Here is a 57,787-nt window from a genome sequence, read left to right on the forward strand (position 1 = left end):
ACAGTAATGTCTTGGATCCTTAATTACTTTAACAAGGAACCACACGATAGTGTGGTGTACCATGACATGACTAAAGGTATGTGGAATGAATTGGAAAAGAGATTTGCACAAGGAAGTGGTCTAAGAATCCTAGAGAATTAGTTAACACATGGTTAGGTGATACATTAATCTCAACTATGGAATATTGAAAGGTTTATGAAAGCAATTAAGTGCATTCTCTAAGCCGCATGATCCAAAATACAGTGGTTGCACGTGTAGGGTTATCACTAAAGAAAATGAGGAAGAAAAGCTTCACCAATTCATCATAGGTATTAACGACACTTATGGAGTGGTGATATAAAATCTTTTCAGCAAGGAATCGTTGCCTAGCTTGCCAAATGCTTATGCATCATTGACTTCCGAAACATAAGCAAACTAACAGGTTTAAAAGTCTATACAAACAAAGGCAAAGTCCAAGACAAAAGACCTAAGTGTTAGCACTACAACAAAATAAGGCACATAATGGAAAATTGCTTTGAAATTGTGGGATATCTTTCCAATTGGCAAGTAAAAAGAAACACCAAGCATTCAACACATGTTGCAACCATGGATGTTGCTCAACCAAGTACTGTACAACTGAGCTTTACACAAAAGCAATATAATTAGTTGTTGGCAATCTTTGGCAAGGAAAAGTCATACGAACATCAACTATATTATCAATGTTAAAAGCATATATTGGCTTCTAGCTAATGGTGCATCTGATTACATCATCTCATATCAATATTATCAAGGGAAACCACTAAACTTTCCAAACTAATCAATATATCTCTACCAAATGAAGAAAAGAGAGAATCAAAAATTGTTGAAAGATGCCAAATTAAATGACTATTTCTTTAAAGGCCAAAAGACTTATTCCTACCCAAAATATAGTGAAATCTCAAACTTATACTCTCTAACTTTCAAAAACTCAAACACCTACCCATCATCTAAAATCTGTTAAACTTTTCTATTACAGTCAAAAGTACAACCGTTATTTCACTAGTAATATTTTTAAAAAAATCTCTCCTCAAGTTTTTAAAATTAACAACTTCACCCCTACCTAAATATTTCAAGTTTTAAAAAGTGATTATTTTCCCCCCACATTTGGGTTTTTTTCTTTTCCCCTCTCCAACCACCACTTCACCACCGATGACTTTCTCTTCCCACCCTCATCGTCGAAATCTTTTAGCCAACTACCTTGGAAACCTATGCTACAAAAAGGGACGATTCCTCATCCCTCTCTGTCTCTTCCTATAAGAAGAGATCGACAAAGAGACACGTCTCTTCATCAAACGAGAACACGACATCTCTTTGTTGGACAACCTCCCATGATAACCATCCAAATGATCCCGACAATAAAGGTGGGAAGAGTAAGACACTGGTAATAAAGTGGTAACTGAAGAGAGGAGAAAAGAAAAACCTAGGTGTGGAAGGCAATAATCACTTTTTAAAATTTGAAATGTTTACGCAATGTTGAATTGGTTAGTTTTCAAAACCTGGAAAGAGAAATGAGAAAAAATTATAATTTTTTTAATATTACTGGTAAAATAACAGTTTTATTTTTTACTTTAACAAAAAAGTTTAACAGATTTTAGGTAATAAGTGATTGTTTGAGTTTTTGAAAGTAGAAAAGTATGAGTTTGAGATTTCACTAAACCTAGGGGGGAAGGAGGAATAAGTCTTTTGGCCTTCTTGTTTTTGTTTTTATTTTTTTAAAACAAGGAACCATACTTGAAATAGATCATCCTTTTGAATCTAAATCAAGATTCAATAAACGATTTTATAATTATAATATTAGAGTTTGATCTTGATATAAATTTAATAAATTTTGAACTTATACACTGTTGCTTGAGTATTCTCACATTTTCCAATCAAACATCCTCAAGCGCTTCTTACGTATTATTGAGAAAATGTGGGTCATCTACATCTTTTTGCTTGACTTGTTGGCGAGGGAACAAGTAATCATGCGTGAAACAAAGTAATGCTTATTTTTCTTGACTTGTAGAACCACTAATTGCGGGGACACTATCATTACCCATGGCCTATTTTTTGCTTGCACCATGCAATAATAGAAAAGGATGGAGGGGAAAGCAAGTTTAGGCATTTCTCCATCACGCATTGAATGCTTGTAGGCATTGTCGTGTGACATAATCTTTAGTACAATGGATAATTGAATAAGTCAGGGAATTAATTTTTTTTCTACTAGTAAATACATTCAATAATAATAAGATATAAATATGAGTATATATAAATATTAATGTTTCATTATATAATTTATAAAATTAAATATAATTTTAAAAAGGAAAACGAAAGGGACAATAAATTTTTATGTTAAAAATTTTTTGAGCTTTGTTTTTTATAAAATTATATTAATCACTGAAGTCCTGATTTTTTATTCTATATTTTTCTTCCTGTTAAGATAAGTGTGGGTGGAATAGACATTTCAATTTTGAAGTATTAACATTTTTAGTTTGACAGGGACTATATCAACATTTTTAGTTTTTATTGGACTAAAATGAAAATCTCTTAAGTTGTCGTTGGCCAGGGAGGATACAGAATGGGATAACCATTTAATGCAAATGATCAAGTTCACATGCAGCTGTTTCAGGAATATATGTGGAAAACAAAAAGACTTGTCATGTGGTGTTGGCATCACATGACACAGAAATCTCGTCGTTTAATTTTTCATTTCAAATCCGGATTAAGACAATGGTCCATGGGTGTTGTAAATCGGGTTGAGCTACTCATAGCAACTTACAGCTCGAAACTCAACTCATGTTAAATTGAGTTTAATTCAATTACTGTCAAACTGAGTTTAAGTTTGATTACATTTCATTCTCGTGGTTTGGGATAACAATTTAGATAAAAAATGATCGAGGAAAACCAATAAATAAATATAAGCATAGGGATGATATAGAAAGACAATTTTGAAAGTGTGAAAACCACCGAAAAAACAAATTATGTCATTTTCTTATTCTAATATTGTCAACACGTTTTTAATAATTTCAAAAGTAAAGACTATAACTTTATTGTACTCTTCATGATGCCCTGTGAGCTCTAACTTCAAATATGCACAAAAAGAAAAGAGGAATCAACTTTAGTGATAAGGGGATGGAATCGATCAATTATTTATGAAATTTATATTCTAATTAATGGGCACATGTATATTGCACCAATCATCGCATATTCTTGTTTCTTAATTTTACTTCCACGCAAACAGCTATCATCACGCCCATACTTTTTCTTATTTCAAGATGGCTAGTCTTAAACTCCGGCAACTCTTTAGCTTTAGCTTTTGTTTGTTTGATTGTTTTTAGAATTTTGAAAGCTTTGTAATATGTTTGGTTTGAAAGAGTTTCAATTCCATTTCAGTTTGGCTTGAACTAAAGCTCGTATTGTTGGTGATTCTTTTTCTTCTTTTATAACCACTCTGTTTTTTTCCTTCGGCGACTCAAATGAGTGGAGCTAAGTTTTATTTGGATTCAACTTATAAGAGAGGAAGATTTGGGATGGATTTTAGCCTAGCAAGATTTGGGTTTGCATGGGTCAGGTAAGCCCAAAGCAAAGGTCAGGAAAGAACCAGATTTTTTTGACTTTCCCTCCATAAAAGAATTGTGTCTAGTTTTCCCCACATTTTCTCTCAAACCAAACTCTCAAATTCTGCTCATTCCAACTATAGAAGACCATTGAACATTAAGAATATTGTAACATGCAACAATGCATGAATGTGGAGCTCAATATTCAATTTCCTCTTCGCAGTGCAATTTTTCTTCTTGAATTTTTTGCTTGGAATTATTGTTTCAGGTGTTGAACAAACCTGACCGGCTGCTTCAGCTTTAATTTCAAGTCATGCAAATAAATTACATTTCCAGAAATATTACATAGCAAAATGATATAAAACTTATATCTCACTATAATGAAACTGAACTCAGCTAGAATATTAATACATATTACATCTTGGAGGAAAACCAAAACTGTTTTCTCTAACAAGATGGCTATAAAATGGATGTGAACAATTTATGTGTTAACATGAAAGCAAAAGCAAGGCGAAATAAGACCATTATCGATTTTTTCTATTGTGTGACCACGGCATGAATGTTGTAACAAAAATAGAAATTGTAATTCATAATCCGGAAAGAGATTCTGTGGTGATTGCAGGTGGTGTTGGAGTGAAAAATTCATCATCAGTCCAATTAGTCTCGCCCCAATGGCGTAACATGCTCTTCCAGTTGCATAGCTTGTCGATGCATTTTTTTAAACGCCGATCCTCAATTTTGATTTTGTAATGCATATCTGTGTAGTTTGCCTGTTCGGCTTGCCTGCGATCCCATTCTAGTTGTGCCTTTTGCTTAGACTTCAATAGGCAGAATTGCTGCAACTGCTCAGGCATGGCATCATGCACTCTCCACCACTTCTCGTGGGCAACATCGCTGGCAAACTCTTGTAATATGTCAACATTCCAGTTGCAATCATAGTCGCGAAAGCACAACCATGGTTTCAAACCAAGATAGTGAAGAACATAGAGAATTGGAGGCTCAGATCCAAAGAGTCTAATTTTCTTTTGCTTAACTTCTTCGTCATCACCAATCCAAAAATGCTTCAAGAAGTTCATGTGCTTCGGAATTCGATGCCACCATGTAAAAACTTCATTCAAGTATCCCTGGTCGCCACCATTGTAGGACTCAAACTCATTAATGTGATCCATCAGAAGCTGGAATGTACAATTTGAGGGCTCAATAACCATAACACCAGAGTTAAACATTGTGCCATTGTTTCCTGTTGCAGAAATTTCAGGCATACCAAATAAGAAGTCAATATTTCTAAGTATTAATAAGTCTGCATCGATGAAAATTATCTTGTCGTAATCTGTGAGCTGCCATAGCCGAAACTTGCTGTAGTTCCATTCATTGTAAGCATCTTTCTCAGCTTTTGGGTTCCTGATCCTTTGTATTGTCCTGATTTTCCACCCAGCTGCCTCCAGGCCACTCCTATGGTACACGCTGATCGTGTCATCGACAAGAATTACAAGGTCCGGGGGGAGCCAGACATACGGATGCTCTGAGCAGCAGCAATGGCTCCACACACATACACATGAGCAGAATGGAGAATCGTTGCATATGCTTCTCGGTTCGCAATCCCTGTGTAATCCCTTCCTGTTTTTAAAGCGAATGTATGAGATTTCAAGCATAACATCTGATGAGAAATGCTGAACTTTATGCATAGCTAAATCTTATTTTGTACTGACCTTTATCTCTGAGTGGAAGTGCAAGTTCACAAGATCCAACTGGAAGCTGGAGTTTTTGTGTCAAAACATGTAAGTTTGGTCTATATAACCATACATGTCCTTCGCGAATCACAAGTTCCTTGCAAGTAAACAGGTTTGGTATCGGAAAGCACTTGGTAACAAGAAGCAAATACACAGGATAAGAGCCTTTTTCAGAAGCTGCAAGACCAGCTGCCGCAAGCTGCAAGTGCAGTCTAGCCACATCTTTAGACCAATTCCCTTCATTTCTACATGGAAGTTTAACAGCAATGAGATCCAGTCTCTTCCTCGGGGCATCAATCTTCGGAAGAATTGGGCAAACAGGAACATCTTTCTCTTCCTCTTCATCTATCCATTCGGGATACAACGAATCCCAAGTCACATTTTCTGCTGCATATTCCAGTCTCAGCACAGTGTGATTGGCATCAGGTATAAACTGCTTCCATGTACTGATTTCACTCTTGTTAAAATTCAAAATACCAATTCCTCGATAGTCATTCTGCTCACTCAGCTTCTCAATAACTTTCATAATATCATCCCAATCGATATCTAAATCTGAAACATAGCGAGGATCTGATCCTCTCCATATCCATCTGTTAACAAAACTTTGCCTGCATTGATGAACATAAGACTGATGATAGTTAAATCTGTCACCCAAAAAAATAGTTCCATTTATCACATAAACCCGACAATAAACTCAGAAACGAACTTACCGAGAATTCGAGTGAGATAGATGATTGTTAGAATAAACCTCAGGAGAGTAGATCAGTGTCACTAAGGTGCCACACATTATGATAACAAGAACAAGCTTCAATAGAGGAAATTTGCAGCAAGAATTTTTGTCATGGATTGATAAGCGGAATGGCTTTTCGCTTCCTTTCACTCTTTTCTGCACTTTTCTCTTGTATATATCTTCACTGCGTTCATTCAATCAATCAATCAAGTTTCAGAATAAACAAGAAAATTAGAAGATGAACCAGCACTAATGAAGAAGTTGCTATTGAACAAAACTTTAGATCCATGAGATTCTCATATTTTCAAACTGAAAATCTAAGACTAGAAACCAAAGGTATATTATGTTGCAGGCATAAAAAGGAAATTAACAAGTTCTAGCACTGGCTTGATCTCAAAGTCAATTGAGCACAAATTATACAAAAATCAACTCACATTGAAGCCGATAATCGATGTCTTGCTTCGACAGAACCAGCAGAATTTCCCATTGCTCCTCTCATTCTAATCTCCCACCAACCAAGAATAAGCTCAAATACTAACACTCAGAGTCTCAACGTTTTCCTAGAAAAAGCTGCATTTAAACCATGACAAAGATCCTCAGAAACCTCTAAAACATACCCTTTTAACAATGGACAAAATCAAAACCTCCTTCAAACAAATCAACGCTTATCTTAAACAACTCAAGCAAAAACATAATTGTAGCCAAGCAAACACATATGAATTAATGCAACACATTAAACAAAAAAGAAAAAGAAGAAATTATATTAATGCAGTGATTGAGAGAGATGCCTTACAGAGAATGCAGAAATGGGATGAATTCCTCAGTCAGTAACAACACAACCGGCTCAATATAGAGAGAGTTCACTTGTATTTGAATTCTTATGAAAGTTCCAATTTCATTTATTTATTTGTTTACCAACTTGTGATTTTAGCATCATTTAACAAGGACTTATGGTCAAACTACAAATACCCTTTTGCTGGAATTATTACCCAGAGAGTATGCGATGAGGCTACAATTAAAAGGAAGTAATGAAAAAGAAAATATTGATTTGGAAAATTTGTTGCCTGAAACAACAATGATAGAAAGAAAAGTAGCCTTTCACTTTCATACAAAATGGTTAGGTCACATAATATGAAGTCTTCATTTATAGCTAACTTGACAAAATATCCATGTATCTACTACTATAAAATATTGCATTAATACATCAACATAAGACTTATAAAATCACAATATAAAGAATATTGGATATTTGCAAACCAACACTATCTACACTCAGTTTTGAGTACTCAATTCGATACCCAAATGATCTATTATAATATGATCGAATGTTATTTTATTCTTAATTTAAAATTATTCAATCATATGATAACAAATCAAGACACCCAATTGGGTTTTCAAAATTGAATATACATGGTTTATTGATTTTAATACAAACATAGATACAAATGTTAAATTAACATTTAATTACATAATTACATGTTAACGTTTGTACTAATATTTGTTAAAATTGCTTAGTTTTCATATATTGATGTGAAATTTATGATCTACTAAAAATCTACTAGAATGAATTGAATTATGGAAAACAATGTGATAAGTTAATGAAAAAGATGATGCCTATTATGTTAGATTTTTCATTTTAATTTACTCAAAGAGGATAAGCCATTAAGGCAGAATTGACTTATTCTGATTTTTTGAACTTGCTGGTGAACTAAAACATTTAAGCAAAAAGTACAATAATTAAGGCAACAAGATCTATCAATTAATTGTAGAAAGTTGTTGCTAGATTAGGTTGATGAAAACAATTGGGTTGGTTGATGATGGCTATTGATTAAAATTAGGACCATATGTGATCAAATGTCCCATTCCATTTACCTCATAAAAGCTACCATTTAAAATTCTGAGTTACATCTCAATATTTTTTATTTTTCTGTATAATATAAAATTGCTTTTAAAACATTCCAACCCACATTTTACTCAAGAAAAATATTATGTGTACACACTTTTTAGTATATATAAATGGATGTACACATGAACAGTCATTGTATAACTGAATGTTACTTTATCATTAATTCAAAATTATTTAATTAGATGATGACACATCATTTATGTACCCATTTATATATTCAAAAGTGCATACATATAGTTTTATTATTTATCCAAACACATTTTCAAAATACTTTTTATATTTCTTGTTTTTGAAAACAAATAACCATGTTTAAATTTTCAATATAATTATGAGTACTTAATTTTGTAAACCTAATTAAGTATTCGGATGATGTATCATCATATAATTAGAGTACTTTAAATTAAAAATAAAATAATATTAAATTATATTAAGATACATTATTTAATGATCTACTTAAATACTCAAAATTGGATATATATAGCATTCTTTTTATATTTTATATCAAATACTTATATTTTATATACATTTATTTTTAAGATTGTATATGATTTTTCTTTTTCAAATATACCAACTCATCTAAATCAAATGTGCTTTCGTATGACTTATTAATTTTTTTAATTTTCGAAAACAATTTAAAAAAAAAAAAAGCAAAAATTTTTATTTATATTCTAAGTCATTTTTTTTTTCACTTTATATACCTGCAAATATTTGCCAAATATGGGGAAAATGTAAAATCCATTTTCCAAAATGGGGCGAAGAAGACCATACAAATTTTTTCTGTTTTTCTCCATTTATCTTGTAGAAAAAGCGATATACTTCACGACAAAATTCATTGAAAATAGGTGAAAGGGTCCTTTCAAAAATTACTATTTCACCTAACCCGAGGTATAACTTAATCTTAATTACTATTAGTCAAAGCCACAATTAGAAGGATCAATGAAATCGAGATTAACACATTAACATAATTTTAACAACTGATAATAACAATTTCATCTAAGTTTCCATTCTTCGCATCCAAGTAAAGAGAGTTTGAACCAAAAAAGATAGAGAAAAATTAAAATTACCTTTCTGGTTTAATATTGAAGGCCTAAGAAAACATTATTATGAAATCAAGTAATCATGGCACAGCAAAGCAAAAGAGTTTTAAGACTGAAGTTAGAACTGGATCTAGAGGAAGGGCACGTGGCAAGATGAGAAGTAAACACATGTGGTTTAAGATTAAGAAAGTGAAGTGGGACTGTCCTTGTCTGATGGAAACCTTGCATCATCTCTACGTGTCTCTCTGTTACTCAATGCCCCATGCATTTCTATATTTACTTTTTAATATAAAGTATTTTATATTGTATGTAAGATAAAAATATAATATGTGGTTTGAGATAAAGAGTAAGGTAGAGTTGGCTAGCTGGAATAAGAAAGAGGTGAAGTTGAAGGAAGTATGGAGGCTTGATATAATGTGTGTATTTTTGTATTGGAAGCAAAGCAAAAGAAAGCATGCAACCATAGGCAAGGCAAGATTTGAATTAGTTAAGGTTTTCCTTTCATGACCCGTGAGCCAAAGTTGAAAATAAAGGGTTTTGTATGAAAGATTTATTTAATATCATACATATTGTGGAATCCTTAACCATCCCATTAAACAAAATATGATGCACTCATAGTTTTCTAAATTGTTATTCAAATAAGTTAGTCTTTTTATAATGGTCTTCTATCTTTCTAGCTATTGTGTTTGCATTAATAGTTTTCTCAATACCTTCATCAGATTCTATTATTATAAATTTCTAACCACAGTCTGTATCAACTCGTCTCATATATTTTTTTCTTTCATATTAGATTATGAAAGAAGAAAAAAGAAAAAATGTAATAATAATAATTGATTTTATCGTAGAATAACTTATGATATTTATATCGATTTATCTTGTGTTCTAACATTTTATATTAGATAAACCTCACATGATAAGTGTCTTGACTCTATTTATCTTTTGTTTCATTTCTTTAAGAGAAATCACAAACAATTAGTTTTTATAGAAATACTAATAGAAAAATAAAGTATAATCTTGACATTAAAAATATATTCCTCAATAATCTTATTTTAATTATTCAACGAGACTTAAATAATAAATATTAATATTTAAAGTTTGAATATTCACATCTTAAATTATTGAATTAAAAATAATTAATTAATTATGGGAATTATGCCTCTCGATTAGGCCCATAAGTTTATGTAATCTATTTTCATGTTAGAAATAAATATAAGGCAATTTAATTATTAAAGTAAACTTTTTCAATAAAACTATACATGTTTTATTGCATTAAACTTGATGTATGATGGATTACGTTTATTCCATTAAAAATATAGTGGAAAATTGATATAAATTGACAAATCTGTTTGTGATAAAATGAGTATATCTCACGTTTTGAAAATAGTGCTATTATGGACCATTAGATTGGTTGAGTGTTGAATGTGAGAGGTACGCATGATTGGTGGGGTTGGTCTTTTACTTGTACAAGGAGTTTCAAACAGGGTGGTCAACATGACAATATTTTTATCAAGAACAAGATGTATTTAGAGTAGTTTGGTTTCTTACTCAAAAGTTTGTCTTTATGGTTATATTATTATTTGTTATGGCTATAATTCAATAGCGTGAGAGTATACAAAAGTGGTATATGTGATTACAAAGACACACTTAAAACTTAAGACATTAAATTTAGACTTATAATAACTTTTGTTGATCACATTATCCCATAAAGATAATAGATGATGACTATTTGTGTAGATAGGGGATAAAGATAAAAGGTATTGAGAAAATCATGAAATTGTCAAGATTCCTTTTTCTAGGTGATTGAGAAAATCACATAAATCTCAAAATTTGTCCATTATAAAGCTTATGAATAAAAAGCTTTTATTCGCATTCACAGCTCCTGATCTGGCCTCTAATTTAGCTTTCTTTTGAAAATACTTGGTGCGTGACTTGGGTTCTATTTTGGAAGCAAAGACCTCCCTGGATGCAATCAAAAGAAAACTCTTGATTCCCTTTTCTTTGGGTTGCATTTTGAGGCTTTTGCTCCCTTAGATGTTGGTCCAGACTGTTTAGTATAGGACGAGGTTTTGGCTTGTATAGATGGTAGTTTGTAGTGCTTAGGTAGTCTTTCTGTGCTTTTGTCTCGTTTGGTTTCCTTTATTCCTCTGTGGAGTCCTATCTTTGTTTACTTTCAGAGAGTAACTCAAGAGATGGTTTTCTCTCGTAACTTGGTTCGTCTTGTCCTGTTGCCCCTTTTTCGTTGGGTGAGCTCTGGTTGTTTCAGCTTCATCTTGGATCCTTTTTTGTGGTTTTAATATATATTTACTTGGCAGAAAAAAAAAAAATCTTACAAGTATTTCTAGTTGCTATACATGCTATCACTAAATATTACCCACATAGCTAGTAAATTTTTTAATGCAGCTCATGCACATCTTCTCTTAGACAATAATGACCGCACAACGAGTATTGGAAAAATGATATATATGAAAAGATTAGTTCATCTAATTTTTTATTTATTAATGTTATATCTTCGATCATGGAAAATGTGCCAAGAATTTTTGGTCAAAATTAGGCCAAATGATTATTTCCCACCCAAGGTTTAATGCAAAAATAATTTTTCACTCGTTAACTATCAAAATTTTAAATACCCACCTGTCTATTAAATTTTATTATTTTTATCAAAGGTAAAATTATTATTTGAAAATTTTATTTAAACTTATATTTTAAGATTACCCTAAAGTTTTAAAATGTTTAAAAACTGACTTTTTCCCTCTCAAACTCTGGGTTTTTAAACTCTCGTTTTTTTTCCATTACAATTGTCCCCTGAGATTTTTAGAAAATTTTAATTACACCCCAATCTTCCTTTCTCCTTCTTCTTGGCAAAGATTTGCCACAATTGGCTATCTTCATTGGAGACGAAGATGAAGGGTCTTCATTTGAAACGAAGATGATTTCATCTTAGTCTCCAATGAAGACAGCAAGAGAGGGGAGTGAGAGAGGCCAGGAGGGAGAGGAAAGGTAGGAATGAGAGAGCTGGCAGATGATTGCCCAAGATCAAATCTGAAAACTAAGGGAAAGAGAAGAGATGAAACAAAATGTTTTAAAAAGGTGGGGGGGTGGTTGTAATGAGAAAAAAGATAAGAGTTTAAAACCCTAAACTTGGGGGGTGGCGGTAGGGAGTAGAAGTTAGTTTCCAAATCTAGAAAATATAAGGTTAGAGGATAAAAATAAACATTTTAAAACTTTAAGATAATTCAAAATATGATTTAAAAAAAAAATTTAAATGATGATTTTACTTTTAACAATAATAGTTAAATTTAATATATAGGTGAGTATTTAGATTTTCAATAATTAACATGTGGGAAGTCGGATTTGCATCTAGGGCTGGATTCAAACCGAGCCAGCTCGAGCTCGGGCTCGGCTCGGCTCGGTTCAAGCCCGAAACGAGCCGGGCTCTGCTCGGCTCGATCGAGCTCGAGCCGAGCTCGAGCTGGCTCGGCTTGGCAGGGCAAATTTTTTTAAAAATTTTTTATACAAAATGACATCGTTTTGATCCATATATATACACAAAACGATGTCGCTTTGATATGAAAAACGAGCCAAACCGAGCCAAAAACGAGCCGAGTTCAGCTCGAGTCGAGCTCGAGCCGAACTCAAGCCACCCCTAAATAAAGCGAGCCGAGCTCGGCTCGGCTCGAATCCAGCCCTATTTGCATCAAACCTTGGGTGGAAAATAGTCTTTTGGCCTCAAAATTATAATTGATATTTATTAAGGTGTACATTCCATGGTGACCTTAAAACCTAATCTATATGTTGTCCCAAAAATAAATTCATTAACTGTCTATTTAACTTTTATCGTATGAAGACAGGAGATTAAAGAAAGGAAAACTAGAGAAAGTTTCTTTCATCACAAATTAAACAACTTGAGAAAGAGAGAATTCTAATTTCGGTTTCTTTGCTGTGGTGTCGGTTTGTATTAATAAAGAATGTTAGTTTCAATTACTATCATTTTAGTCCTTTTAAATTAATACACTGTATATTAACTCAATAATTATATTAAGTGATATGAACATACCCTTAAAAAGAAAATCGAAAATTGAAACTAATTCTAGTGCATAACGTGTTTGTCATGTTTATGAGGGGAACAGTTGTGATAGTATTAGAAATATGTATTTTGGTCATTTCAATGTAATTCCCAAGACAATTAACAATTTTTAAATTAATAAAATTATATGTAAAAATTTTAATTATATAATTAGATATATATAGATTATATGTTATATCGTAATTAAATGATTTTAAATAAAAAATAAATACAAAATTACATAATATTATATTATCTAAATATTCAATTAAATGTTCAAAATCAAATGTTATCAAGGTTGATACCCTGTTAATCCATGAATATCATCACAACACCTTTAACTGCAAAATGGATGCTGATATTACAAATATATCAAAATTAAGCAACATTCAATTTAACAGATTGAGTTGAAATTCATAGCATTTTAAATAATGATATACAAAATTTACATACACTGACCTCGCTGTCGAATCCTGTAATCACCTTAAGTCCTTGTCAAAGGCTGAATTGGAGAAAAAGGGCTACAAATTTGATCCCTACTTTGAGAGACTTTCTTATTGATGTTCTAAAAGTGCAACTGCAGAATATGAGACTGAGAGATTGATAAATTTTAGTGCTGTATGCTTGATTAATGCTTAAAAAGGTTCAGTATCTGAAGAATTAAGGATATTGTAAGCTATCAAGCAATGAAATTAAAAAAAAAAAAAACATAGCAGCATCTCATATCTCAGACTCAGAGATTTTTTCCTCTTTTGGGGAAGCAAACTGCCTGGTAAGCCGGGATCTTTGCCAAGGATCTAAGGGAGCTCTTGGTGGTGGTTGAGGGGTTGGTGGTTTTGACTGCCTAAGCTCATTTTCTCTGTCAACAAACCTGCTCAAATGTGAAAGAGAATGATTTAAATATATGGTTGATCCCAATGACAATTGATCAAAACTCAAATTCAACTAATGAACAAATTTTGTATAGTGATCATCTGGTCCACTTTTGTACATTCATTTTATATATAATCCTTCATGTTTCCTGTCAAAAAACAATTAAGGAACAAATTTTGAGCTTTATCAGATGTTTTCTAGGATAAAGATATCCTATTTAGTCCACTACCTCAACAACAGGATGCCCCACAAGTGTGTGCAAGCATGTTGGTATAACCAAGGACAGGTAATTTCAAAAATACGTTTGTTATCCAAAAAATGAACAGAAACAAAAACCAAATTGATAGTCCATTTTCATTTGATCTCCCTAATGGTTGTTTTGTTATGAATTTCTCGTTCAAACTAAGTTCATCCACAGCTCCCCAACATGACCTCGACAGTTCAAACTTTGTTAAAAAATATATATATATATATAAAATATTGCAACTGTTCCTTCCAGAAGTGTTTTCTTCAAATCATTATCTGGACAATTAGCAAACATCACTAGAAATGAGTAGAAAACAGGACATATTGGAGAAGTTTAACAAAACCAAGGGTGGCAACTAGCAACATTACAGTCAAGTCTTCTAAGCTAACAAACAATATGTAACAAATAAACAAATCTTACTCAATATAGGCCATTGGAGCTGCATCACCAACTCGTATACGAGTTCGAAGTAGTCTTGTGTATCCACCTGCCCTATCTCTGTAACAGAAAACACCCACCAAATTAAAATATACATGGATCACGTACAGAAAAAATTGACATGCTAGGACTCACTTGTATCGATAAGCTAGTTCTGTAAATAGCTTGTGAATAACATCATCCCCTCGCACAAATGCTGCAGCACGTCTTGCAGCACACAGAGAACCCTGTCATTATATCAAAACAAAATAGAATGAACTCAATGGGCAATAAACACTCATAAACAGGAAGTCTACAGATGAAACAAAATATGAAATCTCTACCCTAGAAGCTCTCACCAAAGGATTGATCTATTCCAGGTTTCTGATACTTCTTTTTAGATAATAATCAGCAAAACCCAGGTATATGAGTTGTTCAGGCAGCTACTCCTACACTCAAGAGTTTTTTCAGTGAATCAAGGTAAAAGCATTAGCTATAGTATATCAGAACTCTCAAAGGCATTCACCTTCATTTTTTATGTCTTCTCCACTATCTGCCAATTTGTTTCTCTCTTCTATTCTTACTCTAAGACAGTATTAAAGGAGAATATACCAGCATCCTATCTTTGAATTGGTCCTTTGAGATCTAAACTTATTCCAGGTTCCATACCGATATAGTAATTAAACCAAATTTATCTAAGAAAACTATATTCATGATCCATAAAGTTAATTTTTTGGATGAAAGGCATCAATATTGTTTAGTTTCAGCTTCATCCATAGACTAAAATCTTAAGATTTCATAACCTACTAAATAGAAGAATAAGGATTGTAAAGTTTCGTAAACCTTAAAACCAAATTAATTTTACCATCTTACAATTCATACTACAAAACCTTATTGACAACAAATAAAGAGACAAGAACAAAAATTCAATTCAGCCCAATGCTAAAGCAGGCAAAAATCCAATGTGTTATACACACCTCTTTTCCAAGCTGTACCATATTATCAGCAAGTCGCCTAATTTCTTTAGCCTGTAATAACAAAACAAAAAATAAAAACAGAAATTATTAAAAAAAATCTTCAAAATTTTTGGTATATTTAATTAATATAAATTCAGAACTCTGATGTACACTCGATCACTAGCTAGATGAAAAACAAAGTATATAAAGAAGGGGGTCAGAAATTAACATTTCATCTTCTTCCTCTTATGCAAATTCCAAAAATGAAATATCAAATAAAAAGAAGTTAAATTTCTTTTTAATTATAATACCAAACAATTTTTCCGTTGAGAAAATTGGATAAACTAAAAAATTTTCCCTCATCATATTGAATAACACAAATAGAGTAATGATAAAAACAATTTATCAAATAAATGATCAAACCCTACGAAAGCCTAAAAAGGAGAAACAAAAAGAGGAGGACCTTGGCAACAGTGGTTTCGATTCTCTCGTGCTTCACCAACTGAGAGACCATCGTTCTGAACATACAAAAATCACATTCAATAACCTAAAAATTGAAAAAGTTAACAAAACCCTGAAAATGTAGGGTTTAGAGAAAAGGGAAAAGAGAGAAATATACGAAAAAAACCTGAGCATTGACATTCTGTGACCGGTGGGTCGATTAAGCTTCCGAAATTTCGTCATTTTCAGAGAGAAAGTTGGAAGCTTGTTAAGAGAGAGAGCGAGACTCAGGGAGAAATGATAAACCCTAAAATCGAAACGCCGAAACGAAAAGGGAGCAGCTTTTGAGTGACTGACTCATTGTGGGCTGGGCTTTGTTCATATTTCTGGTTCGGCCTTTTTGTCTTTTCACTTTTGGAAGTGATTTTTAGCCCCCATTTAATTGATTTTCACGCTCAATTAGTAAATTTATTTTATTTTAACAAATTAAGTCATAATTTAAATTATTTTAAATATATTATAATTTAAAAATATTTTTGTTTTAAATATATTTTTGTCCAGATTTAAAAACAGAAATGTAATTAATTAACATTGATGTAATAATATTGTTGGTTAGTAGGATTAGATTTGAACTGAGTTCGTTTAAGCTTGAGTTTGAGCTCGGTTCGAACGAATTTGAAACGAGCCAACCCCAAATAAGTTCGAGTTGTTCGTCAAGCTCACAAACTAAAAATTTTGATACAAAACGACATCATTTTGATCAATATATATTAAAACGACGTCATTTTAATAACAAATTAATTAAAGTTCGAGTACAAATTAAGCTTCAACCGAGCTTAAACTCATTTGCAGTGAGTTCAATGAGCTCAAGTTTAAGCTCAAGCTCAATTACTATAAATCAAACTGAGTTTAAACTCGATTCAATTTGAATTCAACTCTATCAATTAATATTATATAATATTTCTTTATCTTTTCTCTTAAAAGACGAAGATAAGTGGATTGATGAATACAAATCAATCGAGTAACACTGTTAGTTAGTAATGGCCAAAGGACTTTTTGCCACTATTTTTTTTTCCCCTCAAATTTTCACACATTATCTTTTAAAAATTTAAATATTTATTTATTAATCGTTAAAGTTAACAAAATTCATTAGTTTTAATATAAAATTATTATTTAATCAATAATATTAAAAAAATAAAATGTTATCTGATTTTTTCTTTAAACATTAAAAACTAATAATTTTTCTCTGATTTAAGTTTAAAAAAAATTATATTTTCCTACTGTTAGGTTTAAGGTTTCTCCAACGCAAACTTTATGCCTTCTATGTTGACCTCTCCGTCCAACAACAAACTCTCTCCCTTCTCCGATGACAAATGTCTTCGCCTCTAGCAAAGACATTTTATCTTCATCTAGAGACAAAAGGACGAAAATGAAACGTCTTCGCTAGAAACAAAGACATCATCTTTGTTGTCGTTGATGAAGTGTCATCATGTCTTTGTTGATGACAAAGATATTCATCACCAAAGAAGGGAGAGAGTTCGTCGTCAAACGGAGAGAGTTCATCATAGGAGAAACCCTAATTCCGACTGGAGAAAAATGTAACATTTTTAAAAGTTAAGTCTGAAAAAAAAATTATTAGTTTTTAGGATTTAGGGGGAAAACGAGATAAAATTTTAAAACTAACAAATTTGATTAATTTTAATAGTTTATTGGTGGATATTTAGGTTTTTTAAATATCATAGGTGGAAACTTGAGACAAGAGTAAACTTTAGGTGGGAATAAGTCATTTCGCCTTAGCAATATATAATATTTCTTTACCTTTCTCTTAAAGAGGAAGATATATTAGTTAATAGAAGCAAATCCATTTGGATGGTCGGTCCTTTTGAGTGGTAAAATAGAACTTTAAGGTGTATTTTATTTGGAGAATATTTTATTATAAAAAGTGAAAAATTATTATAAAAATAGATTATTTAATAAAAATTATTATTATGTTTAATAAATTAAGTAAATATAAATAATTATTGTATTTAATTAGTATTAATAAAAGAATATAAAGATATTATTTTACTTTTAAATATCTTTAAGAGATTAATAGGTTTAATTAGTAATGTATTTGGTTAAACTAAAATATCTTATTTTAAAATATTTGTTTGATGTATTTTCTAATATATTACCCATTGTAATAATATATTATGGTTATTTTTGTATTGTTAAATTATGAAATCAATTAACTAAATTATTTTTTCGAGTTGTTAGCTTATTGGTAATATTTTTTTCTTAAATATTCTACCTATCACAAATTATAACAACTAATTTAATAATCTTGTTATTTTAATTGAAAAGTATTATTTTTTTCTGTTGAAAAATTTAATAAATAAGAATAAAATTGTAACAAAATTAAGATTACTTCGACAATTTTTTAACAATAAAACTATGTATACATACTTTTGATTACACAAATGAGTACACAGATAACGTGTTATCATATGATTTGATGATTTTAAATTAAGAAAAAATTATTTAATCACATTATTTCATGCCATCAATGTACTCATTTTATATATTCAAAAGTGTATATACATAGTACTGTTTATCTTTTAATATCTAAAGTAGAGATGTTAATTAAATTACTTAATAATAGAAATTTACCAAACTAGTTTATTTCCTAACAAACCAAATAAAATAATGTTAATAATAAAAAATAGGCGAAAAGGCTTATTCCTCCCTAAAGTTTATTGAAAACCTAAACTAGTACGTACTAACTTTTAAAAACTCAAATACCCATTTATGAACAATTTTTTAGTAAAAATCTCAGTTAATGTTAGAAGTAAAACTATCATTTAATAAAAAAATAAACATTTATCATAATTTCCCCCCTCTATTTGGAAATCTCACAATTTTTCTCCCATGATTTTCTTCAAAATTTGAAAAGTGGTTATTTCTCCTTGGGCTTTTTCTTCATCGGCAACGATTTCTTCTAGGCTGTTGTCCGACCTTGCCTTCTTCTTTCCCTCAGCCAATCACCTCCTTCCATTCTTTGTTAGAGACGAAGACCATCGTTTTCGTCTCAAAAGAAGAGAAAGGTTTTTGTCTGAGACAAAAAGTTTTCGTCTCCAACAAAGGCAAAATTAGCACAAGGAGAGTTGACCGATAAGGAAGAATAAGGATGGAGGTTGGCTGAGGGCCGAGAAGAGTGAGTCACTAGAGGAGAAAAAACCAGAGAGAAATTAAGAGATTTCAGACTTTGAAAGAAAATTTGGAGAAAAATTGTGATATTTTAAAATTGAGGGGGGGTGAGTTATAAAAGTTTAGTCTTTTTAAATTTTTTGTTAAATAATAATTTTATCTCTAACTTTAATTGAGATTTTTAATAAAAAATTGTTCGTAAGTGAGTATATAGATTTTTAGAAGTTAGCAGATATTAATTAGATATTCAATAAAATTTGGGTGGAAATAAGTCTTTTGGCCTAAAAAATAAATTAATTATGAAGGTAATAAAAGATTACCCTAAACCAATCACCTCCTCAATATCATATCTTATTATGATGAAGATAATAATAAAATATGAAAAATAAGCAATAATAAATAAATAATGTTAAACTTGTATTGTATCCATCAACCGATCTTCCCTCTTATTTCTAGTAAAATTTTAGTAATTTTTGACAAGCTAATTTCTTTCTTATTTTGTCCCCTCCTTTTAATTCATTGAATCCAATTTGACAGGCTTACTTTGTGTCTCTTTCCCAAAGAGTGGAAGCTTAAATAATGCATCTAGCTATAGTGTTGCACCCAAAACACGAAATCGTCTTCTAGTGGCATCTGGAATAGCTCAACATTCTCCCACTGTCATGCTCATATTCCTTCTAAATCTAGTAAAAGAAAAGCATATTCCAATCCATTATTCCCAAACTTACTATAAAAAATGTTGACGTCTTTCTAAATCAGGTAAATGCTGTTATGTTTTATTTCATCATTCATGTTCTTTTTCTTTATCTATATATTTATATATAGAGTTAATCTATTTCTACAATTTTACGTATATTTTTGTATGATATTTAAATTGATTTATTTTATTAGCGTTGTGTGCTAGAATGCTTGAAAAATGACCTCATCTCTGATCATAACAAAGCTGTAATTCCACCGCTGTCATGTTCATATTTCCAGAGTCTGCATATTTGCACAACCAAGGTTCAATCAAGTTATATATAAATAAGACCTTTTATTCCTTCAGTGATCCCACAAGAGAAAGAGATGACCAGCTACGAATCAGAAGAAGAGAAGCTTTTTCGAATGGTTCATGACTTCATAGAATCATCGGAATCATCAACTTCTTCGTCTTCTTCTTCTTCTTCTTCCTCTTCTCCTCTTCTTTCTTCCTCTTCTTCGTCAAACGAAAATATTTCTACTTCCTTAACTTTACAGGTACTTGATTAACCTCCTCTTTCAGTTCTTCATTATTATTTTGGTGGTTTTTTATGATTTTTATTCTGTCTCTTTTAGGAGATTCTGGCCAGTGTATCAGAAGCTGAAAATAGACTGTTGGAGTGTGTGTTGAAGCATATGAGAAACAAAAGAGATCACATAGAGAAATCTTCCGGTAAGTTGATGAAGAAATGGTTAGTTTTGAAGCTCAAAAAGGATGGTTTCAACGCTTCTCTTTGTCAAACTTCTTGTGTCACTTCCTTGGGCTCCCCAGCTGGTAATTTTATATATATATATATATATGTTTTCCTTTTTCATCAATTTAATTTTAGCTCTTCAGGTTGAGTTTTAATGAAGTAATCCGTTGAACAGGTGATTATGAGTATATAGAAATTCTGTTTCCAGAAAACAAAAGCAAAAACAAAAATAGAAGCAACAGGCTAATAGTGGACACAGATTTCAAGTCACAATTTGAGCTAGCAAGGCCAACACAAACCTACATAGAACTCGTAGAAAAAATCCCATCCATTTTTGTTGGAAATGAAGAGAAGCTCAATAAAATAATCTCCCTTCTTTGCTCAGCTGCAAAGCAATCTCTCAGAGAGAGAGGCCTCCACATTCCTCCATGGAGAACCATCTCTTACATGCACTCAAAATGGTTTTCTTCTGCGGGAACTAATCATCACAAAATGGCCAAAAAATCCACTGGTTTTAGCGGAGAAAAATTACAAGAAACAAGAGGTGGCTCACATGGAGTTGCGGGCAAAAAGAGAAGAGATTTCAGCGGTGGATCGTCAGGGTTGTCAAGTCAGTTTTCGAATATGGGCATAAACTGTTGCTGATTTGCATCAGTTTTTCCTGCAGCTGGCTGCTGAGTTTTCTAATTTTGGCAGAGAGATTCCCCAATTTTCCCTTTTTTTTTTTTTTAAGTAAAGTTTTATCTAAATATATCGTTGATTAATCTTGAATTCATACTCAAAAAGAAATTAAATAATTTTATTTTCTTCAAAATGATTTGATTTAATTTGTGTTTCTTAACATGATAGAGAAATTGTAATGGAAACCCAGTTTTTGCATTGTAAATTATTTTATTAATTTTAATTAACACTTGTTAATTAATTACATAATATTGGAAACATGAAACTTGAGTAAAAAATTTAATATGCTATTTTTTTATGTTGAAGCGTGTATAAAATGCCATACGGGTAATCAGAGAAAAAGAAAATATTGTGTAAATAAAAAGCTTAAAAATAGAATTCTTTGTCATTTTTCTTACTACCATAATTAATTAATATTCAAATTTAATAAAATTTTAAAGATTATAATTTTATCAATTATTTATAAAACATGTGAAAGAAATTATAACGCGTTACTTTTAAGTTTTGAATAAATTATCATACTTATAAATACATTTTTATTTGTGAGAAAAATAATAAATACGTACCCAAGTCAGGTTTTTGCACTTGAAAATTGAATTTATTTATTTCATCATATAAAAATATGAATCCAAGAAATATACAAAAAAAAATATAAATATATTATTTTATTTTTAATTTTTAATTTTTAATTTTATAATTTATGTATAAATATGTGTATATAATTTATATACAAAAACCTAAACTTAGAAATAAGGGCTTAAGAAAATTTAAAAAAAAAAACAAGAAATGGAAAACAAAAATATTAATAGAAAATTGATGAGAGAATCAAGGCGGATTCTGTATGATCCAAGAAATTAAGTTGTCGTTTTGAGGATAAGAACAGAGAATGTGTTGGATTATTTGAATTATCTTATGTTTCAAACAAACAAAAAATTCCAAAAGAGAGACGTCTACAAGTTTATCTTGATTGAAAATATAGTAATAAAGAAGAAGAAAGAAACCAGCAGCGGCCATTGCAAAAACAGTGGCACAGCCGCACAAAACAATGGGAGAAAAGAGTCTTACTATCATTGTCTCCCAGTTGAATTTTTTTAAAATATATATAGTCAAGCTAAAATTTTTGGGTTTCAATGATTGGATTAAGAGAAAATGAGAGAAATAGAGAGAAAATTATAAAAATCGTAATAATAAATTAATAATTACGAATGCTCCTTTTCTTAGACTTTTATGGTTGGATGTATCGAGTAATTTTATCTTATTTTTTAAGTTTTTACATTTTAACTCAAACCCAAATACCCCATAAAAGTTTAAATAATATGTCTAATTTTAAATACTTAATCCAGTAGTTAGATAATATATCATTATATAATTAAATACGCAATTAGATATCTAAAAGGTCAAAAGACTTATTCCTATCTAAGGTTGAATGAAATCTTAAACTTCTACCTGTTAACTTTTAAAAATCAAAATACTTATTATTATGTTAAAATTCACCGTTAGGATTAAGGGTAAAAATATCATTTATCTAAAATATTTAAAAGAATAAAAATTTATCATATTTTTTCTAGTTTAAAAATTTAGAAATTTCTTCTATCTAAAATTTAAAAAGTGATTATTTTTCTCTTAGGGTTTTTTTTTTTGTCACCGCTTTTTGGTGAACTTCATCATAAGGTGATGACGATTTTGTCAGAAAATGGTGATGAAAAAAAATCTTAAGGAAAATAATCACTTTTCACATTTTTGGTGAAAGAAAATTGTTAGATTTTTAAACTAAAGGAGGGAGAGGGGAGATTGTAATAAATTTTTAATTTTTTAAATATTTTTAGTAAAATAACATTTTTATTTTAACACAAAAATACATATATAAATCTTTTAAAGTTAACGGATGGATCAGTGATCTCATCGTAATTTATCACAATAAAATTTATTTTTTAATTTATCCGATCTATAGTTATGGGTTTCATTAATTGTTGGTGATTGTTAAACTGATTCAAGATAATGTAAAATATCTTCTGCAGTCATGATAAAAATTTCTTGTACAATAAGTCAAGCTTTTAATTCAAAGTTAATATGGAAAATCAACCTATAGAAACCAATCAAAAGTTTTAGATATCAATTCATGCAACCCACTAAAGAATTATTTAGGTAATAAAGCAATTATTTCAAAAGGTTCATTATAATTAGATCAATTAATTAATTAATTAATTATCATTCAGTCGTCACTCATCATATACAGTCCAATATAATATAAATTTTGATGCAATGTATCAATCTTATAAGTTGCCGATCTCTATGAATGCATGCAACCCACTAAAGTATTTCCATAGTAAATAAATAAAGCAAAATTTTCAAAGAGGCCATGATGAAATAAACTAATGTGAAAGACTCTCAAGATTTAGAATTTCAGTATTATAATTTATCATGAGCATTAAGTAGTTTTGCATAATAAGTTTATGATATAAATCAAACACCTATAAGAGACACTGATTTAATCCATCCTGAGCATTTGGTCTACAAGGGTCAAAATCCTGACCTTTCAAATACTTAGAAAAGAGTAAATAACATTTTCGCACCCAATTCATGGCCTAAAAACACTTTTTCATCTCTACTTAATATAAATAGTATTTTCCCACTTAAAATTAAACTTTGTTTGAAAAAATAACAGTATAAAGACAATGTAGTAATTTTTATCATTTAGTAAATTTAAAAATATTTAAAAAAGAACTCTTTTACACATCAGACTCAAAATTTTAAACTAATAATTTAATTTTTTTTTTAAAAGATTTGAAAACTCATAAATAAATTCTTTAAATATTTGGAAACCTTAATTGTGATGCAGCTCATTTAGAAAATATCTTATTCACCCCCATTTTGTTTAAACTACTATTATGACCTTAATAATTTGTCATATGACATTTACACTCTTAATTTGTTATGATTTATTCAATTCTTTAATGATAGAAGGCCAAAGGACTATTTCCCACCCAAAGTATGCGTTTTTCTCAAGTTTCCTCCCGTTAACTTTGAATATCTCATTTACCCACCCATGAACTGTTAAGATTAACTAAGTCCGTTAGTTATCTCATTTCCCCTCCTAAACTTTAAAAACTAAAAATTTCCTCAACCCAAGTTTTAAGAAACAACATTTTCCCCCCTAGGGTTTCTAATTTTTAGATTCAAATTTTCGACGCCATTTCTTCTTCTCCAGCAACCTCCAAGGGATGTCTCTTCCTCTCCGGCACGACCTGCTTTCAGCGGCTCTCCTGGGCATGGTCATCGATGAAGAGTCTTCATCGTCAATGAAGACCTCGTCTTTGTCAATGACCATGCCCAAAAGAGTTGTGAAAAGAGGTTGTGCCAGAGATGAAGAGGCGTCGCCTAGAGATCGCCGAAGAGGAAGAAATGGTGTCGAAAAATTGAATTTGAAAAATTGAAAACTCTAAGGGGGAAATATTGTTTTTGAGAACTTGAGTTAGGGAAAATTATTAGTTTTTAGGGTCTAGGAGGGAAAAAAAATCAAATTTAAGTTTATTTTTAATAATACAAATAAAATGATAATTTTGTCTTTGAAACCGTTAATTTTAACTATCCACAGGTGGGTAAATGAGATTTTCAAAGTTAATGGAAAAAACTTGGGAAAACAGTATACCTTGGGTGGGAAATAGTCCTTTGGCCATGATATAATTATTATTTTTAAAACTATAGAGGTGTATCTTAAAATTTAAAATTTTCAAAAACAGTCCTAAACTTTTTAAATTAAAAAAACTTAAAATTATCATATTCATTGCATAAATTTTTAAAATTTTCTTATGACTCTAATAGTTTGTAATATAACATTTACACCATTAATTTGTTGTGTTCTACTCAATTCTTGAGGGTTTAACTATTATTTTTTAAATATCAAGAGACATATTGAAAATTTAAAAATACTCTTAAACTTTATATCAAATTTCTAGAAACCCTACAAATTTCATTAACACCCTTAACATTTTCAAAAATTAAAGTGTACCCCTAAATGAACGATTATATGTCATTAATACCTATATCTATACTTCTACTAATACAATTATTACTATTACTTGTCACCATTTCTGACTTGATACCAAAAAGAAAGGAAGAAGGGGTGAGGGTGAAAGAAAGAAAAATAAGTAAATTCTTATGTAATTTAAATATTTATATGATTTATTTTTAATTTTTGTTAATTTAAAATTATATCATAATTTTGAGAAATAAAATAATATAGATAAAATGATAATTTTATTTTGTTTTTTTCATTAACAATGTTTGTTTTGAAAAAAAAAATTGTTATTTATGTAAACTAAGTATAGAAAAGTATCACATCAAACTTCTGGTGCAAAAATGTTTTTAACTCTTTCGAAAGGTTATTATATAATTTAATATAATATTATATATTTTAAGCCCTCAAAAGTAGTTTCAATACCAAAACATGAGATTTTATATATAAAAAAATATAAGTTTAAAACTCTTTTGACAAAATATTAAGACCAAATTCTTGATTTATTTAATTTTATAGTTGTAGAGTCTATCACTAGATATGAACTTTATTATGCTCCAATGTGGTTTTTTGTTTAAAAAAAATATTTTACATAACTAACCAATATCCATGAATGCAAGCAACCCACTAAAGTATTACGACAGTAACTAAATAAAGCAGGAACTTCAAAGGGGCCATGATGAAAATTAACCATTGTACAAGACTCTACATATTGAATGTCAATATTATAGTTAGCCCATGAGCCGTCCAAATATTTGATATAAAACTTTTGTTAGAATTTAAGCTGATAAAACTAAAATATTTAGTTATTAAGTTTAGGCCAAAGGACTATTTTCCACCCAAGTTTTAATGCGTTTTCAAAATTATTCACGAGATTTAAAAAACTCAAAATCTCACTCATAAGTCAACTATCATTATAATTTTATGTTAGAAGTAAAAGTTAAATCGTTATTTTATCAATAATATTAAAAAAATAAAATTTCTTATGTTTTTTCTCCAAATTTTTAAAAACTAACAACTTCACTCTTCCTTAAAGTTTTGTAACTTTCAAAACTCAAAGAGTTATAAGTAATTAAACATCTATTTAAATGTTCAAACCGTCTTCCCAAAAGAGATTACTCTAATTTATTGTGTTCTACTCAATTCTTGACGGTTTAAATGTCATTTTCTAAATATCAAGAGACATATTGAAAACTTTAAAACACCCTTAAACTTTTTATCAAATCTCTAGAAACCTTAAAAGTTTCACTAACACTCTTAAAATTTTTAAAAATTAAAGTTTATCCCTAAACTTACGATTATATGTTATTAACACTTATATCTATATGTCTACTAATATAATTATTACTATCACTTGTCACTGTTCCCCACTTGAAACCCAGAAGAAAAGAAAAAAGGGCGAGGGCAAAAAAAAGAAAAATAAATACGTTCTTATGTAATTTAGATATTTATATGAGTTATTTTTAATTTTTGTTAATTTAAAGTCATATGATAATTTTAAGAAAAGAAATAGTATAGATAAACTGGTAATTTTACTTTGTTTTTTTATTAATAAAGTTTGATTTTGAATAAAAAATGTTATTTGTGCAAACTAAGTATAGAAAAGTATTATGTCAAACCTCCAGTGGAGAAATTTCTTTTACTTTTCCAAAAGGTAATTATATAATCTAATATAATATTATATATCTTTGATGATAAAATATGAGGTTTTATATATAAGAGAGTATGAATTTAAATTTCTTTTGACAATAAATTAATATCAAACTCTTTACTTGGTTTTTTTAATTATAAGATCTATTACCAAATCTAAGGTTATTTTGCTCTAATAAGATTTTTTTGTTAAAAAAATATTATATATATAATCCAATATAATATAATTGTCGATAGTGGATACAATGTATCAACCTCACATATGTAACCAATCTTTATGAATGCATGCAGCCCACCAAAGTATTAAGACAGTAACTAAATAAAGCAAGAATTTCAAAGAGGCCATGATGAAAATTAACCATTGTACAAGACTCTACATATGGAATGTTAATACTATAATTAGCTCATGAGCCGTCCGAATATTTGATATTAAAACTTTTGTCCGAATTTAAGTTGATATAACTAAAATATTTAGTTATTAAGTTTACGCCAAAGGACTATTTTTTATCCAAGTTTTGATGTGTTTCTAAAGTTATATCACAAGATTTGAAAAACTCAAAGTCTCATTTATGGATCAACTGTCAATATAATTTTTTATTAGATGTAAAGATAAAATCGTTATTTTATTAATAATATTAAAAAATACAAAATTTATTATATTTTTCTCCCAAAGTTTTAAAAACTAACAACTTCACCCCTCCCTAAGGTTTTTTAACTTTCAAAAATAACATTTTTTCTCCTAAAACCTAGAATTTATTTTTCAAATGCTCTCCAACCAACAGCGACGACACTTTAACCCACCATCTCTAACTACCAGATTTTCACTCTTTGGTGCAAGAAGACGCATTAGTTCATCTAAATTGACAAAGCCTCATTGTAACACCCACAGGTAAAACCAAAGAAATCTCAGTCTGTTTTCCTAATTTAAAATTTGATGATTTCTTTGAATTTCAAAAGTACAGTCTCGTGTATGGAGATATACACGACTGTGTAAGATCAACAAAAAGTCAATAAGTGGATCAGATCATAATCACAATGAAGTAGGAGATTGTCTTAGTTGTGCAACTAGATACATGACCGTGTATGGTCCATACACACCCGTGTATCGCTTCCAAAAATTAAAATTAAAATGCAATAACCCTAACTCTCTAGCATTATCTTTGATAGTCGTAAAAAGCAGAGAGTGTGAGAGAGAAGAAGAGTATTTTCATTACTTGTGGAGCCACCAACGGTCACTAGAATCACTGTTACTGTGCAAGGAAGGCTTTATTGCTGGAGTCCAAGTAAGTGGAGTGAAATCCCTTATTTGATCATGGAATCCTCAAGGTTTGTTTGTTATATAGTCGATCCAAAGTCAATTAAGCATGAATGTGATGGTATGTATGATGTACTTCTTTTTGTATGCAATTATGATGAACCATAGACATGCCTAGCCTATTGAATTTGAATATTATGAGTTTTTGAGATGATAATTCATTAGTATCGTTGATGTGATGTGTGTACTTGTTATAAAGCATTATTTCCATTGAATAAGTTGTTTAAGGGACTTAGAGACATTTTGTGTTGGTTTGAATGTGTGCTTGAATGGGTTTATGTGAGACTTAAACAGTGTAAAAACCCTAAGGTACGATTTCCAAATCACAACACACAGTCGTGTAAGGTCCCATACATGCCCGTGTGTCATTCCAAAAAATTTGAAAGTCCGAAGATCTCATGCTCATTCTGAGGGAAAAAATGCATGGTCGTGTGATATAGGACACATGCTTATATATGGCTTTTCAAAAGTAGACAATGTGCAACAAAGGACACATGTTATACAAATGGATATAAGTACACGGGAGTGTGTCCAGGTCAACTCCCCATGTGCATCTACTTTATACATGATTGTGTGCTAAATGTCACATGCTCGTGTATGTGGTTCAAGAGGCACATAGGTGTAGGTTGAGATGCACATGATCGTATATCCCTAGACAAAGTCAAAAGATGATTATACCCCTAGACTATATACGTAAGAGGGGTAAGAGTTATATAAGAAGAATAATGAGCCAATAAAGGATAGAAAATTCTTGAAAGACATAAATGAGGAGTCCGACTATGTGAAAATGGCTTAAACTCAAATTGAATTGAAAAGTCAACAACCTTAAAGCTAGTGTCACACAACTAAATAGTCACAAGCTATACTCGTAAATGACAATATTTGTAAGGGCAATAAGGTTGGATAACCATAAAATGCATAACCACCCAATTCAGTTCAGGTGTGCATGGTAAGGATATAACTTTCAGATATTCCTCACCTGATCAGTGAGATGCATCACATATATACTTGAGGTAGGGGTCATTTTCGAATGATTAGTCAACAATTTCAATCAACTTATGTTATAAGGGAATAAACTATTATCAGATATTTCTCCATTTATTGAGTTTTACTCATGCATTTCCTTTTGTATGTTTTACAAGTAGAGGTGAATAATAGGGCAGATGAGGATCCAGTGGTTCAACGAGTAGTTACACGAAGAGAGGGGTTTTTATGTCATTCCAGTTTTACTAGACATACATTTGGCATTTTTATTACTTTCAGACACATTGGTTTACTCACGATTTGTATAATCATTTTATGACATAGATTTCATGTATTTTTATTATAAACAGTTAATTTTATTACGTGACCTTTTTGCATGTCTTATAATTATGATCATACATTAAAGTTTTTAAATAGTTTAATTGTGCACGTCTCTTTTGGTATATTCTCATCAGGGGTATATACCTAGAGAAAGGTGTTATATTTATGATATCAGAGCATAATTTTGATACCCTAAAAGGTGAAAAAATTTATGTGTTTGAAAAATGCATATAGAGTTAAGTAAGAAAGTAGCCCTTCGTGCAGTGTTGACCGCCTGCATACCTACCAATGTGAGTATTATATAGCTACGTTGAGATTAAAAGTGATATGCCTAAATGTTGTTGTGATTTTAGGATGAAGAGACTAAAAAGATTGATCAGAGAGTCCCCAGATGTCCCAGTTAGGAGATGAGCCAATCAAAGGCTTGGGGACAAGCATCTAACATGCGAATTGTGTCCTCCATTAATAGTGTTACCATCCGTTAGATTGAAAAAAAGGTTCTAAGGAAAAATAAAAAGGTGTTAATCAGTGTGGGCATCCAACCCAAGCCTCATCATTGCCACAATAGTAGTTAGAGACAAAAGCACTCTTCTAACAAAGTTGGGGGAATGTAGGAGCACGTCTTATTTACAACTTGTCTAGTCATCATCAGCCCCCAGATTTTATAGGTAGTGTAGTGTCAAGAGAACTACCAGCTGAGAAGTGGCTAAAGGCAACAAAGGATGTCATAAGGATCTACTCAATGACAAATGTTGATAAGATCCAATATATCAATCTCCAGTTGAAAGATGATGTTAAGGTTTGATGGCAAATGTTAAGTGGGACCCATCGAGTTTTAGAGATATCATGAGTATAGTTCAAATAAGTCTTTAAGTCATAGTACGTGTTAACTAATGTCATGTATGTAAAGGCCTAGGAGTTCCTTCATTTAAGGTAGAGAAACATGTCAGTCATGGAATTTTCAACCAAGCTAAACTCATTGGCCAAGTGTGCTCTTGGCATGGCTAGTTTAGAGAGAAGCAAGTTAGATGTGTTCATGAAAGGACTAAGGCCAGATATAGCCAAGGATATGATGATGGGAAATAATCATCCGAAGACTTTTTTAGAGGCTTTTGGTTGAGCCCTAAGATTTGAGGCCATAAGGTAATGCATAGCTAAGAACAGAAAGCTATCAAAGAAGCCTACACCATCAGCCCAGGTACAGAGGCAAAGTTAGCTGACTATTAGTGGCAACTGAGGGGCAGGCAACAGAAATGGTCTTGGTAGAGACAATAGAGGCAAGAAACCTTTCCGACCTAAGAATAAGAAGAACCTGAGGGGTAACTCCTATTCTTTAAATTTTAAAAGCTTAGACTCTGACCCATAAGTTAATTTATGTTAAAAATATTAGTTAAAGTTAAAAGGTAAAACCATCATTTATTAAAAATATTTAAAAAATTAAAATGTTATCACATTTTTCTTTCCAAGTTTAATAATCTAACAATTTCTCTTTATCCAAAATTTAAAAAGTACTCTTTTCCCCTTAGGTTTTTCCTCTTCTCTCTGACAATGATTTCTCATCTTCAGTCATTGGTCGTCTTCCCTCCCGCCTTCTCTCTCTCTCCCAGTTACTCTCAATTCCATCATCGGTCGTCTTCGTTATAGACAAAGACAAACGGTCTTTATCTAAGATAAAAACGACGAATTGTCACTGAAGAGAAGAGAAAAAACTCTAGAGAAAAATAGTTACTTTTTAAATTTTTGGTAGGAAAAATTATTAAATTTTTAAACCTGCAAAGGAAAATATAATAAAATTTTAATTTTTTAAATATTTTTAGTAGATGATGATTTTATCTTTAACTCTAACTGAGATTTTTAATATAAATTAACTCATAAATAAGTGCTTGAGTTTTTAAAAATTGACCAACAAGAGTTTAAAATTACATCAAACCTTGAGTAAGAACAAGTCTTTTAGCCTATTTGAAACAAATATAAATTTTCAATCTTCACTAATATAATTAATTGATTATTCTTTAAATCAACCCATTAATATTATAGAATGGAATACTTGCCACCCACCTTGCCAAGTTATTGTATTCATATAAAGTCGTCTTTCATTTGAATTTTGTTTATGGTCATATACTCATAGACAACCATTTTACTTTTTTGTTTCTTTGAGTTTTATGAGCACTTGATGAGAAATTTTGCTCTTAGGAAAACAAATTTAAAAGAATTTGAATACTAAACACTTTGGTATAGATTTTCATTTTGTGTCCAATGTTAAAATTCTTTAAATCCATAAAAAAAATTTTTATAATTTGAGATAGATTTTTATTTCTCCATAAAATACTTATATGCTTTATGAAATATTTGAAAAGAAAACTATTAAAAGTTTGAAAATGAATACATTAAAATAATAAGAACAAAAAAGTAGTGAAAAAATAATATTAGTAAGTAATCTACAGGTTGATTTATACCCACATCATTGATATGGATTTAAAAAATTATTACTCATATAAATCCATTATATGATTAATAAATAATTTAATTATTTAATTTAAAATTATTTAATAAAATAATAATAATATTCTACCAGATAATGGTTGATAGTACTATTTTTATTAGCACTGTAAATATTATTGTACTTGATATGAGACACCACAATGCCTACAAATATTGTATTGGTTTTATCCATTCTCTTAAGTCTTAATATAAGATTTTGTCTCTTCTCTCTTAATTTAAAGTAATTTTAAAAAAAAAAATTGACCTTCTTTTGTGTCTTGTTGAAATTTAATTCAAAAATAGGATATCAAACTCAACAAAGAAGGAAAAAAGGCATTTAAGATGCCCAATTTTGAAGTAAAATTAATATTTTATATTCGGATTCGATCTTGACTTGATCTAGAGTTTGATCCAACTTTTTCTTAGTTTGACTAGTCAAATGCCCAATCTGAATTATTGAATGCTCCATTCCCTTGCAATTGTTGAGGTTCAAGTTTGAGCATATTTTCAACTTTTTGTAAATTTAGAAAATAAATAAATTATTAACCAACAGAGTTGGGACTTAAATGTAATTGTAAAAAAAATTTACAAAGTCAGATAGATGTAGTATAATCATTGAAATATGATTGAATCAATGGTTAAACTGCAACTCGATATAATTTTTCCGTTTTAATTTTAATTCAAAGTTGATTAATGGTTTAAACAGTTTTAATTATTTGAATCATACCAATTATGGTTCCAATCGAATTAGCCGGTTTAAGTTTTCAAAACCGTGAGTAAAAAATAAATAATTATAAATTTAATTTTGAAAATAATTTTAATTATCATTAAGATATAAAAGAAATTGAAAGCTGATCAAATCCCGCAAAAAAAAAAAAAAGTTATTGTTAGCCTTCATTTCACTGATCTTCGCCTCATAGCTAAGTTTAAAAAAAAAAACTCTCTTTAAATCTTATTTAACACCGCAAATAAGCCTCTATCTTAATTAGACTAATTTTCTCCAATTTTAAGCTAAGTCTCTTTTTTTTTTATTATTATTTGTAATTATAAATTTAAATCCTTCTTCCTGAATCACACTTAAATAAGTATTTTCTTTACATTTTCCCCAATTTTCTAATTTCAACTTATTTTCTTTTCTTTTCTTCATATCCAAATTTAATCTGGTTATGCTTCCATAGTTTAGTTAGCATTATATTTTGGCCAAAAGACCTATTCCCACCCAAGGTTTAGTCTATTATCAAACTCGCACATACTAATTTTTGAAAATTTAAATATCTATTTTACAATTGATAAAGTTAATCAAATATGTTAATTCTAAATGTATAATTGTCATTTAAGTTGTAATATTAAAAAAGATAAAATTTTATCTAATGTTTTTATATAAGATTTTAAAAACTAACAACTTTCCGTCAACTTAAGTTTTGAAAAGTTACATTTTTTCTCTAAAGTTTGTAATTTTTTTTTCTTCCTTCTCTAATGCTGGAGTCCAACCAAGAAGGTCTTCAGCCCATCTTCAAAATTGGTCGACGCTCCCTCCCTCATCCCAAAGACAGACAAATTGACGAAAATATGGCATCAAGTCAGTGAATAATAGATGGCCCAAAGACAAATGTTGTCCGAAGATCGTCTTTTAAAATTTTCATCAAACGCGAAGCAAATGATGTTTCAAACATCGTCTTTTTGGACATTGAGAGAAAGACCTTTCTCCTATTTGTTTTCGGGAGATCTTTGATCTCTCTTTTTGAATGCCGAGCAGATGACCTTTCTCCCATCTGTTTTCAATCGATTTCAAAGATGGGCTGAAGACATTCTTCTAGGCTATCAGTTAGACTCTAATAGTTGGAGAAAGAAAAAAAAAATACAAACCATAAAGGGGAAAATATAACTTTTCAAAACTTAGATCGAGAAGAATTGTTAGTTTTTAAAACCTTGATGAGGAATGAAATATTTTTTTTAATATTATATGTTAGATAATAATTATATCCATATAACTAACAAATATTATTAATTTTAATAGCTAACAGGTGAGGATTTAGATTTTTGAAAATTAAAAGATAAAAGTTTGACAATAAATTAAGCCTTGGGTGGGAATAAGTCTTTTAGCCTTATATTTTCATCAAACAAACAAATATTTAAAATAAAGTATAAAGTGTCAATGAAAAATTTAAAAGATTTTTAAAATTTTTTGAATCCTTAAAAACATCAACACCGTAACATTTTAAAAAGTAATAATTTGACCTCAAACATATAATTATACATTATTAATACTGCTATTCATATTTGTAGCAGTAAATTTTTAATTATTTTTTATTAAAATTATTATAAATTAAAGATACAAAAATTATTTAATAAAATTTTAAAGATAAAATGTTATATAATTTGAGGATTTTTGGTTTTTCAATAGTTTTATAAAAAATTTAATAAATTATTTAGCAAATTTTAGAGAAACCTGGAAAATAACTTTCTCAAACCTAAAAATGAGATTCGGCCACTTTTTATAAACTTTAAAGTATTACTGTTTCCGAAAACTCATAAAAATGCTGCAAAAAAAGTTGTAAAACAATAAAAAAAAAATTAATTATGATTAAAAATTGAAATTTACAAAGTAGTATGTAATGACCTAAATACCCTAAATTTGTAAATGATTTAATACAAACGTGAAACTCTATCGAAAAGACTGAAATTCTTCGTAATTCAGTTTTACCCAAATTTCGGAAATTCAAATTTTAATTTTTGAGATTAATTTATAATTAAGATAAAATTTAAGGAAAATATGAATTACTCCACTCCTTTACCACTTGAGCTTGGGCTAGGCCTTATACTTTATAATAGTTTGGGCTTAGGCGGCTTTTCGTGGGTCTCTGGCCGTAAAGTAAAATTCTAAAATTTAAGCGCCGTTGCCGCGGATCGAACCCGGGTCGCCTGCGTGACAGGCAGGAATACTCACCACTATACTACAACGACTTGTTGTGCTGACTGATTTAATATTATTTTATATATTAATTAACTTTTAAGCTCAAAATGGGCTGAATGGTCTCACCTTCAATTTTTATTTCAGATTTTAATGAAATAAAAGATAGGCCAAATGAGTATTTCCCATCTAAATGAACATTAAGTCTTAATTTATGTTACATTTAATTAAAAATAATAAAAACATTATTAGTACAAATATAGACATGACAGGAGTGTCAATGAAATGTTAATGGAAGAACTATAACTTTAAATATATTAGAGGAAATTTTGAGGATTTTTGGGAATTAAAAAAAAAAAGCATTTACACAAAAAAAAAAAAAACTAAATGTAATAAATTAAATGTGTAAATGTGATATTACAAATTTCTATAATTGTAACTTTATTTTCAAAATATATAAAATAGATATGATAATTTTTAAAACACTATAGATGAAAATATCTATTTATCTCTAGTAAGTTTAAAATAAAGAATAACATTTACACTCTTGTAATATTTATTCATAATTTATGTCAAAAAAATATTATAATATTTTAAATCTGATGAACAAGATGAGAATTAGTTACATTTTTTATAATATATAAATAAAATAAAATTTATATCCCCTGACAAATATGTCATTTTATCAAATATTGAGCGAGGAGTAGTCATACAACCAAATGCCCCTAGCTAAACAAATCTATGGGTTGCAGTGGATCGAGCTAGGTCAAGCTCAATGCATCGGACCTGTGAGTCGGGTTGGGTCAAGTCTTAGGCCTATATAGTGATAAGCCTTCAGGCATGGGGCAACCCATGTCATTTTTAAGGCCCAACGCTATCTATAAGGTCAAGTTGAGTTAATCGAGCCAGCCCATTTAAAGAAATTCAAAAAAAAAAAATTAATTAAAAAATTTAAACATAAATTATTTTTCAATTATTAAAACTAATGACAGTATTCTAAACATTTTATTTATAATCTCCCACTTGTAGTTAGGGTTGGATACAAGCTGAACCAAGCCCGAATAGGGCCCAACTCATTTTCGGCTCGTTTTCAGTGAGCCCAAGCTTAGGCTCGGGCTCGTCGAGTTCGTTAAACACATGTTTGTGTTTGACTTGTTTCATAATTTCAGTGTTCAGTCTCAGCTCACACTTAGCTCGAGTTCGTGTGTTCGGGTTTGCTTTGGGCTCGTATTTCAAAAAACAAACGGTGTCGTTTGTTCTAAGTTAAATATTTTTTTATTTAAATGCTCGGCTCGCTTAACCGATGTTCGTATTCGAGCTCGTATTCATTTTTTGCTTAAAATTCAAGCTTGTGTTCGGGCTTAAGCTCGGGCTTGTTCGAGCAAAGCTCGTTTCGAGCTCGAACAAGCTCGCTTCGAGCCTGAACAAGCTCGCTTCGAATCTACCCCTATTTGTAGTGGAGGAATATCATAGTTATATGATAAAAAATATTATAAGTTTATAATATAATACAAATAAATTAATTTATATATTACATAACTACAAACATAAATAAAATTTATATATCATACCATTTATCTACTTATCCTCAATGTTTAAAATTTTGAATTTATTCGTAATATTTTGTAATAATAAAATTGAAATGAAAATAAAATTATAAACACAAAGAATTATTATTTGCGAATTATGACAATTTTTTTAAAAAAAAATTGATAAGAGAAAATGAGATTGAGAATATGATGAAAGAATTTAGATTGAGAAATTTGTAGCTAAAATTAAAAATGAAAAAAATTTGGATTAGTTTATATAAAATAATAAAAAAGTTAAAAAAAAGAACTGTTGGAGGTTTCTACTTGTGGTAAAAGTCATGCTTCTATTATTTTATTATTTTAATTTTTTAACAATGTTATGTCAAGTTAGACTGAGTTAGCCTATAGGCCTAATATGAAAGCCCATAGCTTGATCATTTCAAGGTAGGTTTGAATTGTAGACTTCAAACTAGATCTCTATTTAACCTGACTCAATTAACGTGTCTATCCCTAGCATAACAAAAAAAAAAAAAAAAAAACAATCGAGGCAAAAGCCTATAAGAGTCCATAAGCTGGCAAACGGTTTGTGAGTAATGGCTTTGGCAAAATTGTCCAAGCCAACTAAAGCAACACAACTGAATATATATATATATAAAAGGACAAAAGTCCTAGCAAAGAGTATGCATGCTCCAAAACAAAGATAAGCCCAAAAACTCGAAACGAAATGTGAAGACTTCAAAACAAAAGGTAGGTACAAAACATGATAAGGGGGTTGAGAGGCAACTTGGATCCGAGACCCCCACTTTTAGCATACCTGATGAGAGCACGGTTTGTTACAATAATTAGTCATGCCAGACTCATGGGTTATTTGGATTGTTGTAGGCATGCGGGGCAACCTAAACAAGACGATGCTATTCAAATTTTTGTAAAAAAATAAAAATTAATAATATATTTTTAAAAAACCAAAAGGATGATATATTGGGACTCAAAAAATATTAAGAAAAACTTAAAAATAATATTTTAATTTTAGGAAATTCAAAAGACATTAATGTCTTTTGTGTTTCCTAAGAGATTATTTTTATTAGTTATTAAATCTTTCATAAGACATTAATAAACAATATCTTAGGAACCTAAAATATATTATTTAAAAAATATAAATTATATAATTCAGCAGCCCAACCCCGTTAATGCTCGTGGACCCAAAAGCCACAAATACAATCCCGCACGTAAGTGAAGGCGGCCGACAAGTCGGCGAAGAAGGACGGGAAAACAGACCTACGGAGGCAGGGCCCCTGCAGACCTACTGCATAATCAGGGTAGGCCCAGGTGCAGGCCCAGGCCTGGGCCTACCAAAATTGGGAAAACATGGAGATCGGTGGAATGGGACCACCCTCATTAATCAAATATTCCCTGAATCCTCCGCAATATCTACTCCATGTGATATACTTAATTCACTTCTCCCCTTCAAGTTTCCAATAATTCTTCTTAAAACCTATTTTAAAAGTGAAATGTTTTATTGTTTTGTTCCACAAATATTATTTTCATCATAAATTTTGCACAATAATTTCTTAAATTGGTGATTTATGTATATTTTTAGTGTTTTTTTTTCATTTTTTTAATTGATTGATATATATGTATATATATATCGAGATAATCTAATTTATGTAAATTGCTTACCATTGTGCCTCGTTAATTTTCTTTTTGTCTTTTTAAATTATTTTAAGTTATATTTAAAATAAGAACACAAATTTTGGATATATATTTTTATGTTAAAAAGATATGAGATTCTGATAAAGTATCCAAAATTTATTCAAAATTAGATTTATAATTATAAAACATAAAGTTTGATTGCTTATTGAGAAATACAACTCTTATTTTTTTTTTTTTTAGATTGTTCTAAATAAATTTAATTATATTGAATTTAAATAAATATTTTTTCCCTCTTCACATAAATTTTTTTTCATATAAAATACTATTTGTATAATTATATTTTTCTTTTCAATTCATTGATATTGTATAATTTTTTCTAATAATTTATTAAAATTTTTTATTAACTGATTGGCCAGTAAGTCGAAGGCCCACCCTCAATAAAATATCTGGATCCGCCACCGGGCAGCAATGAATCTGCGGAACACGAGGTAGCGGGGGCTGAGTGACAGTTGGCGGGAATCTAACCGTATAAAATCCAAATTTTGAGGGCTGACGCAAAAAGTTTGGTGGCCATTGCGAAATTATGATGTCAACATTCCAGATGGCCAGCTCGATGAGTCTGGAGGGCACCGGAGAGAAACTGGGCAGATCTAGAATTTCAAAACCAAAATGGAAAAGAGCATGACGATTGACAGGAATGGATGTCGAAATCTGAAAACACAAACGAAAAAATTGTGAGCGTTATTAATTTTAATCGAAATTAATATAAATTAAATACAATAAATATTTAATAAAATTTTCGGATAAAGTGTTGAAAATTTTTATAATTTAAAAAAAAATATTAATATATGTTTTAAATAAATTTAAGAGATAGATGAAAAAAATGATTTTTTAAAAATTAAATAGTGAGAATCTGAATGGCTATTTCCAACCCAAGGTTAGACTATAGATTTTTACCTTTATAAGTGTAATAAATTTTTTTTTTTCGTCTATTAAAGTTAATATTTAATTTTAAAGGTTAAAAAATATTTATAACATTTTATGAAAAAAAAAATTAAAATTAAAGAATATTTATAACATTAAAAATATTATGATAAAGTTAACATGCAAGGGTATTTGTCTGGATTTTTAAAAGGGAAATTGAAATTTTTACCCTTTTTTTTTATTTTGTATATACATATATCACTCATCTCAAAACTTAAACAAAAATATTATACTAAGATTTTATTTTCTTAAAATACTCTCATTAATATAACTTATACAGAAAGAGAGAATATTATCTCTCTCTTTTCCCTCAGTCTTCGAGTGAGAGAGAGACAAAAATTACTAAATTTATTTAGAGAATTAATATTTATTACAAATATTTTATAGTAAAATCATTCACATTCAGATCAATATGTTATGTGTTTTCTTTATGAACAATTAAAAATCAAATAATATATGATAGATTCATGTTCATGACTTTATATGAAATTTAATTTTATTGTGATTTTATATTATTAGAGTGTTTAATACTATTATTTTATGTTATTTTTATTGTTTAAAGTTGTAATATTGTATTAATAGTTATAAAATACAAAATTTTAAATATGAAAAATTTTCAGACAAAGAACGGGTTGACGTCGCCAACCCCTTGGCATTGACGCCAACCCTTGGCGACAACGCCGTCAACCCCCCTTCTGGGAAGAATCTCTCATGCAGTAAAATAAATCTATTTGCAATATTTTAACTTATATGAACCCCACTGCTAAAAGAAAATTTAGAAGTAAAATCATGTCATTTGCAATATTTTAACTTATATGTATGCCCCATTGCATGAAAGAGAACTCAAAAAAAAAAAAAAAAATCCGGAAGGGGGATTGGTGGTGTTGCCCCCAAGGGTTGGTGTTAACGCCAAGGGATTGGCGATGTCAACTTGTTCTTTGTCTAAAATTTTTTCAGATTTAAAATTTTGTATTTTATAACTATTAATACAATATTATAACAACTTTAAACAATAAAAACAATATTAAACAATCTAACAACATGAAATTATAACAAAATTAGATTTCATATAAAATTATAAACATAAATCTATCATATATTATTTGATTTTTTAATTGTTCATAAAGAAAATACATAATATACAAATTTTATTATTCAATCATGTCTCTTTTTTGTTGAAGATTTTTTTCTATGCTGCAGTGATTTTTTTCTCACTAGAAAACTAAGAAAAAAGAAGATAGATAATATTCTCTCTTTTTGTATAAGTTATATCAATGAGAGTATTTTAGAAAAATATAATACTATTATATTATTTTTGTTTAATCTATAGAAAGAGTAGTATAAATATATATACAGTAAAAAAATTGAAAATTTCAATTTCCCTTTTTAAAAAGTCTCAGCTTTGTGGTGTTTGGAGAGTGAGAAAGAGAATGGAAACGGAGATGACTGATGTTCTGCCAGAAGATTGCGTATCCAAAATCATCTCCCTTACTTGTGCTCCAGATGCATGCAAGTCCTCAGTGGTTTCCCGTGCGTTCAAATTAGCTGCAGATTCAGATGCCGTGTGGGAGAATTTCTTGCCGTCTGGTTACCAAGAGATCATTTCTGGTTCGGCCTCGCCGTCGTTGCTGACAAGTAACTTGTCCAAAAAGGATCTTTATCGTCGTCTCTGCCATAACCCCATCATCATCAACAATGGTACTATGGTATGTTGATTAATTATTAAGAAATAGTAAATGTTGACTTACGGAAATAGGATCGAAATCAACATATCTCTTTTCGATCTAAATGAAAAATGGGTAGACAGACTGGGCTTATTAAATAATATTTACTTTCCCTTTCTATTGTATTATGATTGGATCTGATTCTGTTTAATTTGATTTGGTATTGTTTTGATTCAGTATATATTATTTTTTCTGTTCGTCAGATTAAATTTCCTTTTTAGATTACATTATAATACTATAAATTATATAATAAATCATCAATAATATTCATTCAATTTACCATCTAATTCGTAATTTTTTCATACTGTTAGAGCTGTTAACATCCTGAGCCTGTACCCTTTAATTTAAATTATTATTATTATTATTTTTGGCAAACTACAATTTATCCTCAAGTTTAGAGTACCTTATTATGGCTGCTGCTCAATCCTTTTCACAATCATCAGGCTCATCCAAACCTTCCAATAAGTGCAACTTTCGAGGTAAACATAAAAGTGGGTGTGGTCGTAGTAGTGGTGGTCCATCTACTCCTGGTTGACAACCCACATATCAGCCTCCTTTGCTCCTTAATCCTACTGGAGTTCTTCCTTAGGGTTCTTGTTAGATTTGTGATAAACAAGGGCACTTTGTTTGTGTTTATCCATAACGCGTAAATTTTTCCTACATAGTAGATTTAGTGACCACTCCTTTTGTTGCTATGTTCATTGTGATCCATCTGACTCCAATTGGGTTCTAGATTTTGGAGCTACACATTACATGACACCCAATGCTTCTGTCTTGTCCTCAGTTAAACCTCATACTAGTATTTCTTTTGTAATTGTTGGGAATGATTATTCACTATTGATTTTTCATCAGGGGTTTGTGTGTCTATCGAAATCTACTCATTTTCCAATTATCTTCTCTGGCGTGTTGTGTATCCTATTGTTACGTAAAAAATTGTTTTCTATTCATAAATTCACCTCTAATACTAAATTTGTTTGTTTTTTTGACTCATCCGGTTTTGTGATTAAGGACAAATAGACAGGATAAATCCTTCTCTCTGATTGTTGTAGTAACATTCTATATTAACTTTGATTTGCATTTCATCCGTGAGTTAGTTTCACATGGAGCCATTCGATTCTGATATGTCTCTACCAGTTCTCAACTTGTTGATATCTTTACCAAGGGATTGTCTTGTGAGCGTTTTCTTTCTTTGTGTCTTTAATTACAGCTTAGAGAGGTACCGTTGCAATTGTGAGGGAGTGTTAAACAATATTTACTTTCTCTTTCGGTCAAATTATGATTAGATCCGATTCTGACTTGGTGTATATTATTTTTTCCACTTTGTAAGATTAGATTTTCTTTCCAGATTACATTGTAATATTATAAATTATATAATAGTTTGTCAATAATATTTATTCAGTTTATCATCCAATTTATAATTCTTTCAAGCCTAACATCAATGTGATTCACTGACACAGAGCTTTGCAATAGAAAAAAAGAGCGGAAAAAAATGTTTCATGGTTGGGGCAAGAGGGCTGGACATCAATGAGATTGATGACTGGATTTCTGTACCAGAATCTAGGTTTGTTATGTTGTATAATATTCTTGTAACATTCTTTCTTATCATGTAGATATTGTATGTTCTTTAAGTTGCTTAATTAATAAATATGTAAAACGAATCTGCAGGTTTAGTAGAGCGGCTTACCTCTTTCATGCGCTTTGGTTTGATGTGAAGGGAAAGATAGACACCAAAATTCTGTCCCCCAAAACCACCTATGTTGTTTATCTTGTGTTTAAGTTATATGACGATTCACAGAGTTTTGGTGTGCAATCAAGTGTTTATATAGAAGGAATAGATAATGGGAAGAGGAGGAAAGTGCTTTTAGATCCTCTACTATCAGTAAAAAGAGGAGATGATTGGATGGAAATTGAGATGGGTGAGTTCTTCAATGAAAATGGTGATGATGGGACTTTGATTTGTAGTCTCTCTAATGAACAACCGATGATGCAATACCTTTGTATTGAAGGAATTGAGCTCAGGCCTAAAAATGGTAGATAATATAATTATGTACCATGTAGACATATGTATCTTGAGAATTCATGTCTTACCATAGGCAAGAATGGCTACTTCTGCATACCAAAGTTGATGTTGTTATGCTTTATATGTATATATGAAACTGATGTATTTCGTGTTTGGCAACATAGCATATAAATAAATTGTATTTTTGTTGTCTTGATTAAAATCCATAACATTCAACTTTTAATATATATGATACACTGATTAGAAGGCCAATAATTGAATTTAGGGTTACTCAAATAAAGTTTTCTCGTATTCAAAAAATAATAATAAATAAAATAATAGATTTTTGCTTTTTAAATTTTAAAAGATTATTTTCTCATCAAATTGTAAAGGTTTGGTTATTAATTTTAGCAATTAAAGGATGTTTATGTTATTTTCTAAAATATTATAAAAGAGGTGTAATTAACTATTATTTTGTTTGTAAGGTTTAATATATTATAATAACACCATTACCAGACTAACCTATAAATAATATTATAAAAATATAAATATTATTTTTTAAAACTTAATATAGACAAATAATAAATTTTCATATTGTTGCATATGTGGTGAATTTTCCACCATATGCAGTAAATTTTGACATTTAATGGGAATGCATTTAATGGGACAAGATGAAGATTAGCAGCCAATTTAAAAATTTTGGTGGGAATGCAATAAATGAAGTCTGGAGGCTAGCAGGAAATTTGGCTATATAAAGAACTTTTCCCTTCTTCATTCGGCTGTAACAATTTCTCATGCTTCTTCTTCTTCTCTTCATCCGGATATTAAATAAAATTCTCTCAGTTGCTTTCTCTCCTTCTCAATTCCTCTTTAATCATTTATCTTTTATATTTGTGTGTTAAATTCATAACATATATCTTATTTTAAAAATTATCATATTCACTCACACACACACACACACACACATGTGTGTGTGTGTGTGTGTGTTTATTACATTTTATTCAGTTATTTGTAAGTATAATTTTCCTTTTCGAAATTATTAGGTGACATATTAAAATTTTAAAATTTTAAAATACCCTTAAACATTTTCTTAAATTTTCAAAACCCCCTAAAATTTATTAACACTCTTAATATTTTCAAAAATTATAATTCATCTTAAATATATAATTATATATTGTTGACACTCTTATTTATATTTGTACATTTTTTATTATTTATAGTTGAAGTTAATATAAATTTGTGTACAAAATTATTTAATAAAAGTTTCGGAGTAAAGTCTTATTTAGGCTTATTTTTTTTAAATAAAATTATACGTATATATTTTTTATACATAATTTAAATATATAAATAATATACAATCACGTGATTAAATAATTTTAAATTAAAGAGGAAAGTAATATCCAATCATATAGTGACACATTATCTGTATATTTAAATTATGTACTAAGAATATATACATATAACATTGTACTTTTTTTAAAAATGTTTTTAACAATTTGATAACAAAATTAACAATTAATTTTTTTTTAAATTGGTGAAAAAAATGTCTAAAAAATTGTGATTTCATAAGGGTGGATATGAACCAAACAAAACCTTTTCGCTCGAATTTGATTCAAATGAAAAATGGCTAGCTTAAGTTGATAGAGTCAAAATTAAAAGTCATTTAGCTCAAATGAAAAAGGATTCTATTTGGTTTGATTTGAGTTTAATTTGAATTCATAGTATATGATTTTGTTTAGCTCGAATTCATGATTCAAATAAAAAACTGAGAGAAAGTATAGAAAGGAATTGGAATTGATGACCACTAGTGGAACCAACATTTTGCCAAGGAGGGCGGGGGATGGGGGCCTTCGCGGATCCGTCATGATTTACCAAGCACTTAACAAAAGTTTAGTTATACTAAATATAAATTTTACTTTTTATTAAACTTATGTTTAATTTTATAATAAAACTATTCATATTTATTTTGAATACATAAATATATATATATATTTGATATATATCATTATGTCATTAGATAATTTTAAATTAATAAAAAAATCATACTTAATCAGATGATAATAAACATAAATATATACACATATATATATTTAAAATTAATACACATAGTATTGTTTATAATCAATATATCAATCAAAAGAACTGTACATAATCCTAAAAGACAACTTGAATGATAAACGTGAAAAGTGTCCAATAAAGTATGAGTTTAAAACTTATAAACGCATATAAAAATCAAACTTTTAATATGTCAAAACATTTTGATCATATAACTCACTAAATTACGTATACCAAAAAAATAAAATTCACACTAAATTTCTAGAGTTAAAGGATTTCATCTAAGTGTGCATCATCATCTACAGTTTAAAAAAATAGAATGGAAAGAAACGGGTTTACCAAAAAAGCTACAGGAACGAGATTGGAATATGGTAAGCCAAACTTTGGAATTTTAGAAGTAGTGGACAACTATACAGTGCATATTTGATACATGGTTTTTTAGGATGACGAGTACTTCGGGTTTTGGACAAGTTTACAGTATTCCTGAGAAATTTGGAAAGAAACGGGCTAATGAAATAAGCTGAAAGAATGAGATTTAACTAAGGGTGGACCTGGCCCAATTTTATTAAAGAAATTTTAGCTTTAAGGCCTGCCCTTAGTGGGGCTGGTTCCGCCCCGGCTGATGACGTAACAAAAACCCAAATTCTAACCCAAAGTAATCGGTTTTAAAGGTGAAACATGCCATCATCTTCCGACTGTAAGTTTCCTAAGTTGTACCTAAATATGACAGATAATATAATTATGTACCATACAAACATATCTTGAGAATTCATAGGCAACAATGGCCACTTCTACAAACCAAAGTTGATGTTACGCTTTATATATGATGTATTTCATATTTGTCAACATAGCATATATACAAATTGGTTACTTGTGTTTTAGTTAAGATCCATAACTTAATTAAGATTAAAATTTTAATTTATCTAGTGTAAAGATTATAAATAGTTCATCAATCTCAAAAAATAATAAAATTGTGATTTGGTATGAACCAAATTCTAGATGCTTTGGAAAAAAGGAACTTAAGGAAAGATAAAATTTTGACAACAATTATGGAGATGATTAGAGAAAAACCTTCAGGGCTAACCAAAATAAGAGCCACGGTGGAGATTGGAGAGATGGCTAGAATACGGAAGTTTTCTAATTGTATCTTTGAAGGCCAAAAGACTTATTTTCACCCAAGGTTTAGTCTATTGACAAAATCATGCTCATTAACTTTAAAAATTTTAAATATCTTTTTGTCTTTATTTATAAGGGTATAAATATCATTTAACTAGTTATATTAAAAATAAAATAAAATCTTATCTCCTTTTCTAACTTAATTTTGAAAACATACAATTTCCCCTAATTTAGTTTTAAAAACTTACTTTTCCCTCGACTAGGATTTTATGTTTTTACTCATTACAACAACCTCCTTTATCTTTTAGAAAATTACAGTTACACCCCACATCACTGGAGTAAATTGCTGAAAAGGATGGTTATCAAAAAGAAAGAACCCACAACTTCATACATTTAGATAGCAAGTATAAATTACCTTTTCAATTTTCTTAATTGAAATTGCCAAATATATATTTCTTTTTTACAATCGAAAGTGTACTGAAATACTAGATTCTTTGATTAGGATTATTCCATAGAGAAGTTCAATGTGATAAATGAAGATTTGGAGAAGAAAGATTCAACTCCTCCAAGTAGCCTATTAGTGAAAATCTTGGAGACTTGTTCAGACTACGATGGTGGTTCCTTTTGTGGTTCTTTAGCCACACTGACCTTGGTTCTTCTGAATATGAGGAAGAGTAGAGAGTTTTCGAGTTCATTTTGTAATTAACCTTTTTTTTTCTCTCTTAAAGTTCAGGTAGTTAGGAAATTAATTAAACCCTTTTGATGTCAAACACTTGTCTTTCCACATGCCTCCTCACTCCAGAGTTTAGGATTCTAGGACTTCAACTCAAAACAACAATATTTGTTGATGAAATTATGGAAGATGTACAATTGGATAAAGATTAGGCTGCCAATGTTGAAGAAACAAAAGTGCATTACACTAAAATTGAAAAGCCAAAGGATTTTGGTACAACAACTATAACCATAGCAAGCAAACCTTAAGACACCCAAATTTATCTCCAAATTTAGTAGAATGCTTGCTCAATTGGTTGGTTTTCCTTACAAAGTCTTAATTTAGCATCCATTTTAGGCTAGCTCTTGCTCTTTATCTTGAATCTTTGGTATGTTTTGTATTGGTTCAAGGGTTGTTGTTGTGTTAATTTTAGTCTCCTTAGTGTTGGGAAGAAAACAATCAAACTAACAAAATTACAACAAACAACCAATCAAGTTTGAATATAGATAATTGCTTACTTGACAATCAAACTACGATCTCCACTATTCAAAATGAAGAACAATAAGTCTTCTACCAATAATCTAAAAATCAGAGTGATCTAACGATGAAATTAAGAGAAAACAAAAATCTTCCATAAATATGCACTAAAAACCGAAGATGGTGTTTTTCTCCTCTTTTATCTTCTCTTTTTTTTTTCGAATTTAGTGTGTTATTTATATGTATATGTTAAACCTTTGTTTTGACCTAATTTATAAATATAGTGGGTCGAACTTTTTCATTAAAAAAATTTGGGTTTCTCCACATAAGAAAAGACCTAAAAGCCTAACAATTCTTCTTTTCTCAACTATGTGGAGAAAGACGCCAATTTGATGATCACATGACAAGTCTCAAACTTCCTTCTTAGTAGTGACTTCGTCAACATGTTGGAACCATTATCATCAATGTGAATCTTGTAAAATTCAATCAACTTTTTATTAAGGACATTATGTATCCAATATGACCTTATATCAATCAGTTTTGACCTCGCATGAAAAGTTGAATTCTTACCAAAATGAATAGCGTTTTGACTATCATAAAGCAACATATATCTCTTCTATGTGAAACCAAGCTCTTGCAGGAATCTTTGCATTCATAACATCTCCTTACATGCTTTAGTTATAACAATAAATTCTGATTCAATAGTAGACAATGCAACACCTTTATATAATCTCAACAGTCAAGAGACGACTCCACCTATGAAAAGTAATCAAATAACCAAAAGTGGACTTCCTAAAGTTAATAACCTTATCATATCTAAATCTGTATACCCAACAAGAATTGGCTTCTTACTTCTAAAGCAAAGCTTCAAATCAAAAGTGTCTTGGAGATATCTCATGAGCCACTTCACTGCCTTCTAATGTTTCTTACCAAGATTGGAGAGGAATCAACCAACTATACCAACAACATGAACTATATTTGGACATGTGCAAACTATCGCATACATCAAACTACCAACTGCTAAAACATAAGGAACTTTTTGAATATCTTTTTTTTCTTTCTTTGTGGAAGGATTCTTACTAGTACTCAACTTAAAATAAGTAGCAAAAATAATGCTTACTGGCTTTGACTTGTCCATGTTGAATCTTTGAAGCATGCTAAGAATTTGTTTTGTTGGCTCTAAGTCCTTCATGGCAAAAGACTTACTTAACTCATGCTTCAACTTATCAACACGAGAAGTGCTATGATTAACAATTATCATGTCATCAACATATAGCAACAATATGATAAAATCATCATCGGAGAACTTCTACACAAAAACACAATGATCACAAATACTCTTTACAAGGCCTTGCCCCCCTATAACAAAATGAAACTTCTTGTACCATTGTCTCAGTACCTATTTTAAGCCATACATACTTGTTTTCAACTTATAGACATAGTTCTCTTTTTCTAGCGCCTAAAAACCTTCAAACTACTCCATGTAAATTTCTTCTTCTAAATCACCATGAAGAAAAGCAGTCTTCACATCCATCTGTTCAATCTTTAAATCAAGACTAAAAGCTAAACTCAAAACAACTTTGATGAAAAACATTTTTATAACTAGAGAAAAGATTTCCTTAAAATCAATTGCTTTCTTTTGACTAAAGCCTTTGAAAACCAATCTAGTTTTGTACCGTGGAACTGAACTATTTGTATCTTACTTCAACCTATAAACCCATTGGTTATTCAAAGCTCTTTTATCTTGAAAAATCTTTACTAACTCAAATGTGTTGTTGTCATATAGGGATTTCATCTCATCATTCCAAGCATCAATCCAATACTACTTCTACTCACTCTTCATTGCCTTTTCATAATACTCTAGTTCTCCTTCATTAGTAAGAAGCATATACTCATTAAAAGAATATCTCGTAGATGGTATCCTTTGTCTAGTTGACCTTTGAAATGAATAGGCTAGAGGAACTATAGGTGCATATTGCAAATCATCAATATCACCTATAGGAACATCCAAATTATCTGCATGGGCATCATCATGTGTACCATGCTCAATGCCATCATTAACCGAACTATGTGAAGATGTTGAGGTAGTCAGATCAAACATTAACTAGTTTGTCACTGTCTTAAAGAACTATATTGTCTACCTTCTTAATGTCTTTGACAATTTGATCCTTAACAAATATCACATCTTCGCTTCTAATGAGCTTTTTCTCAAATAGATCATATAACTGGTACTAAACTATAACCAAGAAAAATGCATTGGCGAGTCTTGGCATCTAGCTTTGACCTTTTATCTTTTGGAATATGCATAAATGTCTTACAATAAAAAACACAGAAGTGATCATAAGAAACATTCTTGTTAAACCAAACTTTGTTAAGGACATCACATTCCAAAGAAGCAGTAAAAGATAAATTAATCACATGTGAAAATATATTCAAAGCTTCATCCTAAAAAGACCGTGGTAACTTTACCTTTGAAAGCAAACATCTAACCCTCTTAATAAGTGTTATGTGCATTCTTTCTGTCATGCCATTTAATTGAGGAGTCTTAAGAGGTAGCCTTTGATGTCTAATACCCTGTGATTGATAATACTCATCAAATGGACCCCTATATTCACCATCATTATTAGATTAAATGTATTTTAGTTTCTTTCTTGTTTGTTTATGTACTGATGCCTGAAACTACTTGAACACATCAAGTACCTGGGCTTTTATCTTTCTCAAACACATCAATCATAAACTTATACCTTTCTCAAACAATCATCAATAAAGGTGACAAAATATAATGCACTACCATATGACTTTTCCTTCAATGGACCAGAAACATCTGAATAAACAAGCTCGACAAATAAAATTTCTTATAAGGTGGATGACTCTTGCATGAGACCCTTCTTTGTGTCCTAACCAAACAATATGCACACTTATCCAACCTTAGACTTTTCACTTTGGGTAGTAGATTCTTTTTTGCCAAACAGTCAAACATTTTTTCACTTATGTGACTAAGCCTCCGATGTCATAATCTTGACAAATTTTCATCTTTTGTCACATTCATTATGCCTTTAGCAATAAAAGCTTGCATTAAGTATAAACTAAAAGATTTCTTACACTAGCCATAATAAAAGAACCTTTGTTGAGCTTCCATTAACCCTCACTAAAAATGTTGTAATAACTCTCATCATCAAGCTTACTAGTAGAAATCAGATTCAAATAGATCTCAAGTACATGTTACATATCCCTAAATATCAACTGTGTCCTAATGCTAGTTTCCAAGTAAACATCTCTTGTACTAATAACATGTGTTTAACCATTATTGCCTATCCTTAACATGCCAAAGTCACCAAAAGTATAATATATGAAAAATTCCTTCTAAGATGTAACATGAAAAAAACACTACTATTTATCACCTAAGTAATCTCTTGGGAAGTAACATTAACCACATTCTCATTATAAACAATAATGAGATCATTAGATCCAATAGTAGCAACTGGGTTATTATTCTTTGTATTATTCTTTTCTTGCTTATCATCACCTTTATTGCTTTTGCTCTTTCTTTTCCGTTTGTAGCAAAATTTTTTGATATTGCCCTTTTTGCCACAATGATGACACTTAAAATTCTTGTACTTTGATCTTGAGTTGTTTCGACTCTTATCTCTGAAAGTCTAATTTTTTTGTTTATTTATTCCTCTATTTTTAGAAATTAGAACATCTTACTACGATGACAAACCCTGAGACTTTTTTCTCACGTCCTTATTTAAAATAACACCCTTGATAGATTCCATGGAAACAACCTCACTTGGAGTTGAATTGGTAAGTAAAACACGAAAAGTTTTGTAACTATCAGAAAGAGTCGCAAGTAGCCACAACCCAAAAACTTCATCATCAAATATTCATGCTAGATAATTGATCACCGATTCATACTAGAAAATTGATCAACAATCCCTTGAAACTCATTCAAGTAATCTACCACAAAGGTTCCTTCAATATATTTCCATTACATCATCTTCTTAAAAAAACAAACAACTTTTTATTACCTAATTTTGAAGTATACAATGATTGAAGTTTATTCCACAAAGAACGAGCATATGCCTCATTACAAATATGGTTGTAAACATTATCATCAACATATTGTCTAATGAAACTACACATTTGTTCATACTCAAATACCCACTTTAAATCACTTTTAAACTCAGGCTACTCAAAAGTAAATACTAGAAGATGCAACATTTTTACAAACAAAAGATTTTTCATCTTATTCTTCCATATATGATAATTAGTGCCATTCAAACAATCATCTTGTTGAAGTTCAACTTCATCATTCAATCAAGTCAATTAATTATAATAGAAACCAACACTTTGATACCACATGTTGGGAAAAAAACAATCAAACTAACATAACCAAAATCAAACTCTCCTCTACTTGATTGAACTATATGATAGCAAACAATCAACCAAAATATGATTCTATCACACCAAACAATCAAAAGTAAATATAGTATAAAAGAATACCATAATTTAACGTAGAAACTTCTTCAATGTAAAGAGTAAAACCATGAGGCCTTGCCTACCTATCCACTATATAAAAAAAATAGTACACTCTTTTTAGCTTACGAATGAGTACACAACTCTCCAAAGTAACAAAGTAAAAAAATAACACAACAATAGAAAATAAAAAATATCACAACAAACTCAAAAGTATATATCTCACATTATAAGCATAAAAACAAATCTCCACCATAAAAAATGTAACACCAAATATGACTAAAATACTGTCAAAATATTAGAGCAATTCAATGGTAGACGAAGGAGTAAAAGATATTTTTCCAAGAGCCGTCTAAAAAGAATTGCACTAGACAACTAATCACATTTTAGCATAGATAACTACTTATTTGAAAATCAAACTGTGAACTCCACAGTTTAGAATAAAGAACGATAAGTCTTCTATTAGCAGTCCAAAAATCAAAGTGATCAAATGGTGAAATTAAGAGAACAAAAATCTACCATAAACGCACACTAAAAACCCAAGACAACGTCTTTCTTCTATTCTCTATTCTTTTCTTTTTCTAATTTCAGTGTGTTATTTATATGTATATGTTGAACCCTTATTTTGACCTAATTTATGAATATAATGGGTCAGGTTTTTTCATTAAAAAAATTTGGATTTCTTTACATAGGAAAGAACCTAAAAGCCCAACACTTGAGTTGGTACTAAATAGGTGTTTATGTGTTGCAATTGTACAGGTTTCAGTTGTTCTTTAGTAGGTTATTTTAATGCTCTTGTAAAGTTTGGCCATCTTGTACTATATCTAGCCTATGTTAAGATAGAAATATAAGATGTGCTTAGTCTAAGGCTTTGTTCTTCTTGCTTTTGGTTTATTTGTGGAAATAATTCACACCAACATATGAGGACCTTTTAATAATAAATCTTTGGGAAAAGAAAAATATTTTATCACTTTTATAAATGATTTTTCACATTATGGCTATATCTATTTCCTACATGAAAAATCTCAATTAGGAAATACCTTAAAGGTATTTATAAATAAGGTTGAAAGGCAACTTGACAGAAAAGTGAAAATTATTAGATCTGATAGAAATGGTGAGCATTATAGAAGATATGATGAATCAAGACAAAACCTTGGTCCATTTGCTAAGTTCCTTGAAAAACATGACATATGTACTCAATACACAATGTCTAGTATGTTGAAACAAAATGATGTTACAAAAAGACATAATCATACCCTGATAGATATGGTTAAAAGTATAATAAATAATTCATCTTTACCCTTATCATTGTGGATATATGCACTAAAGACTATTAAATATTTATTAAACGAGGTTCCTAGTAAGGTTGTTTCAAAAACCCCCTTTTTGAACTATGGATTGGAAAGAAGCCTAGTTTACAGCACCTATATGTTTAGAGTTGCCTAGCAGAAATAAAGATTTATGATATACATAAAAAGAAACTAGATTCAAGAACAATCAGTGGTTTTTTTATTGGTTATCTAGAAAAATTAGAAGGTTATGGATTTTACTGTCCTAACCATAGTATAAAAATAATATATATTGGGAATGTTAGATTCATTGAAAATTGTAAGATTAGTCAAAGTGTGGAACCACGTAAAGTAGAAATCCAAGTTAAGGTTCAATCTCTTTTACCTACAACTTCTACTTGGTTGTAAAACATTTAAGCAACACATAAGAACAAATCATCAATGAATCTCTAGTATTTCAACAACAAGAAATAACATTAAGAAGATCTCAAAGAGTAAGGAGATCAGCCATTTTGAATGAACATGTAGTTTATCTATAAGAATTTGATTATGATTTAGGAATTGACGAAGACCTAATTTCGTTTTCACAATCGATGGAAAGTGTCAATTCTAAAAAATGGTTAAAAGCCATGAAAGAGGAATTAAATTCAGTGTCCTTTAATGAAGTCTAGGACCTTGTAGTATTACCTGAAGATTGTAAAAATGTTAGATGTAATTGGATTTTCAAAGCCAAACAAGATTCGAAAGGTAATATTAAAAGGTATAAGGCTAAACCTGTAGCCAAAGGATTTACTCAAAAAGACGAAATCGACTACAAAGAAACATTTTCTTCAATTTCTAAAAAGGATTCATTTAGAATTTTCATAACAATAGTGGATCATTATGATTTAGAGTTACACCTAATGAATTTCAAAATTGTTTTTCTTAATAGGAACTTAGAAGAAGAGATATATATAGAATAACCTGAATATATCATAGTTGAAGGAAAAGAACACATGGTGTGTAAACTTAAGAAGTCAATATACGGACTTAAACAAGCTTCTAAACAATGATACCTTAAGTTTTAATAATACCATTACCTCTTTTGGTTTTAAAGAGAACATCGTTGATCAGTGTGTCTATGAGAAGGTCAACGATAGCAAATTTATGTTTCTTATTATGTGTGTTGATGATATTTTATTGGCCACCAATGATCTTGGTATGATGTACAAAATCAAAAGATTTCTCTCTAAGAATTTTGAAATGAAAGATATGGGTAAGACATCCAATGTGATAGGAATATAAATACTTTGTAATAGGTTATAAGGATTGTTAGAACTATCTCAGAAAAAATGCATTGACAAAATTCTAAAAAGATTTCAAATGGAAAAAACGTTCGACTAGTATTGCTTTAATTTAGAAAGAGGATAAATTTAATCTTATGCAATGCCCAAAAAATGAATTAGAATGAACTCAAATGGAATGAATTCCTTATGCATTGGTTGTAGGGAGCCCAATGTAGGTTTAAACTTGTACTAGACCAAACATCAATTTTATTGTGGGGATGATGGGTACGTATCAAAGTAATCTAGAGATAGACCATTAAAAAACTGCAAAGAAAGTGTTGAAATACTTACAAGTAAGAAAAGATTATCAATCATGTAAAAATTCAAAATCAAACAAATAGAGAAAAGCCAGCTAATAATTAACTTAATCTTAATATTGAATTCATTAATTTAATTCAATTTTGAAATCCGCTCACTTACAGGAGATCTAATGATCTCGAGGTCACAAGTTATTTAGATTCAAATTTGTGGATATGTGGATATCAGAAAGTCCACTTTTGGACATTTATTTTTATTAGCAGGTGAACTGATTTCATGGAAAAATATGAAGTAATCCGTTATTGTTGCTTCCATTATGGAGGCTGAGTTTGTGGCATGTGTTGAGGCCATGGTTCAAGGATTATGGTTGTAGAATTTTATTTTAGGGTTTGGGACTATCGATAGTATTGCAAAGCTATTGAAAATTTCTTGTGATAATATTGCAATAATTTTCTTCTTTAAAAATGACACATATTCCAAGGGTGCTAAGCATATGGAATTGAAGGAAGAAGTTCAAAAACAAACTGTGTCAATTAAACACAGTAACACCAACCTTCTGATTATGGATCTATTAACTAAAGGATTGCCACCAAAGATATTTAATGAACATGTCAAAAGAAGGGACATTATTAGTAATGTTTTATGATATATTGTGTTCTTATGTGGTTTACACTATAAGCTCTTATATGTCTTGTTTCTTATTTATACATGTGTGTTATCATGTTATTAGTTATGTTATTGTGCATATACGTAGTTGAATGAATATTTTATGAGAATGTTACTAGAATATGTCTTTAATAAAGACATTATCATTGAACCATTATGATATTTTTCATTACAGATTATGTTAAGTATATAACTTATATAGTTATACATAGAAAAAATTATGTCAATTTAATGACATATAACCACTGTGATCCTTATGAGTTTTTGTTCAATATTGATTAATGTTTGCTGATTTAAGAAAAACTTTAGTCTTATTTCACGAATTATATTTTATTATTAAACCATAAATTGTTTAATGTCATTATGGATAAATTGGAAGAATGTAAGAATATTTTCATTAATGTGATTCATGTGTAATTAACAGAAAATATTAGTTTAATAATAAATTATGAGATAAAGTGTTATTAATCACTCTAAAAGAATTAACATAGTATATAATACACTTTAATAGGGGTATAAATGATGTTTTTCTAATAACTATGTAAAACTAGTCTTCTTTCTACCCAAATGCATTATTTTATTTTCACCATTAGTTTTACACAAAAAAAGTACTGGAGAAAGGGCAAAAAACCAAATAATCACGTCAAAATCTTATACCAAATCATCAATAAAGTTAGTTAAGTCTAAACGTATTTAATCTATGATAATTATAATTTTAATTTCTTGGGAATTGAATTCGGGCCAATTTGGGGTTAGTAAAAATCAAGCACAATGTTTGTAGATAATTAACGTTTCACATTAATTTGATACGTATTAGGATTAGGAGAATATTTTACATCTCTATATGAGTCTATATTATGGATTTCTTGAATTACAATATTAGATATTATTATGATAAATTGTTTGTCCTAATTTTGATAATATCAATTTACATCATATCCCATTAAGATTTCATAATTAAGTATATAAAAATTGGTGTAGGCCTTTGGATACACCTTCCGAATAATTTAACGTTCTTCATAAAATCAATAATGGCTTTATTGATCATCTTGGAAGAGACTACGTAGATTATGATGGGTTGTGAAGCTGAAAAATGTTTATGGATGACTGAATAATAAAAGAGGAGGGGGAGAAGAAGTTTTGTTGATGAGAAATGAATGGTTTCCGGAGCTCAGTGTGAACATCCATTTAGCAATGTGAACTAGCTAAGTGTACATATGAGAAAGATAATGAAGATGCCAATTACTGTTATTGAAGTATTGAATAAGTCAGATCATATGGACCACAATAAAATTAAAGGTTAAAGACACACCATGGTACATGTCCTTCTACTTTAATTGAATTTATGCTGCTCATTTTGTAGCTGTTAAATCTGACTCCAGGTAGATAAAAGTGCAGAGAATATAAGACTAATCAATAAAAACAATAACATCTTTATTGAATTAACGTGGTGCTTAATTATCAAATGTCCATGACTTATGCTTTATTCTTCAATACACCTTATATAATTAAGAAATATTTACCTTAATATAAGTCAACTGAAAATGGGTTAGTCATCTTTATAATAATTTATGTGAAAAAAGGGCCAAAGGACTTATTTCCACCTAAGTTTTGATACGTCTTTAAAGTCACACCCATGGGGTTTAAAAAACCCAAAGTTTCACCCTTGCTTAAAGTTTTTTTAACTTTAAAAAGTTGCATTTCCCCTCTGGCCACCATCTCCAACACCGATGATCTCTTCTCTCTATCCTAAACCATTAGCCAATGCACAGGAAGAGATTTGGAGACACCAATGACTAGAGATCTTGTCGGAGACGAAGAGATTTGAATCTCTTCATCTTAATGAAGAGACAAATCTCTTTGTCAGAGAAGAAATCTCCAACCATCGGTGTCTCTAGATGTCTTTCCATATATTGGTCAACAGTTTAGAGTGAAGAGGAGAGATCGTTGACACTAGAGATGATGGTCGGAGGGGTGAAGAAAAGAGCCCTAGGTTTGGGAAAGGGGGGAATGCGACTTTTCAAAGTTAAAAACTTTAGGCAAGGGTCAAATTGTTAGTTTTTAAAACTTGGGGGAATAATAAATTTATATCTTTTTAATATTATTAATAAAATAACGATTTTACCTATGCTTCTAATAAAAAATTCTAAGTCCTTTAGCTTTAGAATTTTGGGTTTTTCAAACTCTATAGGTATAATTTTGAGAATGCATGAAAACTTAGGTGGAACATAGCTCTTTGGCCCAAAAAAAATAGTGTTTTATTGAATCTCTCTACCTATTTCTCTCCAATTTAACAAAAATATATACAGAAGAAGATAAGAAGAGAATGTACTTTCATTAGAGATGTTTAAATTTAAAGTGAGATGCCAATGTCATGATAAAGAAGAGACAAGAAAGAAAAATAAAGAGATAATATATGAACACTCTTTTAACTTTTCACTATTTTATTAAAATTTCTGAGTAAACCTCCAAGGCCAATCTTTTTTTAAGCCATATAATTATGTGTGCTTAAAATTGTGCGCATATATAGTATTGTATTTTTAAAGTAATATTTTATATGAGCAATGCTATGTGTACCTATTTTTGGTACACAATT

The 57,787-nt window shown here is 29.9% G+C and overlaps 4 protein-coding genes and 1 non-coding gene across 5 annotated transcripts; 2 read left to right on the forward strand and 3 right to left on the reverse strand.

Moving 5' to 3' along the window:
- Positions 1 to 3,816: 3,816 nt before the first annotated feature.
- LOC123198793 (UDP-glucuronate:xylan alpha-glucuronosyltransferase 1) lies at positions 3,817 to 7,017 on the reverse strand. The gene is given in 6 exon segments (XM_044613567.1): positions 3,817 to 5,052; positions 5,055 to 5,171; positions 5,264 to 5,892; positions 5,995 to 6,198; positions 6,449 to 6,584; positions 6,808 to 7,017. Coding segments are annotated over 5 exon segments (1,926 nt in total). The 5' UTR covers positions 6,514 to 6,584; positions 6,808 to 7,017; the 3' UTR covers positions 3,817 to 4,141.
- Positions 7,018 to 13,356: 6,339 nt separating this feature from the next.
- Positions 13,357 to 16,298, reverse strand: LOC123198743 (50S ribosomal protein L17-like). Its single transcript, XM_044613500.1, has 6 exons — positions 16,142 to 16,298; positions 15,977 to 16,031; positions 15,535 to 15,585; positions 14,714 to 14,805; positions 14,561 to 14,638; positions 13,357 to 13,891 (listed from the first exon to the last, which is right to left on the reverse strand). Exons 1-6 carry the CDS (start codon positions 16,195 to 16,197, stop codon positions 13,741 to 13,743), a joined length of 483 nt encoding a protein of 160 aa, XP_044469435.1. The 5' UTR covers positions 16,198 to 16,298; the 3' UTR covers positions 13,357 to 13,740.
- Positions 16,299 to 20,015: 3,717 nt separating this feature from the next.
- On the forward strand, positions 20,016 to 21,387 carry LOC123199618 (von Willebrand factor A domain-containing protein DDB_G0267758-like). Its single transcript, XM_044614648.1, has 3 exons — positions 20,016 to 20,376; positions 20,455 to 20,653; positions 20,749 to 21,387. Exons 1-3 carry the CDS (start codon positions 20,206 to 20,208, stop codon positions 21,216 to 21,218), a joined length of 840 nt encoding a protein of 279 aa, XP_044470583.1. The 5' UTR covers positions 20,016 to 20,205; the 3' UTR covers positions 21,219 to 21,387.
- Positions 21,388 to 34,912: 13,525 nt separating this feature from the next.
- TRNAD-GUC lies at positions 34,913 to 34,984 on the reverse strand. Its single transcript has one exon. It is a non-coding gene; the product is annotated as a tRNA-Asp (tRNA).
- A 5,479-nt stretch (positions 34,985 to 40,463) lies between these two features.
- On the forward strand, positions 40,464 to 43,034 carry LOC123199300 (F-box protein At2g02240-like). The gene is made up of 3 exons (XM_044614224.1): positions 40,464 to 40,800; positions 42,276 to 42,379; positions 42,484 to 43,034. Exons 1-3 carry the CDS (start codon positions 40,525 to 40,527, stop codon positions 42,854 to 42,856), a joined length of 753 nt encoding a protein of 250 aa, XP_044470159.1. The 5' UTR covers positions 40,464 to 40,524; the 3' UTR covers positions 42,857 to 43,034.
- Positions 43,035 to 57,787: the final 14,753 nt, after the last annotated feature.

This window comes from Mangifera indica, chromosome 16, assembly GCF_011075055.1.
Source record: "Mangifera indica cultivar Alphonso chromosome 16, CATAS_Mindica_2.1, whole genome shotgun sequence".
NCBI lineage: Eukaryota > Viridiplantae > Streptophyta > Magnoliopsida > Sapindales > Anacardiaceae > Mangifera > Mangifera indica.

Excerpts from the sequence above, each read along its gene's own strand:
- LOC123199300 (XM_044614224.1), top strand. The coding sequence starts at position 40,525 with ATGGAAACGGAGATGACTGATGTTCTGCCAGAAGATTGCGTATCCAAA. Across the intron at positions 40,801-42,275 it reads TCATCAACAATGGTACTATG|AGCTTTGCAATAGAAAAAAA; the intron begins GTATGTTGATTA and ends TCACTGACACAG. Across the intron at positions 42,380-42,483 it reads ATTTCTGTACCAGAATCTAG|GTTTAGTAGAGCGGCTTACC; the intron begins GTTTGTTATGTT and ends ACGAATCTGCAG.
- LOC123198743 (XM_044613500.1), bottom strand. The coding sequence starts at position 16,197 with ATGACGAAATTTCGGAAGCTTAATCGACCCACCGGTCACAGAATGTCA. Across the intron at positions 16,032-16,141 it reads CACAGAATGTCAATGCTCAG|AACGATGGTCTCTCAGTTGG; the intron begins GTTTTTTTCGTA and ends TTGTATGTTCAG. Across the intron at positions 14,806-15,534 it reads TGGTACAGCTTGGAAAAGAG|GGTTCTCTGTGTGCTGCAAG; the intron begins GTGTGTATAACA and ends ATATAATGACAG.
- LOC123199618 (XM_044614648.1), top strand. The coding sequence starts at position 20,206 with ATGACCAGCTACGAATCAGAAGAAGAGAAGCTTTTTCGAATGGTTCAT. Across the intron at positions 20,377-20,454 it reads CTACTTCCTTAACTTTACAG|GAGATTCTGGCCAGTGTATC; the intron begins GTACTTGATTAA and ends TGTCTCTTTTAG. Across the intron at positions 20,654-20,748 it reads TTCCTTGGGCTCCCCAGCTG|GTGATTATGAGTATATAGAA; the intron begins GTAATTTTATAT and ends TCCGTTGAACAG.